Source organism: Stenella coeruleoalba, assembly GCF_951394435.1.
Source record: "Stenella coeruleoalba genome assembly, chromosome: 8".
NCBI lineage: Eukaryota > Metazoa > Chordata > Mammalia > Artiodactyla > Delphinidae > Stenella > Stenella coeruleoalba.
This window is the reverse complement of record NC_137154.1, coordinates 23,822,847-23,894,395: the sequence shown is the minus strand read 5'-3', so window position 1 is coordinate 23,894,395 and position 71,549 is coordinate 23,822,847. Positions and strand designations below refer to the sequence as shown.

The window sequence follows — 71,549 nt, the reverse complement described above, 5'->3', positions numbered from 1 at the left end:
CCTCCGCAGCCCTGGGTGATGGCAATGTCTCCATTTGCAGATAAGAACACGGGGACTCAGAGATGGTAGGTGACTGCCCAAGGACACACAGCTGTTAGAGAAGATCAGATTGGAGCCTCTGTGACACACAGCTGGATTGACCAACCTTCCTGGTTTAGCAGGAGCTTCCTGGACCATGGAGTTTCCTGGGAGGTGGGGCATTCAGTGCTAAAATCAGGAAAGTCTGGGATGCGTTAAGTCCTCTGCATGCCACCTCCCCGCCGAGGCTGGGCAGCGGGTTTGGAAAAAACCCGGGGTGAGAGAGAGGAGAAGAGGGGAATGCAGGGATAGAACAGTAGCAGCAGCTCCGCACTGTTTCTTTCTGGAAAGATGTCCAGAGCTTCTGCCACTTCTGCCACTGTTCTCAGGCTCCCTCCTCTTTCCTGCAGTCACTACAGAGCCTTGCACCAGGAGGTGCTCCGTATCTTCTGTGGGTTTGATTCCCATTGGGAATTAGAGTTGTCTGTGTCTGGAGGTGTCTCTCCCTGAGGCTGGAGGAGAGCGGTTGCAGGGGCGAGAGGAGCCACTGGGAACCATGCACGTGACCTCAGACTGCTGTCAGCTCTGCGCTAACTGCACCACCTCTGGAAAGATGCCAAACCAAGTGGTGTCTTCATTTCAACCATCTTGTATGCATCACACGCTCCAGGGACATTGGGAAGATCGAAGGAGACACACAGAGGAAACCGTTTCTAAAGCGCCACAGACACACAGGGTGTGTGGGTTATGCCGCTGCTTCTAGACACCTGAGCCCCAGCTCTGGGGTCTCACCAACTCAGTGCCCTGCAATTGAGAGAAGTCACGTCAGGCCTTTCCGGGGATGGGCAATGTAGACCCTGTCTGCCTAGGTTACCCAGGCTGGCTGGGGAAAAGCGGAACCCCAAGTGGTCCCCATGGCAGAATAGTAAATGTGCTGATGTCTCGCTCCTTTAGAATCTATGTTCCGTGATGGCAGGAATTTTTGTCTTTTGTTTTCCTCCAGTGGCTAAATCCCCATTGCCTGGCACAGTGCTTGGCCCATGGCAGAAGCTCCATAAACATTTGTTAAATGTCGACTATTGGTTCCAAGTACAAACAAACCATCTGGGGAGACTTAAATTCTAATGAAGCAATTGGAGAAGACTGAATGGAGAAAATGGGTTGGCTTCCACTGGGCAAAGGTGGGGAAGGGACGGTCCACTTGGTGGGATGGCAGGGAAGCAGGGAAGCAGAAGCCGTGTGGGCCCACAGTGTCTGGGATGTACCCCCAGGGACTTAGTACATAGGTGAAGACCAAGTGATGGGGACAGGTAACGCTGTGCCCTCAGGGAGTTGGGACTGCCTGTCTTTAAGGCATCACTTTCCACATTTCAATCACTCAAATGTTATTATCACTATTTTTGCTATGTCTTGTACCCATTTATATTATTTGCTTAACAATTTTCATTTTCACTTACACGGACTCTCTTTTACTTTACTAAGTTTGTTTTTACATCAAAAACATATAATTGTTAAAATGGAAATTATTTGTGCTTAAAAATCATCTTGCCTACCCTCTGAGGAGCACAGCTCCAGGGAATGGGGAAACTGGCAAAGGTTTTGGAATAAGAGAATGATCTAGCTGCTTTTTGAGAAGGCGGCAAACATGAAGAATGGGGGTGTGTGAATACAATTCTGGTGCAGTTGTGACCAGAATGGTAAGAAATATTACCAAGGTGAGTTTGGAGGGCATTTCACAGTTTCTCTAAGGGCTTCAGGATGAAACATGCAGGAACTGCTCTCTCTCCATCTGTTTCCTTCTTGGTCTCAGTTTACCCTCTTCCCCAGCAACTCTGCCCCACCATCTAGTGCTTGCTGCCAACAGCTCTGAGGAACGGAGAGGGGTTGCAGTTAGAGCAACGAGTGGTCCGCTGGGGGTCAGGATGTGGGCTGCGCGGTGACCCATGGTGGGTGTGGATGCCCAGCGATCATGTCCATGGTGGCATAGTGCTGTGTCTTCCTAGGCTCATCTTACCTGGTTGTTCAAAGAATGGCACCCCAGCCAAGGCTCAAGTTCACAGAGCATTGACCCATCACCTAACAAGCCTCTTTTTCCTAGCTGTGCATTCAGCGTCCAAGTTAAAGTGACCTGCCAAGCTGAAAAGAAAATGAATTAGCAAAACCCAGAAATCTGCCAAGGGTGTGCCCCCTCCACCATAACCACACACAATTGTGAGAGCTAAGGTTGGACTCCCTGAGGTTTTCTGCTCTAGTGGGTCTGGCAATTCCTGGAGAACCACAAACTGGTGAATTTGAGGATGGTAAACCTTGGGCAGACCTTGAAGTCTTTTGGCGCTGATGGAAAAAGTCCCTCAACGTCGGACTTTGGTGTTGATGGAGAACGTCCAAGGCAAGCTGACCGTGCCCTTCCCGCAGGCTCGCCTTGTCGGGTGCCTCTGCCCCTTGCCCTGCATTTCCCATTCTTTCCAGCAGCACAGAGCTCGAGGGCCTCCATGTTTTCCACTGTAAGGAGTGGGTAGACTGTGGCTGGTCCCTTTCACTTGGGGCTGTCCTCCCGAGATAAGTTTTCAGATGAACTGACTGTGCAGATTTTGGGTTCAGTTTACAGACTTCCTTATTTCAGTTTGACTGTGCACCCACCTACACAGTATCTTTTGGTTCTCAGAATTTCAGAGCTATTAACCTCCAACCTTAAATCAGGATTCTCATAAAACTTTCCTGGGGCACTTTCATAAGAGAAACCAGGTCTCAAAATAGGTATTTGGTACACTGTCCTTGTCCAGGAAGACAGATTGACTAATTCCAGACCCTGAACTCACATGTGGTTGCTAAGAATGGGGATGGGGGAGAGAAAGGGGAGAAAAATCATAGACACACCATGATACATGCGGGGAGATTTCATCTGGAGTTCCCCTAAATCAGGAATTATTCAGAAATAATTCCAAGGGCTTCTTTCTTGACATTCCACCAAAGTGCAGGTGCATACGTTTTGAATGGACTGAATGAATAGTTTATTTATGCAATGAATTTTTTTACATAGTTCCAATGGACGTGCTTGTCAACTCTCGGATATCATTTCCAGGTTTCTAGATGCATTCTTTCCAGAGGCATGAGCAGGTCCAGAATTCCTAATTTCTATCTGGAAGGCATTTAGGAGCAGAATCTGGTTGATTAGTATTTTACATTTTCTTGAGACACTCTCAATTGCTTATGAAGAGTGGGATTGGGAAACCGATGAGACCCTGCCCCCAACGAGTTTCAACTACTGCCCTCAACCTTCATATGTAATGCCTTTTTTTAAAAAAATTTTTTTAACATCTTTATTGGAGTATAATTGCTTTACAATGGTGTGTTAGTTTCTGCTTTACAACAAAATGAATCAGTTATATATATACATATGTTCCCATATCTCTTCCCTCTTGCGTCTCCCTCCCTCCCACACTCCCTATCCCACCCCTCTAGGTGGTCACAAAGCACTGAGCTGATCTCCCTGTGCTATGCGGCTGCTTCCCACTAGCTATCTGCCTTATGTTTGGTAGTGTATATATGTCCATGCCTCTCTCTCGCTTTGTCACAGCTTACCCTTCCCCCTCCCCATATCCTCAAGTCCATGCTCTAGTAGGTCTGTGTCTTTACTCCTGTCTTACCCCTAGGTTCTTCATGACCTTTTTTTCCCTTAAATTCCCACATGTAATGCCTTGATCGTCACTCCAGCTCTTCACTCTATTCTGCCATTTCTGGATCTAGATGCTATGGGGCTTAGCCTGCCGAGTGCTATTAGGCCTGGTGAGTGGCAGGGTGACCTTTGTGTCAAAAGAGACTCATGACTTCCCAGGCGAGACCAAGTCACAACACTTTCCAGTGGGTTTCCCCTCAATTCTTATTCTGAGCATTTGGCTTTTTACATGTTTGGTATTGAAGGGCAGGGGGTGAAGACTACCCTAGAAGGTCCAGACCTGCTTGCCTGTTTCATATTTTTTTCATTTCACCTTTACAATCTCACTCTTCCAAGAAACATCCACGTGTCCAATTGCCTTCCAGAACTGAGCTTGGTTTTCCCTGTCCCTATAAGATATTATAATCCAAATTTCAACACACTGTTAAGCTTCTCTTTTTAGAAGAGGGTTGTGGTTGAGGTCTTGTTTTGGAATGACACTGGCTGGGTCTGAGCTCCAGCAACTTGCTTTACTGTGTGGCCTTGGCCAAGTTACTTATCAGGCTTATGAGGCTCAGTTTCCTCATCTGCAAAGTAAGAAGAATAATAAGACCTTTCTCATCGAGTTTTGTGAGGATCAAATGAGGTGATGCAAGTTAAATTCTTAGTCTAGTGACTGGGATATTGTTACAAATGAATAAAAGTGAAGAGTCATTATTACGCTTCCATTTTCCTATAACTTGTCCAGCACCACCCTCTTCTCCTACTTTGTCCTTTGAAGCGTGGAGAATTAGTGCTCTGATCACCCATATGTAACTTCATGTGTTGCTAAGGGGATCACTTGAGATTCAAGCCCCATACTTAGAGAAGAGAGTCAGCATTTCCCTAGAGCCCATCAAAGGCCAGGCACTGAGGCTTTGTACATTTCTCATTTAAATCCTCAAACAGCTCACTCAGAGTGTTTATATCCCCAATAAACAGATGGGGAAACTGAGAGCTAAAGTGTTAGTAAATGTGACAAGATTGTCCTGGTCCGTCTGGCTCCAAAATCTCTGTCCTTTCCACAATAACAGTGGCTGCTGAGACAGCTGAGGGTTTTTTTTGAGGGTGAGGGAAGAAGTTCTTAGCACCCCTCATCTTGCAACACCACAGGTTCTCCCCGATAATTAGACATTTAGATTGTGATTGTACACATTTTCTACTTGGGTCTGAGAGTTTGCTGTCTCTCATGGTCCCTGGGTGAAAGAGACGAGGCACTGAGACTTTCACCCAAGATCAGTCCCATTAAAATATCCTCTTGGACAGTAGGAACCTAGGCTTCTGGTTTGTCATTGGTGGAATAATATGGGAGCCCACAAAATAAAGATGGATGGTGATGAATGCAAAATTGATTATTGTCTCTGCTGTCACCCACCTTCGGAGGTGCCAATTTGGCAGGTATAGGCAGGAGCCCCTGAGTTGTATTAAGCAATACAGTTGCTCCACTGGCTTAGAGCAAGGACGCAGGGGTCAGAGAAGGCTGAGTGCCTGTGGGGGAAGGGAAGGGCGACTGATCAGGGGACGCTGCAGATGCCTCACCTCCAATCCATCTGCAGAAGCATCTCTTTATTCTGTTTTATATTTGGGGGTTCCATGATAGTGGAAAAAGTTCTAACGCCAAAATAATACGTAAATACAACCCCTATAAGAAGCTCTTCCCCACACAAAAGAGAAGAAAATATAGGCTGCAAGAAGATGGTCCGGAAGTGGCCAGCTTTTGCCTCATCTTTCCCCCTGCTCTGAGATGGAGAAATAAACTTTCCTGAACACCCTGATGGAAATGCTGTCTAGGCTCTCAGAGCAGTTTGATTCAAGAAGCAAAGCGCTTACACCAACAGTGGAGTTGGCATTAAGTCAGGGCACTGTGTAAAGCTGTTTGTGAGGTGAGATAAGGCCAGAAAGAAAGTAATGAGATATAGGTGAAGCAGAAGGAACAGGTCAGGGGTGAGTTAAGTAAGTCAAGAATGGAGGTATCTTGAGAATAATTAAAACATGAAGGGGGAGTTCATAACATTTACTGTTGGTGCCTAGGTAAGATCGGTGGCGCAGCCAGGGGCCCGAGGGGTAGCTGTGTGTGTGCTCACGCAAGCGTGTATGCGATGGATCACTTTTTTCCAGAAATGGTGAGCCACCCTTTCCCACTCCAGCACCAAGGTTGTCCCCACTTCAGCAGGTGTGTGGTACGTGCCATGGGCAGAGAACATTCTCAGCGTGTAGGCACAGATGTGATGGCAAAAGACATGGTCAAAAGGTGCCTTGCATATCTGTTAGGACAGCTGTCAGACCTCCCAAATGGAGCTCAGGTGCTCCCTTCAGAGCCCAGGAAATTTCTCCTCAGAGGATTTGTAGACCCCTGGGAATCGAATCTAAGCCAAAATGTAAAGATTTTGGAAGCGTAGCTTTTAGAAGGGAGTAGGGTGTGAGGCAAGATGATATTCATTAATCGTGGTACCTTATTTGACTCTAGCCAAGGTAACTGATGCTAATGCTCTATGTCACTCCCCTCCCCCCACCAGAGTTTCTTGTTCCTGTTAGTTCTAGAGTAATATTCTTGTGTGTCTCCCACTAAATAGTTGTTACATTCTGCCCCGGAGGTAAGTCCATGTCATCAAGAGCGGATGATAGACAGAAACAGATATAAACACACTCTTGCTTTCAAAAATAAATATAGGGCCTCTAGTTAAAAGGTGCTGTGTAGAGTAAGCCAGCATCCTCTTTTTGCAAAGCAAGCGCACCACTCTCCTTAACCTTGTAACCACAGCCTGTGTTGGTATTAAGACTCGACCCCTTAGGGCTTGATACTTGGCTCAGAGAGATTCTTTGTCTTGTCTTTGATCTAGGAATGTGGATCTCCTAGCAGACAATTCAACTGAACTCAGGGTCCCCAGGCCACTGCCCACACCTTGGCCTGGTTTGCTCTGCCCCCTTTCCTCTGTGTGAACCAGCAACGCAGCTTGACTCAAAGCCTCTGTGTCTTTGCACAGGTCTGAGACAGTGATAGGGCCTTGAAATCAGGAAAGTTTCTAGGCAGAGTAACTGGGTTTGCAGAGTTGGTTCCATTTATCTCAGTATTATCTTAATCTTGACCTGAGGGCAAGCTGCTTTGCCTCTCTTAAGTCCTCCCATCCTTAAAACCCAGGCAGTCAGCTTTGTCTCATCACTCTGTTGCTTCCCTTTGTCTTTATCAGTCTACAGGAGATCCTCGGAGCACAGAACAAACAGAATCTAAGACGGGGCTGCAGCTCTGACATGATAACGAGACTCTTGCCTGATTCCTCCTTGAGAAAGTTATGACTTTCAAGAAACTAACAATGTGTTTATATAAAGGCTCTGGTGTGTTTGATGGTTTTGTGGTTATACTTTTAAACTTATCCATGAGAGACATGCTTGATATATTTGAGGCTCTTGCAGTTGAAGGCTTCAGCATCAAATCCAACTTTTAGCATTTTCAGTTATAAATCAGGACTTCCATCCATTCCATCATGTATCTATCTATCTATCTATCCATCAATCTAATTTGATGTAAGTGCTGTCTCTTTTACCATAGAGTAAAAGACCTCATACTTTGAAGGAATTTCTCTATGGATGTGAAATCCATCGATCCATCTATCTGTCTGTCTATCTAACCATCCATCTATCTAATTTGATGTAAGTGCTGTCTTGTTGAAGTTAATTATACGGTAAGAGACCTCATACTCTGAAGAAATTTCTCTATGGGTGTAACATGCCTAAACATCTAGCCTTTTTTTTTTTTTTTTTTGGATGGGGGAGGAAGATGTTTTTGTTTTTGTTTTTCTTCTGGGAGGTTCAACTAAGTCCCAAGTAGGAAAAATAACCAATACTTGATAAGAACCCACTAAGGACTAGACACATTAGTAGGTACTTTGTGTATATACATAAAGACTCCACAACTAAAGTGGCTTGTGAGTATGAGGTGACGTCTTTTCATCCTCTTTCACCACTACCATCCTTAAAAGACTCTTCTCAGGAGTGCCTTAATGGAGCAGTCCTCTGATGGAAAATGGGCAGGGTAAGAGTGGATGAAGAAATAGACGTGTAACTGAACCTCTTCACCTAGAAATGAAAAAGCCTGCAATCAAAGGTGGTTGGGACCGAACTGGAGAGTCACAGCACTTTTGGAGTTGCTTTTGAGGTTTACCACCTCTTGACCACACACCCCCTACCTCCCACCTACCCCGATGCTGTCTCAGGTTTTTTGTTTGTTTTTTTAAAAAATATTTATTTATTTATTTATTTGGCTGTACCAGGTCTTAGTTGCAGGATCTATGTTGCGGCATGCAGGAATCTTTTAGTTGTGGCACGTGGGGTCTTCGTGTGTTATGCAGGGTCTTTGGTGGTGGCATGCGGACTCTTAGCTGCGGCATGCATGTGGGATCTAGTTCCCTGACCAGGGATCGAACCCAGGTCCCCTGCATTGGGAGCCTGGAGTCTTAACTGCTGAACCACAAGGGAAGTCCCTGTTTCAGGTTAATCTCAGGCAAAATTGTAAAGAAGGCCAAGTTTGCTTCCTGGAGTTACACTGGCACTCAAAACACCTGGACGCCCCTCCCCCCAACACACACACACACACACACACACACACACACACACACACACACACAGACGCCCGCATAAACACACAGACTCCTGTGCGTGCGCACACACCCCCTGCAGTGGGTGGGGTTGGTAGTTCAGGTGGCTCCTGATTCATCTTTTAAGCAAAACATCACCAGTCTGTTCCCTCAGGGCCCTGCTCTCAGATCTGGAACTCATAGACTAATTGGGGCTAATGTGATAATGGGCAATAATGACATTTACTGTATTTATCGGACATTTGCATTTTAACAAGGCCTTTGAAGATAGGGAATGGTGGGAATGTTTAGTGAAGGCCAAGGAGGTAGAGGGGCTTTTTAGAGCCTCCCTAAATTGCACTCCCCAAACCTTCAAAACCTTCAAGACCTGCCTGAGTTCCAAGACCCTCCCAAACCCACCCCTGCCCTCCCACCGAGTCTTTTACACTTTCCCAAACCTCAGCAAACATGGTGGGTGCCCACACTAGGAAAACCAGCAAGAAAGGAGGGCTACCGTCCACTCACCACTCCACCTTAATAGGATAACTGCTTACTTTTTGCTCTATTCAGTTGTTGCCCATATATAGACTTTCCTTTTTTACACAAGGAACTTCTTGGTTTTGATCACAAAATCTTTGTCTCTGCCAAAACTCAAATTCCCTTTCCCCTCCCACAGAGGGGAGGCCTGGTGAGTTAAAGAAATCTGCCTAGACACTTAGCTCATGCCAGGCCAGAGTCCAAGGAGATCCAAGAGGGAAAGTTCATGGTTAGGGGAGGGTATTTTTCCTTGCCAGGGGCCGACACTCATCTGTATTGGTGGAAGGGCATTTGTGACCCAGTGAAGCAGGCCCTTGGCCCAGGGGGATGGGGATAGCATGGGCATTTGAATCCGTGGATCCTGCCCCAGATTCCATCTTATTCTTGCCCAAAGTGTGTTGTTGTATTTCCAGTTACAGCATCCTGGTCTTTCCCCCTCTAGCACCTGTAGGGAGGGTCGATATATAGTAAAATAGACCATGGAAGTGTCAAGAGGAAGTAAAGAATCTGGATAATCCACTAACCAGATAGTCAGCCCTCAAGCTGTTGAGAGCTGAATCGTCTACCTGAACAACTCAGGGTAGACTCTCCCTTCCAGGACCCTCCCTTCAAATTTTCCAAAGCTCTTACCTGGGGCCAGGGGAGATAGGCTTTTCAAAGTCCACTGAAATTGCCAAGGGTCACTGTCAAGGAGTAAATCATGGTGCTTGGAGATAGAACCTATGTTCCCGCTACCGGGCCAGAAGTCCCTTAAGAACCTGGTACCTGTGTGGCCAGGGCAAAGATCTTGATGTCAAAGCAGAGTGGACTGAATACAAATTAGTACATGAGACAGAGGTTTAAGAGCGCCCCCGAATCCCCTGTACCATCATCTTCTCCAGATTTGAGCTGCTGCTCACTTTACTCTCACATTCTCCATTCCTGCTGGTATCTTTGGGGAGCAAGCCTGGTGCTTTTCACCTGAAACAGCCTCTAAGTTAGAAAGAACAGTCACCACCAAATCAATTCCTCATCCATTAACAGGTTGTCTCTGTTCTCGAGACACAGGCATAACCTGGTTAGACCTGTTTTGTTTGAACACTAACGTGTGAGTTGGCCAAATGCAAATGAGCAAATGTTTGTAATCCTTTATTTTATTTTTTTAAAGGGCCCAGCAGCCAATCAGAAGAGGGGGAAGTGACTTAGGGAATTCCCGGTTGGTGGCTTATTGCTTAACATCCTACAAAATGATTTAAAATTATTGTCATGTGCATTGATCTTCACTCTGATGAGAGCTCAGACGTGATAACACTCCTGGTTCCCTGTAGGAGCTGGCGTGAGGGCTGCTTGCTACCTTCCCTCCATCCCCTACAGCTATTGGATTTCCCACCCAGAATCTTTAGGTAAATGAGGTAAGTCCTTACTTTTAAACCTTCTTTTGAATCTGGAATTCAAACACCTGAGTGAAAAGAGAAACCTGCCTTGAATCAGACAGGTGAAAATAAACCAGACTCCCGGAGGCAGCTGGCAGGAAGCGAAGCTCACCTCAGCTGTGCTTTCCTCACTGGGTTGTCTTAGGATATTATTTTGGAGGGCAGCAGGGTGACTTTGGCTGTTATCTGTGAACTCCCTGCATGGAGTCTGGTCTTTGATCACTGTGAATTTAAAAGCCGCCTGGTTTCCCTCTCTTTCTGTGACAAAGCCATTTCCCTGGATTGAATTCTGAAATTCTGAAAGCTGGGGATAGGTTCTTCTCCGTGAAGAACTGGTTGGCTGAATAGCTACTGGGGCTCAGGGCACATGTTCTCACTTTCTAGAGATGTCTTCTCTTGGTAGTTTTTCTGACTCATTACATTAGTTGTAGAGAAAGGCAGATTATCTTCAGTATATTCTGGTGTTTGAAAATGGCTGGAAACAGGCAAGGGTGTGTGTATGCACCCACATTGGAAAAAATGGTCAGGCAGCCCAGGTAGGGAAGGGTATTGGGGAGAGCTGCACATCTCTGTCCAGAAAACAAAAAAACAAAAACAACTTTGGCAAAGAGTTTTGTCATTTCACGTGGGGACAAACTAACCCTTTGTTTGTTCCATGATGGGATACTATGACCAGACAGCCAGATGTGAGTCAGCAGCCCCAAATGCCCTCTAAGACAGGGGTTCTTTTGATTTTGTTTGGACACGATGGAGAAGAACTGGCCTACGTGTGGATAGAACTGGAAACAGTGGGGAGTTAATCTTCTTGCTGGTAAATGACAACGCCGAGTCAGGAAATTGACATTCTCAGCATCCGTCTTTGCCAAGATTTAGGATACTCCTAGGATTGTGGGTGCATGTGTCTTGTTATGATGAAGCATAAGCTTCTGTGAGTCTAAGTTCACAGGTGTCTTGCTGGTTATCTGCACTGACCTTAGTAACAGGCATAAAGTGAGTGAGTGTTTGGACTTGAGAACTTTTCAGTGGAAGGTCTAATTCAGGAGTTGGTTCTATAGGCATGGCTGCGAGGATATGTTTAGATAGAGCCTTTCACTGCACAAAAGCAGAGTTGGGGATCAAGAGTGGCCATGCGCTAATTCCACTGAGGTCAAGGGAAGAGTTGATTTCCAACAGGAGAGATGAAGTTGTGTTATTGGGTAGAACTTCAGGCGTAAGAGATGCTACCAGGAAAGGCTGTTAAGAGATTTTAAGAATGACTTTATGGAGCTCTATAACAGTGAATAATCTTTCATTCTTAAAAAGGAAAAGAATGACTTTAATAGCTGCATTGGGAGTTGGCAGAAGCCTGCATTTATCCTCTTTTTGAGACCTAGAATTCTGAGACTATGAAATAACTCATCAATTCCATCGTATAATCTGAAGTCGGGTAGGATCACATTATTCCCACACCATCACTCATGGCTTATATGGATAGACTTTAAAAAACAGTGGGAACATGGAATGAGGGTCATTTGGAAGTGTGTGATCACACTTGAAAAAATAATAAATATAATGGAGATAATCCTCCATGTTTCCAAACCATTTTACAGAGGCATTTTATTTATTTACTTATTTATTTATTTTGCGGTACGCGGGCCTCTCACTGTTGTGGCCCCTCCCGTTGCGGAGCACAGCCTCCGGAGGCGCAGGCGCAGCGGCCATGGCTCACGGGCCCAGCCGCTCCGCGGCATGTGGGGTCTTCCTGGACCGGGGCATGAACCCATGTGTCCTAGCATCGGCAGGGGGACTCTCAACCACTGCGCCACCAGGGAAGCCCCAGAGGCATTGCAGAAGAAAGTAACTTTGAGGGAACAACCGTGCTGTAAGTTCTCTTGTGTTACTGTTCAAGATGGCGGCGTTAGTCGAGACCTTTTTAGGGTGGTTGTGGGTAGGGTGATGCCTTTGATCCAGGCCTCACATGTATGAAAGATCTCAAATTCAATTATATTTGTTCTTTTGTGTTAAAAAGCATCTATTTGTTAAATTCAAACAACCCCCTTTTGATTTTTTTCCCCATTTTTTAAACATACTGTGAGCTCCCCCAAATGGAAATGCCTTGGGCCTCTCTGGACCTCTGAGAAGCCCTACATTCACACTCATGATTCCACCGTTATGCTCCCATTAATTTACCAACTTTATGCAGATCTTCTTTCATTACCTTTTTGACAACTTCAAAGGCTGAGACAAAACGGAAAGTGAGAGGTTAAAATATTTACTCAACTGCACTCAGTTAGCTAATTGGAAACTGGAAGGAGCTCATGTCAGGTCCTAGGCCGGAAAGTGAGTGCTTTGGGTCAAAGTTCATTTCCAGGAAGTAGAATTTAGCTTTCTGGAATCTTGTAACGTTTTACTTTTCCTCATCCCCACCTATACCTCCACCTCCAAATTAGAGTTAGCACTGGGCTGTGTGCTTTGCTTTCTGAAAACTCAGTGTAGGAACCCTGTTTAATGTTAAAGCATCAAGCCCAGCCGTAGAGGTTTATACAAATCGTTAAAGAGTGATTCAGTCTTTCCCCCCTTTCCTCCAGTTGGAGTCCTCCTTAAGTCCTTTTGAACAGGTGGGATTTTCAAAGACCTCTGGGAGATGGGGTAGGGTGGATACCAAGAACGCCGTGGTAGAAATTGCTAACACACTTGAGAAGCAACGCCACGGTTTTAAGGAATCAAATATAAAGTCGGAAGCTGATTTTCGGTGATACCTTTTTCTGCCGTTTCAGCCTAGTTCTCTCGTTAGGGTCCCTCTCTGGTAGAATTTAAGTGACAATCATTTCTGTTGTGGGAGGGGCCAGTCGGGAGGATTGGGCTCCATGTAGCCTTGGTGTTTGAGACCACGCTTCTAATCCTGGCTTTGTTACTGGGTAACTGACCCTGCGGGGCTGTCAGCCTGGGTGAGCCACACCGGCTCTGTCTGAGCTGGGGGTTGTCACCTGAAGACAGAGGCAGGGAGGCAGCCGTATGGTGCTGGAGTTCTCTTAAATCTATTGCTGAATAACTGAAGAGACAGGGAAGATAATAAACTTTAGTTAATATTTTCTTATCTAATTTTTCATAATAGGATTTTAAATCATCGGATTCGTTTTGAGGAGCGGCAATTGTGCTCCTATTAGACATATGTGACTATTACGTTTATTTAAATCGGACAGGGTTTTAAAGCCCAGACTATTAAGTTGTGCAGGAAACAAAGAGTGCAGTGGGGGAGGACGGCTTCCCACAGCAGCTAATGTTAGGATGGGACATATGTTCAAGCTGAGTGGTTTTGATGTCGGGAAGCTGAGATGTGCTGGAGTAGAAATTTCCATGGATCCCTCAGAGTTATTTGATAAAAAACTTATTGGGCTTCAGAGGGGGAAAAAAAAGATATTTCTTTAAGAATCTTCCTTGAAGAATTCCAGACTCACGTTTTTGAGTGATTGGAGCATGGTGTGGGCAAGGCAGGGTGCAGGACAGTCAGGCGACTGGCAGTCAGGAGACCTGGTTTTGTAGTCCCAGCAAAGCTGTGCTCCCAGAGCAGTACACTCCACCTCTCTGGGCTTTTGTTTCCTCATTTGGACAAAGGAGTTTGAACCCGATCATCCGTAAGGTCCACTTCGGCCCTCGGAATCTGATGACCCAGGGAAACTAGCTATGCCTAGAGGTCGGCAGGTTTAGCTCGAGTCTGTGAAAGCTGAGAATGGGGTGGGAATGCCTTCCTAAGGATGAGACAGGAAAGAAGACCAGTAGGAGCCCTTAAGTGGCTTCCTTGGGGTCTTCAGAATTTTGGCCAAGGGATGTACCTGGTGGAGGTACTAAAGACTAGATACCTTTACTAGGGGTGCTTGAGCTGTTCCCATGACAACATCCCATCTTTATCAATTGCCTCATTTATCTGAAGTTGGTGCCAGTGTAGAAGTGGATGCAGCTGACTGCTTTGTGACCCCCGGGAGCCACTGGTGTCCACGGGTAGGCACTCTAATGCTGTCTTCTGTAAAACACGAAAGCAGCCGGCTGAAAAGTGAATGCTCAGGACCCCGTGGAGGCTGCTCAGTTCATCTGACTGTCCATGAATTATTGGGTAGATTGGATGGACATGGACTCACTTCTCCGAGAGGAAGACCCGGGGGGTCATCAGAAGGGGAACGTGGCTGGCCAAGCCACTGGGCAGCCCACCTGGAGAGCCTGGTCTTCCCAGAGGCCCTTGGCGCGAATCTGGAGCAACCAAAGCTTGCAATAGGGTCGAGCGGGATGGCCCATTTAAAGAGGCTACCAGGGTTTTAATTGGCCTTGTTTTAAAAGAGATACCTTGTAAAATACTTCTTTGAAAATGGATTCCACTAGCACCTAAGCACACTCTGTCTTCGGTTTGTTTTATGGGGCTGAGCCCCTTGTTCTGGTTCATTGGATTCACATTTTCTCTTCTCTTCCAATCTTCCCCCACACCCCGGCCCTTAGAGCCTCCTTCCTGTCCTTTCTCAGGAGCATCTTCATTGTTATTAAGGGTATCTGCCTATTTATTTAAAATGTGGCCAGCAGAGGTGCATTCCAAACCTGCTTTCTGATGGAAACCAAGCCCCAAATCAAAAGGAGCCAAAATGCTTCCTATAATATTTTGATTATTGGACTATTAGACCACCTCTTGAACCCCACTATTAAAGTAACTATTTTTACTTTCGTAGGACCTTCTCTAGATGTACAATTTCTTTGATGTGGTTGTAATTGTGTTGAATTCAAAATTTCCTATTCTGTCACATCCCCCTCACTCTATATTATAGACACCACATAAACAATCTTGGGGGCTAAATCTTTATGGGTCCAATTGTGGATCTGAGAAATTTTAGTCTGCCTGCCAGCCCTTTCTTTGCCTGATGCAGACTTCTTCCAAAAGTCAATATATTGAGTCTTTTTTGGAATATGAAGAAGGTCTTCTACTTTTGTGTATGACAGTGGAGCTTGGAGCATATGACTGTCTCATAGAGATTTTTTGGGGGGGAGTCCCTCTTGGGAACCTTTAAAAAATTCCCTCAGTAGGGCTAATGATATATCCTATTGGATGAAGTAAGTGGGGTCTGAAAGGTGAAGATTATTTCAGCCTTGTCTCCAGGGTGACTACTGATAAGATGTTTTCTTTGCAACAGACTTTAGTTTATTATTTTTTAAAATAAATTTATTTATTTTATTTATTTATTTTTGGCTGTGTTGGGTCTTCATTGCTGCATGCGGGCTTTCTCTAGTTGCGGCAAGAAACTAGAGAAAGCCCTAGTTTCTCTTTGTTGCAGTGCATGGGCTTCTCATGGCGGTGGCTTCTCTCGTTGTGGAGCATGGACTGTGGGCGCACTGGCTTCAGTAGTTGTGGCACATGCGCTCAGTAGTTGTGGAGCATGAGCTCTAGAGCACAGGCTCAGTAGTTGTGGCACACGGGCTCAGTAGTTGTGGTGCATGGGCTTAGTTGCTCCGCGGCATGTGGGATCTCCCCGGACCAGGGATCGAACCCGTGTCCCCTTCATTGGCAGGTGGATTCTCAACCACTGCACCACCAGGGAAGCCCCTGCAAAGAACTTTAGATTTGGCCCAAATTCAGCCTCTGTCTCAATTACGTCCACTGAGAAAAACAGAGAGCACCTAACTTACCTTTCACTTGTCTTAACTCCATTGGCCAGAGGCTGTGGACTGAGGAGCGTTGGTGAAGAGTAGACTTTGGCTGCTTATGTATCTGAAGGAGCAGGGGGCTATGAGTTTTTGTTGCCTGGAAGCAGCTGGAATGTGGTACAAAGAACATGGAGGTTAGAGTCAGGATACCTGGGTTCACCTTCGACTCTGCCACTGAGTAGCTGAGTGACTTTGGGTGAATTTTGTAAGCTCAAGAATATATATTCCTCATCTGGAAAATAGGGTTAATAATATCTGCACAGGCTGTTGTAAGGATTAAATTAGACAAAGATTCTGAAAGCACCTGGACAAATGCTTGTGAGGAAACAATTAGTAATTTGTGGAACGGAATTGGAGGGTCAGTGCTCAACATGGGTGTTTTCAGTGAGGCGCTATTGAGTAGGAGTGGCTGATAATAATTCTGGAATTTTGTTTTTCAAAGTGATCGATGTTGGTTCTGCACTGTGACCTTGGGAAAGAACTGCAATGGGGTTTTCAGTGGGGAAGGTGGGCAGCAGGGAGATGGGATGAGCCATGTGAAGCCGAGAACTCCAAATGGAGCCTTGGGTTGAACTGGCTGCAAACCACCACCCATGGCAGTTCCAAGGAAGACCTGGAGTAGGTACATAGCACGTTTTTATCCCGTCTTGATGCCTGGCATGTAGGGGCCTCCAGGAGAAACTGATCTCCCTCCCAGCAGTTCACATGGTTAACCGCAACTTTATATATGTTGCTCAACCCTTAAATTCTTTTTTTTTTTTTTTTTTTTTGCGGTACGCGGGCCTCTCACTGCTGTGGCCTCTCCTGTTGCGGAGCACAGGCTCTGGACGCGCAGGCTCAGCGGCCATGGCTCACAGGCCCAGCCGCTCTGCGGCATGTGGGATCTTCCCAGACCGGGGCACGAAGCCGTGTCCCCTGCATCAGCAGGCAGACTCTCAACCACTGTGCCACAAGGGAAGCCCATCCTTAAATTCTTGAGTGCCTCCAGATACCTACTGGCCACTGCAGCTAAGGCATTACTTACTCTGGGTATTCTAGAGGCTTTAAAAAAATTCCTGGGCTTCCCTGGTGGCGCAGTGGTTGAGAGTCCGCCTGCCGATGTAGGGGACACAGGTTCGTGCCCTGGTCCGGGAAGATCCCACATGCCGCGGAGCGGCTGGGCCCGTGAGCCATGGCCGCTGAGCCTGCACGTCCGAAACCTGTGCTCCGCAATGGGAGAGGCCACAACAGTGGGAGGCCCGCGTACCGAAAAAAAAAAAAAAAAAATTCCTACTTATTTGCCAAGGCACTATAGGGTCTGCCTCCTGTAAATTGTTCAGCTGAGGCTTCTGGCCATGTGGAAGTGGTCTCAAGAGGCTATTTGAATTGAACAAGCAGTCCTTGCTGTAAACCGGCAAGGGTTCCTAACCTGGGATCCAAAGATGTCTTAGTGTCCATGGGGAGAAGTCAGAGGGTTTGTGAACTTGGATGTGGGAAAAAAATTACATGTTTATTTTCAGTAATCTAACTAAAATTCAACATTCAGTGTGAATTCAATCCAATTTCAATATGAATGTAAGCAAAACTCCCCAGTAGCAATAGCTGTAACTGATTGGCACCAAGAGAACTTGCAGATACTTTCATATCATGTTATACTCGTTACAGACGTCTCAAAATATCACTATTATCACTTCTTTGATATTACAGAAGTTATTGGACCTGCACTAGATATTCTTGGTTAATGTACTAATACAGAAGCCCATATGTTATTATGATATCACACATTTATTTTTAAAGTATTTTGATAATTGTATTTCAAGATAAACTTCCTTTCTAACCTTATTATTTTACTTTGTCATTTTAAAAGCATTTTTTTGAGAAGGGGTCTATAAGCCTCAGCAGACTGCGTAAAATGGGTCCACGGTATAAAGAGAAGGCTAAGAATGCCTAATTTATAGCACTCTCTCGCACAGAGCTAATGAAATGACTTCTGAACAGCAGTAGCTAATAGATGGTCTCTATCGAAATGGGCTGTATTTTCTTCCCACCCATCATTCTTGCCTATGGGTAGCTTTGGAGCTGTCGAGGGACCTTGGCATAATGAAAATAATAATAATAACAACAACAATAATAATACTAGCTAACATTTGTTGAGTGCCTGCTGTAAGCCAGGTGCTGTTACAGACATGTTCAATGTCGTATTTCATTTAATTCTCCTAACTACTTTAGGAGCTTTAGACAGAAAAGCTTTAGACAGCAAAGACTCCCCCTGCCTTCCATGATGATAGAGCAAGGGTTCAGGTGAAGGCAAAAGTTGGGACTGACCCCGGGGACAGGGCCGGTGTCAGTGGGATAGAGCAAATGCAGTCACACAGGGTCCAACACTTAGGAAGCACCTGTGCTTAGTTTAATGCTCTGTTGTGGCTGTCTTGAAATTCTTAATACATTTGGAACAAGGGGTTCCAAATTTTCCCTTGCACCAAGCCCTGCAAATTATGTAGCTGGGCCTCCCTCTGGATGTGATGAAATTATTCAAACTTGTGACAGCTCCTGATGCTGGGAAGCCAGCAAGCCGGGAAGTTGCTGGGAGAGGCCCTACTCATTCTCATCGTGATCATCTAGCTGACCTTGGGTGTTTTGAGTTGGGTCATTTTGTTTGAGTGTCAAAGGTGTCCACTGAAGCAATGGGAGGGATGAATAATTGGCTGGAAGGGATTGGATTCCTTAGAAAACATTTCTGATAGGCAGTTGCTTGCCTTGTTGAGGAGTATTTTCATTTGTTATTTTCCAGAGGGCTTAATCCACAGGCCAGTGAGATAGGAGACGCGGAGCAAAGTGTGTTTTGGAAGGAAAAATGAGACTTGGGTTGCTGAGAGTCTATTGTTCTTGTAGGATGGCACTAAAAAGGAACACGGCTTTCTTGTCTATTGTCATTTAATGACTGCCTGTATGAAGAGAAAACCCTACTTCTTCTAAAGAGGAGATCCTCGAATTCGTGAGAAAATTCAGATATTATTTGTTTCTTAAGTTGCAAAGATGATACTGGAACGAGTCTAATGAAGTTCTGTCTGTGTTTTATGGCTACGTTTTTACAAACTGCTGCAGGGTCATGCGCCTGTTGGAGGATGGGGTGGACTTCCCTAGAGTTCTTCTCTGAGTGATGGAATGCAGGCTCTCAGAGTGACACATTCACAGTCCTCCCCTTGTGGGTGTGACGTCCACAACACAGCAGGTCTGATATCAGGGCCTCTGAGTGACAGCTCAGTCATCAGATGCTTTTCCAAAGGACGCATAAATTTCCCTTAATTTTTCAACAGTTTGTTTCCTTGTTATTATTATTGCTCTTTTATCATGGCTAATAAGTCTGAGGTGGCTTCAAGCAGCCAAGCCCAACTCCTGAGTCAGTCTGGGCCTTTCAACAGGAAGCCGGGCTGAAGTTTTGACAAATGGATTTGCGTGGTGGTGAACTGGTGCTTCTGTAGCATCCACACTGATGGACACTGAGAGAACTTTCATATTAGGGCACAAGGATGCTTAGTATGCCTCTTGTTCACATTTAGGGAAAAAATTAAAGGATTTGTACTTAAAGGATCTCAACTTCAAAAATAAAAGTAAGCGATCCTACAGAGACATCTTCCTCGTCTTTGGAAATACAAGGATCCATTTTCAAAGCTACAAGAGTTGTACTGCACTTTCCTGCCACACTCCAATACATTTATTATAATATATCCAGTCCATTTACTAGCTCTGTGTCTTCGGGTAAGTTGCCTAACTTCTCTGTGCCTCCTTACCTGTAAAGTGGGGCTAATATTAGTACCAACATTTGAGGCTATTGCAAGGATCGAGTGAGAAAGTTCCTGTAAAGCCTAGCTCAATTCCTGGCACATCGTTAACACTCAATAAATATAAACTATCATCCTCGTCATAATTTTGTCTGTTGTTTTGCAATTATTCAGTCTGTGAGATTCTAAATTGGTGGCTGTTGATCTTTCCTTGGCTGGGTCATCTTAGTCTTTCTCTGGGAAGACACTTGAATCTCAACATGGTCAAATCCATTGTCCCAGTCCATCCCAACCCCTGCCTGGCTGCGGTTCCCACCTCTCACCTCCCTCCACCCTTCCCGCATTCTTGCGTCCTTGGTCTTATTTATTTTTCAGTCAACTGAGGGTGTTGTTAAATCTTTTATTTTTCTGGCTGCCCAGTTTGGTTCCAAGGCGCTCCACTCCCTGCCCTGCTCATGACAAGAATGCTTGGGAATGCTCAGCCAGGCATATCCCTCTTCTGTCGGAACACCTTGTTCGTAACGCTCCTCAAGAAGCGGCGTTTCCGAGGCCTTCCCCCACTGCTGTGACTCCCCCATTAAGCCAGTAGTCTGGTGATAATGAAGGCCCAACAGCCGAGAGAAAGCTGAGGGGAAGCGGTCATCTCGGGGAACAGTGAGCCTGGCCCACGTCCTAGGCTTTCTGCTCAAGGCTTAAAAAGAGATATTATGAGGCTGCTTCTGCCACTGTGCGTTAAAGGGTGGGTGATGATGCCGCCGCTTAATTAGTATTGTCATGATCTCCATCTGAGTGATTTGTTTAGCTCTTTGTGGCCCTTTTTGGCTTGAGCTCCTCATGGGATATTGACAAACTGTTGAGAAATGAGAGCACGACGATGCTTGAATTAATGCAGGCATCACACTGTGAACATCTTAGGTCCTTTCCACTGGGGACGTGACACATCAAGTCGCTTGGCGGGACGTGAGCGAGTCCATACATCTTGCCTTGGAGGTAGGTATGGCTAACCTCCCTTCCCCACTGGGAAAGCTATGGTCCAGGGACCTGGAGTTTTCGAACTTTGCTTGCTGCCCAGGGCTGGATGAAGAAGTCTTTGGGAGAAGCAGGCTGAGTCTCTGCTTGGGGAGGTACCCATAGGCCACACCTACTACTTGAACCATATTGACTTTCAGAAGTCAACCATTTGGAAGAGTGTGGTGTGGGTTTTGATCATACCCCAGCAGCCCCTTCTCCGCCCTTGTTAATCTGACTCCGGATCTTAACCTGGGCTGGCTGGAGGCTGGCCATGGCATTCTGCAGATCTTGGACACCCCTCAGCGCCCTCACAGAGCCAGCCGATGGAAAAGTACAGTGTCTTCTGGCTCCTTGGCCCTGCCAGCTCTGGCTGGCCTCTTCGATACCACCTTTTCTTCTGAGGGAGTGGGAGGGTAGCATCCAAAGTGAAAGCGTAGGTTTTTCTTTGATTTTTATAGGAAAAACAAATTGGCATGAACGCTCTGTCAAACCAGCTCAGGCTGTTTGGGCAGATGCCTTTCTTTGCTTTTTTCTGTTTATTTTCCAACAAATCAATGCTTAACTGCGTTGTTATTGGAGCAGAGCAACAGGTGCAAAAAAATAACTCTGCTGCCAACTCAAATGCAAAGGTAGGGCTCATACCCTCTGGGAGGTATTCAGAAGATAACAGAAGCCCCTGCCAGCAACGGAATGAACAGCTCTGTTTACGGTGGGTTTTATGTTAACCTGCCCCCAACCCTCCGACACATAAACACGCCATTGTCTCGGGGAGAGACATTCAGCTGTCCAGACAACCAACCGCTTTATTCTGCCCTGAGTGGAGATTGGTTTTGGCTGAAGCTGCTTCGTGTGAAACTCATGGCTGCCAACGCCAGGTCTTGGTGAGGGTTTCCTGTGAAGGTGAGGGCTTGGGGTTGTTGGAGAGAGGAGAATCAGTCCTGTTTTTATTTTTTAGTATTTATTTATTTATTTATTTATTTTTGCTGTACGCGGGCTTCTCACTGTTGTGGCCTCTCCCGTTGCGGAGCACAGGCTCCGGACGCGCAGGCTCAGTGGCCATGGCTCACGGGCCCAGCCGCTCTGCGGTATGTGGGATCTTCCCGGACCGGGGCACGAACCCGCGTCCCCTGCATCAGCAGGCGGACTCCCAACCACTGCGCCACCAGGGAAGCCCATCAGTCCTGTTTTTAAATGGAGTTGAAGTTCTTTCCAAGCTTGGTGATTTCCAAATGCCAGAGCAGCTTGCCAGGCTCTGTCTCCTCTGGTTCCATGGTAACCCCAGCAGGAGATGGCGAATGAGGTCAGACGATTTTGGAAAGAGCTACTGTGGTTTTCAGAAGTGGTGTCCTCTCTGGATAGTCCAATTGAGCAGGGCAGCTTCTGTGTTTTGTTCACTGTTGTGCCCCCAGCTCCCAGCACGGTGCCTAGCATCTAGTAGACAGTCAAGAAATATATATTAATTGGAGGGGATAAATATTTATACCTGTGGGACAAACATTCCTTGATTGTTTCTCTCTGCCGAAGGCTAAGATACTAATTTTCTTCGGTATGAGGTCTGAAATCCAAAGTGGTTAAGTAAACTTTGGAAGAGCTGAGGTGGGGTGGGGGTGGGGGTTGGGATAAGGGGTGACTCAGCCAGCCATGAGATTCCCTTGATGGAAATTATCATTACAAAAATCCTCTGCAAATGCTGGCTTTGTTTGTTTGGCCTTCAGAGACTCATACGTGTAAGTTCGTTGAGCACTGTTGCATTGAACCATTTGGTGGTACTGGACATTAGGGACAGCTTTATTTCAAGTTTGCAAATAACACAGTGATAGAATCTCCGCAGATGAACTGGAGCTTGAGTTCTTCGGATTGAATGTGTTGTCTCTGACTTTACAAAGCTTTCCTGGTGTTTATGGATGTTTCTTTTAGGGCTGATATCTGCTGGAGTTTATCATCTTGTTGTGGGAAATCGAGAGAAGGCAAGTAGATGAATCTTTGGCCAGAAGCTCTCAGCTGTGAGAGCGCTTAAGGATTCGTGAAGGGAGGGTCTCAAAAATGTAGATTCCTCAGGAAACTTCAAATTTAACTTCTCCTCAGGTGATGATGATACAGGTGGCCTATAGACCAACCTTTGAGAAACACATGTGCAGCCTCATCAGCCAAGTAGGAGAATAAGGAACATAAGTGTAATCCTCTAGTCCCCATACCTGTACCTTTCCAAAGACCTACGGAGACCTAGGGTTGTAAAAGTAGGCCTGGTTTTTTGTTTGTTTGTTTTTGGATGTTTTTGTTTTTTCTATATGATCTTTACTTTGTGATTATTTGGTTTTAGAATAGAGATCGAGGATTAGTGGGGAGAGAGATCCTGAGGTTCAGGGTGGTGGGGAGGATGGTGAATTCTTCACTGCATTGCCAAACAGAGGTCCTTAATGACCCTCCTGGATGCAGCACGATCCCTACTTTAGGTGCCGACGGAGAGGGACAGTGGGGCCCCTCCTGGTGTCACCATAGGAAAACTAGGCAACACCCATGTCAAGTAAGAACAAGAATAGAATCTCTCAGGCCTTCTCTCAGAAGTCGGAGTAGACTTGTCTCCCATCCCTAACTCCACTGCAAAGTTTTCTTTACATTTCAATCCAACATGAGAGCAAGAGAGTTTTTTTTTTTTTTTTTTTAAAGATCCACGGTGTCCATAGATCTGCCGGGGTCAGTGGACGGTCTCTAGAGGGCCTGGGGCCCACGAAATACGTGCAAAACCTGGTGTGCGTTTTGAAGAGGAGAAAACCCTAGTTTCCCTTGAGGTCTCAAAAGACTGTGACCTTTTATGCTTCAAAGCTTGCCCTATTTTTCTTAGTTTGTCATATCTGAACGAGATGGATAAAGGCTCCTGGGGTCATGAAAGGTAATCTTGTTTTTTGATCAACTCTGGTGCCTGTCCACTGTCAGTATCTGCATCTTGTCTGCATCGGGCACCGAGACTGATAAAGATCTGCCTCGTGCGTATATTTCCAAATGGTTCACAGTCGGTAAAGTGTATCTATAATGGATCAGCTCTTGGCCTCCCAATAGGGCATCATTGCTCATGAAAACGCTTGAAAGCCCAGGAATAATGCTTCTGATGTTGCCCCTGGGAACATGAAATGTCTGCTTCAAAACACATTATGAGGGTATGAAATTACCTGTGATGTAATCCCGAGAGGATCAAATACATTCCCCAAGCTTGATTCACATTTTAATTCATTTGGAAAACACAAATTATTGTCTGTATTACATTCAGTTAAATTTCACATATACTTGAATTTTCTTTTCTCCTCGTTGGGAGTAGTTCTCTTGAAATGATAGTCATATTGAAACAGGAAGTCGGTAATCTGTTGCAACATCCTTCAGGCAAATGCTGTGAATTCACCTGCGGGTAACTTTGATTAAGGACCGAGAATGGTTTAGATATTACTGTCATTGCAAAAGTAATTATGTACAATGTCTAATTGCTCCTCGGGCCTGAGGAGTAAAAATACCCACACAAGGCAGCCAGGTCTGAGGCCATTTGGGGATGTTGTGGTTGAAGGTATCAAGGAGCTGGGAAGAAGGCAGACCATGGCTTTGACTCTCAGTCCCCTGGGGCTGGGAACAGGGAATACAGGCAAAGCCCTGCTTGTGGTCTGCTCTGTGGTCCTGGTGGCTCCCAGTGTATCTTTACCCTCCCAGAAAGAGCAAACCCTACTTTCTGGACTGAGAGCTAATTCAGATGAAGCACAAAGAATTATGGACCAGTTTATTTCCAAAATATAAAATAAAAATAACATTATTGAGTCATAAAAGGAGAGTTTATATTATATATGTGTGCAAATATACTCATGTATATATATGCATGTAAATGTGTATGTATATAAATATATAGGGCTGTAAATCTGTAATTAATGGCTAAAAGAGTAAAATTGGCCCAGCTTTCATACCCTAAATATTCCTACCTGAGTATATGGTAGGTATGACAGAATGAAGACAGATTTCTACCCTTTCATTCTAAAAAGAACTCTTGAATATATTGAGAAGAGTGATGGCTTCGGGTTGCTCTGGCAAAAAGGAAAAGGGTTTCAATCCGGGACACTGCATGATTGAATGAACCAGAGAATTTTGTAATCTTGGAGAAACCTGGTAAAGGTGTGAGGCCCCAGATGAAAGTCCCCAGGGTTTGTTGCTAGACCCTTGGAGTTTGAATTCTCGTCTAGCTTCAATTCTTTCAAAACTGTGTGAGCTTGAACAAGTTATCCAACCTCTCTGAGCCTCGGATAAACCATCTGTTAAATGACATAATGCCTTACAGAGTAATTGTGAATATTGACTGAGACAATGTATTTAAAACTATTAACACAGAGCCAGCACATTTTAAATGTTCAATAAACCCTAGCTACTATAGTATAGTTACTATTATTATTACTATTATTTTTTTCTTTTCCATTTTTACAGCATTTTGTCCTTGGTCTCAGTTACCTCACCACAGAGCAAAAGACACACCTTGCTCCAGATAAGCGAGCCCAAGCTGGGCTGCGTTTGTCTCTGCTGGCAGGTTCTCTCTGTGTGTTTAAGAAGAGAGACCAGTGGAGCAGTTCTTGGCCTTGGTAGGAGTCCCGAGACTGGGCAGAGGCTCCTGGGTTCTGGAGTGCATGACTCTGGTCCCTTGTCAAAGTCCCAGAGGTGCCTCCTTCCCCTCATTTTTCTGTTCCCATGAGCTCAAATCCCAGACCCCCTTCTTCCAGTAAATGAGGAGTTCATGTGCTAAGGGACCCTGTAGGATAGAGAGATCCTCTGGCCGTTCTCTGCCAGGAGATCCCACTTTGGATGTGCTGCTCTCCTGTGCACCTGGCAACCAACCATGGTGTGTGAGAGCACAATGCCGGGTGGTAACCCAAGGCCTGCAGAGGGGTGCCCTTCCACCGTTCCTGGCAGCCTCAGGCAGCGTGTGCCTGGTGGGACGAAGGGGAGAAGGCAGGATGCATGCCCAGAGCAGGGGAGCACGGCTTCTGTGAGCAGGGGCTGAGAGATGCCACTCACAGCTCAGCCTAATGGTGCGTCTGCCCAGCAGCCCAGGATGGGGAGTGGGGAGGCACGAGTCCAGCCCTAGGCTAGATTGTGCCAGCCAGCTGGGGTTGCTGAATATTACCTAGATGGTGGAAGTTAGAAGCCTTGCTTGAAGTGAGTTAAACCCTCAATTTCCTCCTTGGAGACTCAACAAAATAATAGCCACAGCACAATAAAGAAATGATAATAATGATTATAAAGACCAGCTTAAATTTACCAAGTACTTAATATGTGTCAAGCGCTTTTCCAAGCACTCTACAGGTATCATCTCATTTTGTCTTTCAACAACCCTTTTCATATCATCTATCAACACTTTTCATACCATTCTATCAATGAGGAAAATGAGACCTTCAAGAGAAGCTGAATCACTTGTCCAAGCTTGCCCCATTAGTAAACTGGCAAAGCCAGGGATTGAACCATGGCCATCTGACTCCAGAGCCTGGGGCTCCCCACCATTACACCATCCTGCCCCTGAAGGGTCTAACCCGACCCCAAGAATGTCGCCCAAACCAACCAGCACAGTTTAGAGAGAGATCCCTGGGCAGACCCCATGATAACTGCTAACATTTCCTGGGTACTTGCCACGTATGAGATAATGTGTGAGAACTTTACATTCTCACACATTAAACATTCTCATTTAATCCGCACATCAACTCCATTTCCCCCACTTTCTGTCACAGTGGGAAATTGAGACTTTAGAGAAGATGGTACTTCCCCAAGGTCAACACAGGCTGCCAAGGGGCAGAATCAGGACTTCAAGCCTCACCATCTGAGTCCCTGTAAGAGCTGCCCTCCAGAAATGCAGCAACATCGGGCTGGATTTGAAGGTCCTCACACCTTGAGTACGCCCTTTCAACCCAGATGCTAGTGGGACTTTTTCTCACGCATTCCCGTCTGTGCCACCGAGCAGCAGCTAAAATGTGAGACTCTTAAACTTCAGGGTCAGGCCAAGTGCTCTGATGGCCTCCACCCCGATCCATGGGTCCCCCCTGTGCGTGGTGGTCAAGCTGCTGCTCGAAGGGAGTTTAGCCTTTGATGAAGGTCTGGCAGGGAGGGCACAGAGGTGGTAGATCGCCTTTATGCGTGGGTGGCCCAGCAGTGGTCTGAGACCCTAGCATCTTAGGGCTCTGTGGGAATTTGTGTTTAACTCTGAACTGCCGCTTAACAAAGTAGGCGAGTAAAGAGTGTCTGTGGCCGCCCCAGCACGGCACGGTGCCGTCTCTCTGCCAAAATGGGTTCGGACTGGTCAAACCTTAGTAGCTCATTGTTTGCCAGGGAATTGCTGCCTAAGGTGGAATGGGTCCTGGCTGGAAGGCTGGCATGAGATGCCGTCTGCTGTAGTCGCCTGGGTCCCACGCGTGGCTCCGGACTTCTGTCGCCCAAAGCGTCAGTTCTAGAACTGCTGTGCAAAGGGTGCTGTCTGGGGCGAATGTGGAAGTCAGGACAATCCCAGGGGTCAACAAGTTCCCTCCGATTGTTTGTATACACGGAGGGGGGATAAGAGAATGCAGATGGAAAAACGCCGCACCACCCACATTGCATTTCACTCTTTCGGTTTCAGTTAAGATTTACCTTTTTTCTGGTGTGCGGTTTTTAATAGCCCAAGTAGTAATTTATGCTGTGTTCCCAGAATACATACCATGCGGGAATAGACAAAGGTGGGCCTGATACCCAGTGCATTTTCTTAAATTTCTACCTAGGAGGCAGTTACCCGGCGTGACCAGGCGCTGTGCTGGGGACCTCGCAGTCCCTTATCTCAGTCAGTCCTCCAGCAAGCCTACGTGGGGATACTAATGCCGTGGCTGTTTCCTGGGAGAGGCTGTAGCAGCTCAGAAAGGATAGAAAACAGTGCAAGGCCACCACACAGCGAGGTCAAAGCCTGAGCTGTCACCTCCACAGGCTCTCATTTGACTGGTGTTCACACATGGGGGTGATTTGGCTCCGGGGACATTTTTCAGGCGGGTGGTGGGTGAGTGCTGCTAGAATCTAGTGGCCAGTGACGCAGCTAAGCATACTGCAATGCACACGTCGTCTCCGCAACAAAGAACCGTCCTGGACCAAGATGCCAGTCGTGCTGAGGTTGAGAAACTGCTTTTCACCCCTAGAATTCTCCCTCGAGCTGGAGATGAGGCCAAATAGATCCTTTTCCCAGCTTGCTTTTGGCTCGAAGGGTGGAACCTTCTTACTTAGGCTCTGAATTTACTTCTTCCAATCTTGGAAGAAGTAAAATGTGTTAGAGCGACACCCTGAGAACTGATGTTTAAAGAAAGGAAAAGAAACTGATTTTAAATGAGGGCATGTGTTCTGGCATCGGACTAGGGACCTTTAAATCCATGATATTATTTATCCTTCCAAACAGCCCTTAGGCTTGGAGGACATCCACTTTCCCCGACTTCCCCTTTGAAATCATTGAAGACATTGAGCTGGGAAAGGGTAACATACTCAAGGTCACGTTGCTGAAAAATGGGGAGCCTGGATCCCAACCCAGGCCTCAGAGATTCCAAAGTCTCTACCTCCCACACTTGATATATTTTTCTTTTGAAAGAAACTAATAAAAGCTATGCTGAAGGTAAAGTAGAAAGCTTAAAGAGCAGCATTCAATAATTCCCTTACTTTTTAATGAAAAGGGTTGCTTTTTATACCCCATAAAGTAATCACCATGTACCATAGAAAGTTTATATTCATATATGGGAGTGTGGGTGAGTTGATTATAATAATGCCTTTTTTTTTTTTTTTTTTTTTTGCGGTAGGCGGGCCTCTCACTGTTGTGGCCTCTCCCGCTGCGGAGCACAGGCTCCGGACGCGCAGGCTCAGCGGCCATGGCTCACGGGCCCAGCCTGTCCGCCGCATGTGGGATCTTCCCGGACCGGGGCACGAACCCGTGTCCCCTGCATCGGCAGGCGGACTCTCAGCCACTGCGCCACCAGGGAAGCCCATAATGCTTTTTTTTTAAAACAATTCGCAAGGCACATTTATTATCCATTATCTCATTTGATCTTTTCAACAGTCCTGTAAGGCTGCTGGGGGGCAAATGTCCTCATTTTACACCTGAAGAGCTGGGCCTCCGAGGGGGTAGGACTTGGTGAAAGGCCTTCCGCCATGCTGGCCCCGAGGTGGGGGGCCTTCGGTGCCCACGCTAAGGGCGCTGTCCCTGCAGCCCCAAGCTGGGTTGAAAATACTGATCTTTCCTCACAAGCCCGGGTGACCTCGGTGAACTCTGACTCACTAAGGAATAAGCGACATAAACTCTTTTATGGGCAGTAACCATTTCCTGTGCCCTGTAAAAAGGGGCCCCTCACCCTGCCAGCTGCTTTCCCTTGGAAAGGGGGTACCGGCAGGGAGCGCGCGCAGCCTCCTGGGGGGCGAGGTGGCGACCGGGCAGCTGTGACCTTGTAGTCCTCAGGGCTTCTCTGTGGGTTGAGAGTTCTGAGTGCCTTGTGCTGAGAAATGATGTCTGCCTGGAGGAAAGGGGCTGGTGGGCATTCAGTCCTAAGAGGAAAACTGGCCCACATGGTCATGCGACATTTATTGAATTGTTCCTTAGTACCCACTCGGCTCTCTGCATGCACAAGCTCATTTGATGCCCACAGCCCTCTGCGTCTGGGTTTTTCCCATTTTACAGGGCGGGAAAGTGAGGATCAGAAAGATGTAGGCTAGACAGACTTGAACTTGCTCAAGGTCACCCACAGTGAGCAGGGGAACTAGGTTCTGAGCCCACCTCTCCCTGACTTCAAAGCCAGGCGTTCAGTCCTCACACCACCCTGCCTTCTAGTTTTTTGGGAAGTGGTGAGCAGAAGGTCTGGGCCAGCCGGCTGAGGAGGTGGGTCCTAGTTGGCCCCGGCAGGTCTGGCTTCCACTGAAACGGCCACTTTGAAACAGCCCTGCGGGCAAACCCTTGTGAAAGAATTTCAGGGAAGCCTCCGCGGCTGCCCACCCCACCCTTACCCACAGCCTGGAGGGCAGATGGGCTGGGCTCTGAGCTGCAGCCCCTTCAGGGTTAAACAGTAACCTGTCTACTGCTTGTAGTTGAGCAAATGCTGGCAAGGAACAAGCCCAGCCTTGAGCAAACAGGAGCCGTTGCCATGCCTCCTCCCTCCCCCAGCCACCCTTCTAGGGACCTGGAAGTTTTCTTGTACCTTGGAGTCCCCCATTTGGTTTCTTCACTTAGGGCAATTGCTATAGAAAGCTCGATGGGAAAAGGTGCAGTTCCTGTGAAGGAGGAGAGGGCTCGACTTGGGTTGGTTTTCTCTGAGAGTGAGAATCAAAGAGATTTCTGGAAACGAACTTCAGAAGCAATTTACCTTCTTTAAATTTTTGCGTGGGGAAACTGAGGCCCAAGGTTGCTTCTGGTTTGGGTTATCCAGAGATGTAGTAGCCCTCCTCCTCATAACACCTACCATGCGGTCATGTCCGACTTTGTGCCCAGCGCTCGAGGTATAGAAACTCGTTTAAGCTCTAACCAATACACATGGTGCGTATGACGACCTGTATTTTGCATAAGAGGAAACTGGGGTTCAGAGAGGTTAGTGACTTTTGTTCGACTTAGTACCAACTTTAGCAGGTAAGTGTGAGAGCGTGGGATAAACCCCCGCTCTTTCTGACTTGAAAACTCATCTCTATGGTACCACCACGTAGAATCCGGCGTTGCCATCTCTGCACCCTGTGGTCTGTTACAGTGTTCACTATTCCCACCCCATCTTTCCTTCCCCTGCCTTCTACTTAGGCCTAATTATTTGCCAAACAACCAGGATGATGATGTTAATAATCATGATAAATGTTCTGTTTAGCCTAGTTCAACTCTTAATCACTGCTCTATCCCTGGTCCCTAAAACTGTGCCCAGCCCATTGCAAGGCTGATAAATATCTGTTGAATAAATGAATACATGAATCAATTTTTATGCCTTTTCCAGACCCCTCTTCTCCCCTCTCAAGCCCTACATAGAACCAGAGGAGCACCAGCTAAATTAGAGAAAAGGGTTTTGAGGGACGGAACCACTCTGGCTGGGCGGTTTGGGGGAGGTTGGTGACTCGTGAAGATGCAAGATTTCCCCCATACAGGCAGAAACATTTCCATGATCTGCTCCTCTAAAGCTAGACTCTTCTCCCTACCCGAACATTTAGAAAGAGCAGGTTACCCTTAGAGGCCCTGGGTAATGCTCAGTCATCCTCTGGAAACAGGCTGTTCATCCTTTGGATGACTGAACACACTTCTGGGGCTTTCAGTCTGAAAGGTGGAGGGCGCCTGCCTGGAGGGTAGGAAGACTGTAGATGCTGGACGACTGAGGTGAATATTTCTAAAGTGTAAAATTTTTACATGGTTTAAAAAACCCAAACAGGCTCATGGAAGAAAGCCTCTTCTCCTGGGTCCTTTACTGAGAAAATGAGCCCTCAGACTGAGAAAGTCAGCTTCAGGTCAGCTTCGAAGCCTGCGGTATTCTCCAGGTCTCTAAAAGGAGAGGGAACGTGGGGCTGAATTTTTACCAGGAAGGAAGGGAAGGGGCAGTGTCTTGTCCCCAAAACCAACTGATTTCTAGTATTATCACGGAGCCAAATACTTGAAAAACTCTAGGTCAAATATGGCCGAGGTCCTCCAGGACGAGCCTAGCCCGTGGCAGACGTTTGTGCTGAGGAAAGTTACTGGCTGCCCAGGTGTAGGCTGCTCAGATGTGTCGGGACTTGTGAATGTCTGATTTCAGGTCAGAGTTCCTGCACAGGTGCCGGGTCTGTTCTGCTACCCGTTTGGGTTTTCATTGATTGAAATTTTACTTTAAATAAAAACCTCTTTGGTATTTTCACTTTTGTCAAAAAAAAAAAAAAAAAAATTGGCTGCTGGCCAGACTCGCCCAGTGAGCAAGTATTCCATTTTCCTCCCGTTTCATTCCGATCAGAGATTATTCATTTGTGAATGGGTGGCTATAAAATCTTGCCTCATGCATATGAAAATCGAACCTGGACATTGTTAATTGCCAGTGAGTTTTGCTTTTACTGAAAGGGCTGTGGCAACATGCTTCGCAGGCGATGGATGGGAAGGACCAAATTATTTCTTCCTTCCTACATTCACTCTATGATCTATACTCTCAAATGACGTTTGTCCGAGAGGCGCTGGCTGAACGGCCTGTTTGATCCCCTTACAGATCATGATTCTGGAAGGAAGTGGTGTGATGAATCTCACTCCCAGCAGCAATCTTCTCCACCAGCAGCCGGCCTGGACAGACACCTACCCCACGTGCAATGGTAAGGGGCCGCGCGGGGCCAGTGTCACTCCCCGTGGGGGTTCTTCCTCGGCTTTAATTAGGCTTCGCTTCCCAACTTCATGAAAAATACAGGTTTTATTCAGCCGGGGGGTGTGGGGACCAGGGAGACTGGAGAAAACTCTTCTTCATGCTGGAGGTCCTCACAGGCCCCCCAGGGCCCCAGCCAGAAGCCCATTTGAGATATTCCGTGGTTTTCTCCCAATATTCAAAGGTCCAGGTTGGTAGCCTGGCAGAGAGGGTGATAGAAGAGGCACCCCAAAGGAAGGCCAACTTTAATAGTGTTGGCTGGGATATCAAGATAGGATAGGATGGAAAACTGTGTGTGTGTGTGTGTGTGTGTGTGTGTGTGTGTGTGTGTGTGTGTCGCATGGAAGCGTGGAAGTTAAGGAGAAGAGACGTGTAGCAGCTTAATCTTTCTATTTCATTTTCCGGTGACCTCCCTTTGTAAAGGGAGGGGAGAGTTGTTAGGAGACCGTGTGCCTGCCTTTGGTGCTTTAATCTAGAACCGATTGATTAGAAGAAGGAGGGCCTGGTGGCGGGGCTTATAGAGGGTTTGGTGATCAAGCCCATGGCTTACTGTAGAAGCCGGACTGAATAAAGTTGCTGCTGAATCAGGGCACCGCACCCCATTGTGAAGGTGTTCAGTTTGCGTAGACTGCAGTGGGTGTAGGGAGCTCTGGACCTTCTCCCACCCCATACCTACGGCTAATCTCCTCCCCAGAGACTCTGCTGCACTTGCTTCCCTTGAGAAAATGGAGATGGGCCATCGGTGAGCAGAGTCTGGGAAGCAGCAGTGGGAGGCTGATGGAAGGGGTGCATTCTTCAAGAAGTGGCCGATCTGTGGGCAGCTCCACCTTCCAGTTTGGAAGCCCAGCCACATGTGGTCGAAAGCGGGGATGGGTGACCTTCTCTTATTGATCACCTGTGCTTCTGAACTCCTGCCTTTTCTGGGCATGACCTTCCCTGTGGCAGGACTCAGATTCCTTGTGGGGACCTTGAAGGCTGATTCCAAACAGGGAAACACACAATCCTTTGGATGCCAGGCCCTAGGACCCTCGATTAGGGCAGCATCCCTCTGGTTTGCTCTGGAGTGTAGTCAGCAGGGAGTGGAATTTAAACATCACTTTTTTACTCTCTAACTCCCAGAGGCCCCAGAGAAGGCCCAGCTCCTGGTCATGACTGATGGGGGAGGCCAGTTGAATGCCAGAGAGGAGCTGAACTCATAGGATTTTCAGTGCTTTTCCCAAAGCTTCAGGAATCTGATGAGTCGCCTGGCTGATGGGGAGTCTCCCCTGGTCAATTTTAGACAAAAGTCTCGGGTTCTGCCAAGTTCTAACAGGCTGCGTGTCAGGAGCCATCCTCTCATCTGGGTCATGTGACATCGAGAGAAGAAAGTCCCGCAGGCCTGGTGTGGGGTTATCGAGAGTTGTTGTCTCTTGTTTACAAACCCGGAGCTGCACGTTCATAGCAACACAATTAATTAAAAAATAAAAGAACAAAGACTTGGGGAGCTGCAAAAAATGTAGGCCACCCTTAAACAGCTGTATTGGTGGGACACCAAAAAGTCGGGAGGAAATAGAGACATCCGGTCTAGGCTCTGAGTGTTGGTGTAGTAGGGAATATTTCTATGTAATTGAATTTTGGGACTAGATTCGTCCAGTCCCTGCCCCTTCCCGCTCCACTGCTGGCTTCTCCTTTAGGGCCCAAGCTGAGGGTTTAGGCCTGCTTTTGTGTGGCCATGAGGAAGGAGGAGTAAGGCACATTATATGAGTGGCAGGTGGGACCGGCTTGGAAACATTCCCCCTTCAGCCTTTCCTCCTGAGGTGTTGAGGGCTAGGCCGTAGGCGTTGTGGAGATCAAACCTTTTGGAGCTCTGGAGCTCCTTGCCATTCAAACTGTATCCACTGACCAGCATCATAATCATCCTGGAGAAGCTTGTTAGGAATGCAGAAACTCAGGCCTCACCCCAGGTCTATGGAATCAGAATCTGCATTTGAACCACATTCCCTGGTGATTCATAATCACATTAGAGTTTGAGAAGTACTGATCTAGCATGACCTTGAAGAAAAAGTTAGGGAGCATTTTCTTTTGCTACGTTTTCCTCTATTGGTCTATCCTTGAGTTTGTGGGAATATCTGTGTGTCATGCTCAGCTGGACTTCCCCTCCTTCAGCTTGGTGGGCTATAATAGGGTTTTCCCCTTGTCCTTGCCCCTCACCTTGCCCACTAGAGAGCTCCTTCCCTTGGCCCATGCTTTCAAGGGGATCATAAGGTCTCTCAGTCTGGTTACATGCCGCCAGAGGCTGGTTCTCTCTTCTCCATCCCTCCAGGATTTTGGGCGGATTTCGTCATGTTCTCTTAAGTGAGTATGAGAGTCACATACATAGATGGTTAGTCCATAGTGAGCTCAGTAATAGTTATTGGCTTGAATGAATTCCTCTTCTTCACCGGTACTTGAATTAACCATCTTGTGAATGCACCTCTCAACTCTTCCAGGTTCCGACGTTATTTCTTCTTCAGCCCCAAATTTACTAAAGAAAGAGAGAGACAGTACCTATGATGGCAAAGTCTCTGAGGTAGTTTTTATGGGAGATACAAGGATGGGTAAGATAGAGTCCATGACCTTGAGCGTACAATTTACAAAGGAGAACAGGACTGTAGTTAGAGACCCACCAAGAGAGGCAGAACATGACAAACGTCATTAGGAGAAATGTAAAGTGCATCTCCTGGAGTTTCAGAGGACAGCAGCCCTCAGCAGTCAGTCTGCGATGGCTTTATAGGGTGGTCAGGGTCAGCAAGCTGGGTAGAAATTCAACAGGGAGTGATAGGTAGAATACAAACCGGGCTGAAAGAACAACATAGAAAAAAGGCAAAAGGTCACTTGAGGAATAGTTAGTGAAGAGCCTTAATGCCTGGCTTGGCAGTTTGGGGCCTAATTTCAGTGGATAAAGGGAAATTGCTGAAGGTAGCTGAGTAGGGAAGTGACATCCTAGTGGCTGTAATAACCAGTATGGGGTGGGAGGATGTCAGCACCGTGAGCAGATGAATCATCTGGACCATTTTGGGGAGCAGCAAAGGCATCACAGAGAAAAGAACCTGAGTCTCAAGCTTCAGTTTTGGTTGAAAATGGTCTGAGTTTTGGGTTTGTATGTGTATATATGCGTGTGTAAGAGAGAGAAATAAATGGGAGAGAGAGAGGGAGAAGGAGACAACTATGTGGGTGTGGACAAGAAGCTAATACTCTGTTGAAACTGTAGCAATGCTTTAGCTTTCATGGTAGTTTGTGGGAGGTGGGGAAAGAGCTCATGATCTCAGAGCATTTCAAGTGTTGTGTCCTCATCCAGAGCTCAGGGGTAAGTATATGGAGAACAAAATGAAGATATACGGAGGCTGAATGATTGGCTCCCACCACAACTGGGGAAAGAATTGCGTTTCCTAGAGCCTCCTCTCCAGAGCCCATCTCAAGCTCCAATCCCCACTGATGCACGCAGAGGGTGGTTGTGATCCCTGTGACGTCTGGCAGCCAGAGGGGCATCCCCACGTCTGGGATCATGCTCGGAAACAAACACAGGTCACTCACAGGGCCGCCTCCTGTTTTGCAGTTTCCAGCGGGTTTTTTGGAGGCCAGTGGCATGAAATCCATCCTCAGTACTGGACCAAGTACCAGGTGTGGGAATGGCTCCAGCACCTCCTGGACACCAACCAGCTGGATGCCAGCTGCATCCCTTTCCAGGAGTTTGACATCAACGGCGAGCATCTCTGCAGCATGAGTCTGCAGGAGTTCACTCGGGCGGCAGGGACAGCGGGACAGCTCCTCTACAGCAACTTGCAGCATCTCAAGTGGAATGGTAACTCTTTCTCTGTCTCTGTCTCTGTCTCTCTGCCCTGCTAGGAGCCATCTGGGAAGAGCAGAGACTCCACAGCTGGCAGGGCTCCTGTTTAGGGGCATCCAAGGATGGTCTCACCTCCAAATTACTGTCTCCTGAGACAGAGAAGTAGAAGGGAGGTGAGAGGACAGGCTTGAAGCCTAGGGCACAAGATGTGTCTAATCCCATACAAATCCAGCATAACGTAATTCTCTCTTTACATGGTTAATTTCCAAGGAGACAAAGGTTAGCTGGGTATTCACAGGATACTTGGTACTCTCAGAAAAACCACTTCTTTCTCTTGCAAATGGGGTTCATTGTTTCATTCCCAATCCCTTGCTTGTTAAGATCATCATGGCTATTTTTTTAAAAAACTTTCTACACCTAGGTTCTTAAGATGGGACGTAAGTGTGGTATGAAAATAGGCAAAATTAGATCTAGTTTGTTTTTTGGGAGGGGAGAAAGCTTACGATACTACAACAGATTTTTAAAAGGTCCTGAATCGAAAAAAGGCTTAAAACGAATGGTCTGGACACATCTGGGATGTTTCTGCAGTGATTTCTGGGATTGGTGCTGCCCTAGAGCCCCAGGTGTCTTTCCTGAGGCCTCACCTAGCACATGGACAGGCACCGTTTAAAGGCTGTCCATTGGTGCTAGTTTATTCACACATGCACGCGTGCTACACGGGCTTGCAAGAGCTGGTAGGGTAGACATCTGTCTTGCAGAATGTCCTTGACACGGGCCTAAGGTTCTTCTGATAGTGGTTATAAAAACTAGCTCCTCTGAGAACTATTTTGGAAAGCAGTGATATGTACGAATAGTGAGCTGTCCTGTCCACATCGGAATGGGCATGCTGTCTAAGCAGAATCTGTGTTTGGGCATGTAGCTGGAGCTTTGGGAAGCATGAGCTCCAGGGCTGTGAACCAGATTCAGATCCAGAGAGCTGCCATCAACACTGAAGAGAACCCAGCGTCTGGCTGCGGAGCGGGCAGAAGTGGTGGTCCTTTGAGATGACCTCATTCAGCTCCTGGGCACTCCCTACTTCCCATCCACCTCACAGAGGTGGTTGCTCCTTTTTCTTTTACTAGAACCAAACCAAACAAAGCTCTAAAAATAACCCCCAGGCATCTTCAGAAAGAGCAGACTTACACTTGAAGAATTAAAAATATTTACCTCCCCACCTCCAATTAAATCCAGCGGGACAGCTCCTCTACAGCAACTTGCAGCATCTCAAGTGGAATGGTAACTCTTTCTCTGTCTCTGTCTCTTTAAAGCTTTGCCCTGATTGAAGCTCAAGGCAGGGAAGCGTGGGAGGTGATGTGGCCGTCCTTGACCTTCCACCTTTGACCTTCCATCTTTGGCCTTCCATGACTTGCATGCTGCTGGTGCCTCTGAATGCCTAATGTCCAGATTTCTCACCTTTGTTTCGTTGTTTGCCTTTTTGTAGACATTCCTCTAACTTCCATTTATTGAGTATTTACTTATACAAGGACTCTAAGTGAATTGATTCGTTTGGTGACCTTATGAGAAAATAAATATTGCACCCATTTGACAGGGGCAGTTTTCATCTGGGAAAACTGAAGGTCAGAGACATTAAAGCATGACCTCTGCTCCTGAGATATTTATAATCTGGATGGGCAGGAAAAACATATGAAACGAACTCACATGTATATATGTGCTTTTATATATGATACATCTGGAGAAAAGTTGCCAGGCATAAATAAGGGAAGAATCACTGCACTTATCCAGACATAGCTCATAGATTAGATCTAATCAAAAGGGGTTTGATTAAATTTAAGATCAAAGAAGAATTAAGGTGATTTTCCTTGTGTTTCCTTTGCATTTTGTATCAAATCTTAGTATGCGAAAGCACCTTAGAGGAAATCTAATGACTTTAGCTAGTTTAATCTCCGAAATATACAGTTGAGGAAACCAAGATGAAGAAAGGTGAAGTACCTTGCAGCTATTAGTGGAAAAACTGGTCTTTCAACTTCTAAAGTTTTATTTCCTCCATACTGGATGCCTTCTCTATGCAAGGCCAAATAATTCCATCTGATGTTGGTGCCCTAGCTACTGATTTTCTGGGCCAAGGGCCCCAGGCTTGAGATTATAGATCCAGAGAGGGAAGCCCCCTCCCAGAAGCAAAGAAGGGTGACCGTGCTGTGGGACTGGCAGAAACTCTTTCACGAAGCCAGCTTCGTCCTTGGTCAAGCAACACATTTTGGCTACATGTGGGCCTGCTCTGAGTTTCCCAATCTGTCCTTCACAGGCCAGTGCAGCAGTGACCTGTTCCAGTCCACACACAATGTCATCGTCAAGACCGAACAAGCTGGTGAGTCGTGGCAGATGAGCCAACTTGGTAGGCAAAGGCCTGCGGAGGACAACTGAGAGGGAGTGTGAGGGAGAGTGTGAGAGCGGGACGGAGCCAGTACTTTGGCAGGAAACCCAGGGATGTCTCTTCCCTGGCTGTCTCCAATGGGCCCGGCAGCCATGAGCCTCATCCCTCGTCCTTGGGACCAGTGACTGCCGACTATTTCTGATTTCTAAGATAGATGGTGAGCCTAATTCTGCCCACACTTCTCTGCTTCCCATGGTTGGTCAAGGGAACATCCAGGCTCTGATCCAGGAGCCCAGAAAATGCAGAGTCTAAGTGGGCTTTCTTGTCACCACAAAGAGTCAGGGGATCGGACTTGGCCAAGTTAGGAGAAGCCAGGGGAGAGAAGAGGAAGGGTCAGTGTCTCCTCTCCCTCTCCTCCCTTGGAGGGAGTGTGTTTCTCAAGGAGGAGGAAGGTTTGGACTTGGTGTTGTAGTTACTATAGTTTCTGGGGACCTTGGAGTTTCTGTAGGGATGTCCAAAGGCAGCTGTGGAACTGACTCCTGCCTTAAGTATGCTTTTAGACAAAAGCCACTATTCTGAGCTCTGAGTAGGGTCTGCAGGCCCAGAGTAGCTACATTCATTTTTGTTCTCCTTCATCTGCCTAATCATCCCTCCTTCCTCTGCCCCAAAATCTCTCTCCTGGGGACTTTCTGTCTCCCCTGGGAACTTGCAGGGGGCAGTAACTGCCTCGAGAAGTTGTGCCCTAGAGCCTTGTACCAATCAGAGGTCTTTGTATAGTGACCTTTGGCCTATGACCTCTTAGTCTAGGGAGAGCTCTGCAAGTCCCCCCAGGTCCATAGGAGCTGCCACTGCTCCAAGGTCACTCCCCATGTCCACATCAGTGAGAATGTGGGCCACATGGACCAACCACGGAGTTTGCCTCAGGCCTCCCTGCAGGTTGCGTGCCAGTCCCCAAGGACTATATTAGACCTGGGGTGATTTGTGAGTCACTAGGGGCAGAAATTGGCCCCACGCAGTTATTTACTCTTTTATAAGGGGGCTGGTCTACCATTATTAAAGAAAAAACAGTAGCTGCTAAACATGTGAATTAGGTATTCCTAGCCCTGCCCTTCCCCCCAGAGACCAGTGCTGAGTTACCCAGATGGTCTGTGCTTTATGGACGTGACTGCCCTAGAGGCAGCCACAGGACTTGACCTAGAGGATGGTGCCCCCTGACCCGAATCCCCACTGTTGACTGGACAGATAGCCCCAGCGGAGGAGCCAGGCTGGTACTGGAGAGGTCCCAAGTGCTTGACAATTCCTCCTTGACCATCCAGATCTTCTCATGTTGCCAGTTCAGAAAAGCTGAGCCGAAGGGTGGGGAGGAAGCTCCACCCTGGGAGGAGGGGAAAGGAGACTCATACAGGGGCCAACACCCCCAAACCTTTTTGGTTCAGTTTGTTTTCAGAGACAACAACAGGTACACAAGGTGACCCAACGAGGACAGAGGGTGTAACCCCTAAGTGATCAGGCTTGGGGTGCCCAAACACGTAGCTATTAGTTCAAATACCAGCTAAATCCCTATGTCGTAAACAGGAGGACTTAGCCAGTGAGTCAGGTTTTTATACCATTTATGCTACAAAAACAAAATGAAACTCGGCCAGTGGCTTACCACCCCGGCCCTGAAATTCAGATGCTGGGCAGGAGGGAGCCGAGGGCAGCCTCTGTCTGTGACGAGGGGAGAGCAGGAAGCTCCTGGTGGGGATGAGGTGACAGCTCCTGCCAGATCTCACAGCTCTTGGCCAGCCAGGAAAGAAGAAGCTTCTGTTGGAGATCAGCCCAGAGGTGAGGGGTGTGTAGGAGTTGGGCTTCGTTTAGGGTAGGTGGAGGGGAGTTTCCTTGGAGTCTGAAATCTGAAGAGTCAGGAGACGTGCTTACCCAGCACACTGAAGAGAGAGAGAGAGAGAGAACTTTTCCTAGATGAAGCAATGAGGCCCTACTCTTAAAACCTGTTTATCTGATTTGGTAACACTCTCATCTCCTTCTCCTTAGTTCTGTTTTGAAAATTTTATGTCACCCCTTAAGCATATTGGAGAAATCTTGGAGGGAGGGGGCTGTCACCCAACTCGAGGAGAGTTTCTCTCTGGATTTTAGCAATAAAGACTCTGTGATAAGACTGAGCAGACTTTTTCTTAAAGAAACATCATTAATTCTCCCACGAAGACGTTACTAGGAAAAGATGCTCATTAATCATGAAATTATTTTGTCCCTACCATTTTTTTTACTAGTCTAAAAATATTCTGGTGACAATATAGTAGAATGTAAGACAATGCCAGGCTCCTGGACCACCCCCCACCAACCAAGTGCAGACTGGGAATATCCTCAGGAAAGCATTGGTCTAGGACAGGATCCCACTGTTGCAACTTCTCTCACTTCCCTCAAAATGCAACAGGTGTAGAACACCTGGATGGGGCCGTAACAAAGTCCACCTCCCCTAGGGCCCTGGAAGAAAACTGGGGTAACATTATGATAAGGTAACATGTGGCTGAAGCAGAATCTTATCTCTTCTCTCTGAGAACCAGCCCCTTGTCCCACACCTCTTTGATGAACAGTGAGTAAGAAAAGGCAAACTCCTCACCTGGGGAAGGTGATTGCTGACATTCCCATTTTCTGTCCTTTGTAGACCCTTCCATCATGAACACCTGGAAAGAAGAAAACTATTTATATGACACCAACTATGGTAGCACAGTAGGTAACTAACTCCCCAACGCTTAAGACCCTTTTACATTCTTATTCTGGTTTTCTAACAGCCCAAAATTTATGTTGTAAGGAGGGGACTCTTAATGTCCTTTATGTTTTCATTGCCACAGAGTTGTTGGACAGCAAAACTTTCTGCCGGGCCCAGATCTCCATGACAACCAGCGGTCACCTTCCCATTGGTAAGTTGTCCTGACATCCGAGGCTGAGTGTACCTCCTGCAAGTGCTTACTGTGAATTAATGAGAATTACCAATGCCCTACATTTCCAACTTTGCTGGAGTCTTTCCCATTAAAAGGCTAGGAAAAATTTATAGAGAATCTGCTTTCGGGCCCATATTTGTACATTGAAAATGACCAGCAAGGATGCCTCTAGGAAATGTGTTTTGCTCCTGTGAAACCAAGTCACTCTCTGTGACAACAGAAACTCTCTCTTCAGTAAAAACTTGCTTTTGTGAAATTATCCAATAAAATTATTCATATGTGGGTATCCTTATGGGGGAGAAGGCTCTATTTAATTTTCAACAAGCTGTCTTTGGCTTTAGAGACTGAATGTCTAACAGTGGAATTCAGAGGTCAGTGAACCTGGGATGATGGTCTCTGGGTGGAAGGGCAGTAGCTGAAAACTTCTGGAACCCTGGGAATCACAGGTCAGTTTTAAAGTCTGACCTTGTCGGCTCATCAGGACTCTCTAATTAGTCAGACCACCTGCACATTATGAATTATGTTCATATGAGTTGTGTTTGGTTAGGACTGGATGCATCTGGGGTCTACCCATGACTCTCAATCAAGGTTACACTGAGCGGGAGGGTTGGTCTGTTGAGAGTCTGGGAGAGGAGCTTTCAGATTGTATTTCAGATTATTTCTCCTTGTCCACTTACAAATAGGTCCACTGGTAGGAATGAGTGCATGGGGGAGGTGAAGAGAGGGTTTCGTGTTGTCCCTTGATCTCGGTGTGAATTTGTGAATCTGTTTGGCTCTGTGAAATGGAGCTTAGACCCGTCACAAGTGAATCTGTCTTTTCCTGGAATTGAATTTGGGGCAGCTTCAGAACTGGGATTTAAAAGAGTGTCTGTGAAAGGAAGAATCAAACAACAACCCTTCCTTTTTTTTTTTTTTTTTTTTTCATTTTGTTGAGTGTGCTTTTGAGAACTGAAAAAATGCAAGCTTTTGGTTTGAGGTTTTGTTCGGGTCAAGCCCTTTGAATGAGACAGGGCTGGCAGCCAGGGTAAATGCTTCTGGAATTGAGGTTAAGAATGGAGGCCAATTCATTTCTCGACCTCCCCCTCCACACAGAGGCCCATCGCCTTATGTGTCACTCTAAGTATTTGCTGAAATTAGGGAACTAGATCAAACACTGGAAAGGTTCTGCAGTGGATTTGCCATGCTGGGGGAACTGAGCCAGTCAGGGTAAAATTTCTGTGGCAATCGTTGCCACCCAGTCAAGACCAAGGTTTTCAGAGCTGAAGAAACCACCACGGTCGCCCTCTGACTTCCTGACACACCTCCTGAGGTGTCACCTCCCACGTCCTGGGTCTTTGGCTTAGGGCAGAAGATTCCAAGGAAGAATAAAGTTGAACCAACCACTTCCTGAGCCTCAGGGATGGTTAGGTCTCTAGGCACCTGGGAGAGGAAAAGCCGTAAAAGGAAAAGCAACTCTGCTGCCCTCCCAGCCAGGCCACACTGCTCTCTCCTGCATCCTGACTTAACCTGCTGGAATCTCCCAATCAACAGGGACCAATGTCGGCTTTCATATTTGTAGTAACAGGGAACTAACTCACTGTCTCCTGAGTTCAACTATTCTCCTTTTGAATAGTCCTTCTTCAAATGGGCTTTACAGATCTGCTCTCCTGCACCTCCCTTGATTCTTGATCACCTTACTCCACATTCCTATCCCGAAATGGTAACACAGGCTGGAAAATGAGATGAGCCCTCCAGGACCCCGATCTGAATGATCACTTAAAGAATCATTTCAGTGTCTGGGTTGCTGAATTCTTTGGGGTAACAGCCTTCCAGGTAGGGTAGTTAATTACAGCCTTGTAAGGATCAGTTCCTTTCAGAATAGTTTAGTCTCTACTGGACGGGACCAGAACCGCCCCCCCCCCCCCCCCCCCCCCCGCCAAAGACCCTTGTCATTTGTCTGAGTCTTTGGATTTCCAGCTCCCATGAGTGCAGTTAAGTATCTTTATGTGTTTTAGTGCAAGTCACAAGCCGCGCCGAGGCGAGGCCACATGTCAACTGACGCCCTCGCTGATAAACACAGGTGGGGAAGCGGGCTCTGTTTTGATGTCTCTGTCATCTGCTCATTTCATAAAATGGCCGCCGCCAGTGTTCCGGATCTGCCCGATAGTCCTCGAGCCAATGACGCTAATTCGGGATTGATGTGTTTATTTACCGACTCGCTGAGCCTAGAGCGAGGGTGGCATGGTCTATTATAACGCTGAAATTTGTATATCCCGTAAAGAAATGGCTCACAGCTGAATAATATGCAAATGCTTCTAATCTTTGCTTCTTGTGAAGCAGCTTAGATGAAGTCATGCTCTGGAACTCATCATAAACTCGTGCCTTGGTGCTGCCCGGTCTGGACTGGACCTTGGCCTGAGGTGCCTGGGAGTGGAGCAGGAGAAGGCCAATCTGGACAGTTTCCCCAGAGCAAGCCATTATTTTATAAGGATGAATCACTTAACCACGCGGCTAACTTCAAAGGTTTTGACTTTTATTTGGGGGCCGGGGGGAAGATACAGGGGGCAAGGCCATCATATTAAGGTGAGGTTTCAGATCAAAGGATTTTAGTGCTGAGGCAGGTGGGTGATTCCACAGCTTGTCGCGCATGCCCTGGGGACTGGAAGAAGAGGCTGGAAGAAATTCAAGTTTCTTTTGCCCTTGGCTGCATATTCTTGCCTACGATGATGCACACATTTTTATTGGGGGGATGTTTTTCGCGGGAGGTCTTTCTTAAGCTGGATGGAAATCTAGCTTGGGCAAATGGCTGACATCTCAAAGAGAACATGTCCTCGTGGTGTAGCTGGTCTGGGGGTTCTTAATCTGGAGTCCATGGACTCCTAAGTGACCCACACACTCCTGAAATTGTTGCAGAATTTCACGAGTGTACACATATGTGCCTTTTTCTGGGGAGAGGGGCCAAGGTTTCCATTTTATTCATAAAGGTACCTTAACTCCCCAAAGTAACTGATTCTTGCATTACATGAGTTTGCAACCCGTAAACAATGATTGAGGCCAAGCTGAGAGACACCTACACTTGGGTTTTTCTGAGTTCAATGCTGGCTCTGAAATAATGGCCCTGCATCCCTCCTGGATGCCATTTGAAAATGAGCTTTGCTTGTGGCCTGCTGGGTAAATGCCACTCTTTGTCTGCAGAACAACGTGGCCCTGTCAGAATGATGTATCACTTGGAAACCGCTGTGGGTGCCAACCTGTCGCAATATTGTCACATCCTGATGGGATGTCGCAACCTCACCCTGAAACCTACAGGGAGGGAGAGTGGAGTCTCCTTGCATTTCCTGCGAATTTGTTCTTTCAGGTTTCAGAGAAATCCAAGTCGGGTGCGAACCCTCCTGCTGACAGTGTTGAGGGGGAGGGGCGGCGGGGTGGGGGAGGATGGTGGCACATTTAACCAGAAAAAGAGGTTTCTCTTGTAACCAGATCTTATTAAAACTCTCTCATCTATCCCACCACGACTTTCAAACTGCTGGGAGCTCTGAGTTGTGACAATCTGGGGGATCAGATAGGTGAATGCACCCGTGCATGCGGGGAAATAGAGAATCATCAAATTGGAATGACTTTTCCCCACTAACTAGTGGGTTGCAGAACTGAACCTGATTCTTGGCAGGGAAGACATTTATGAAATCTCTTATGTGGCACCCTCTTTGGAAATGGCATAGAATAGTGGTTATGAGTGAAACCTCTGGATCCTGCTATCGCCTTCTTCATAGGGCGATTGTGTGAATCAAAACAGGTGATTCATGGAAAGTGCTGACCACAGTGCCTGGTACATAGTAAGTGGTCAAGAAACAGGAGCTAGTCTTCTTAACCATTTTCCTTAGGAGGTAATGGTATTCAAACTTTATTGAATAATGGATCACTACTGACAATCTTGAAAGCTGTGGACCCTCTTCCTTTGCCTGCGGTTTCAGTCAGTCTGGAATGCCCTTGAAGTCCACACATGGGTCAGCAAACCTTAAGTTAGGGAGCCCTGATGTAATGTACACAGAAGGGATGCGATATACTGGTCCAATTTCTTATCAGGATTGGCTACCATTTAGGGGCTGCCCTGGATTCAAGTTGGCAGATTTTTGATTGTGGGAGTTTTTTTTGGTAAGATCTGCGTTAGTTGTCCTGACATTTGAAGTGCCCACTGACACACCCACACACCCACACACCCACACACACCCCCACACACACACACTGCTAGATCATTTAGTTTTCTCTTTAACAAGTTTTATTTCACAGATTTGCCTCTGTCAACTCCTCTTTGTTGATAATCTCAAGGGTTACCATAATGAGTCATTTGTTAAACTAATCTGTGTTTCCATAGTCCACTGTGGCCCTCTGTACTGAGCTCAGGCCAGTCAATGGCCCCTTTGTCAGGCTGATTAAAAGGTAACTTTGCATGCCAAAAAAGGCACTCCTCTGGCTTATAAATCATCTTTCTTTGTTATAAATGTTTACATTTTTGTTTTATATATATATATAAAAGCCTAAAACTTTTCAATGACCTAAATCCTTCAGTGGGGACTTCCCTGGTGGTGCAGTGGTTAAGAATCCACCTGCCAATGCAGGGGACACGGGTTCGATCCCTGGTCCGGGAAGATCCCACGTGCCGTGGAGCAACTAAGCCCGGCACCACAACTACTGAGCCTGCGCTCTAGAGGCCGTGAGCCACAGCTACTAAGCCCGCGTGCCACAGCTGCTGAAGCCCACACATCTGGAGTCCGTGCTCTGCAACAAGAAGCCACTGTAATGAGAAGCCCATGCACCGCAACGAAGAGTAGCCCCCGCTCGCCTCAACTAGAAAAAGCCTGCGGGCAGCAAAGAAGACCAGTGCAGCCAAAAATAAATAAATAAAAAATAAATCCTTCAATGGTTTCCCACCTCTCACAGAATAAGAGCTAAAATCCTCAAAAAGTCCTACAAGGCCTTAGTGATCTGAACCTCACCTGCTCCCCTCTGCCCCTTGTTCACAGCCACACTGACTTCCTTCTATTCTATGCACACTGACCTCAGGGCCTTTGCTATTCTCAGGCGTGGAAAGCTCTTCCACAACCTCTCTGTATGACTGTCCCCTCACACCTTTCTGGTCCCCTTATCAGAGACGTCTTCTGTGACCACCTTATATTTAATGGCAAAATTATTCCTATCTCCACACTTCTACCCCTATTTCTTACCCTGAAATTTTTTCTCCAGAGCACTTATCACCTCTGTTTTGTTTTGGACACGACCACCTACCTGAACAGTGCTAGGCATGTAGTAGGTGCTCAATAAATACTGGTGAAATGAGTGGATGAATGAATGAAGATGATAATTGTAGGAAATAGGGAAATGAAGCAGTTCTCATTTTTCTCTTTAGCAGAGTCGCCTGATATGAAAAAGCAGCAAGACCAACCAACAAAGTCCCACACCAAAAAGCACAGTAAGTTGGCTGGCTTTCAGATGCCTCCTGGCCCTTCCCCTTGAGTGGAGAATAACTGGACGCCACCAGTGTTTAGACAAATATTGCCTCTGCCTTCTACCTGCATTTCTTCACCTCAGACTGGGTAGGGTGTGAAAAGAGAGGCATCACTTGCTGTCTAAGTAACCCCCTCTGCAGTTGTTTCTCAAAGTGGAGGCCCAGTGGTTATTGACTCCTCATTCTGTTCTCTTTGTGCTAAAACTGAGACATCAGTGAACAAGAACTTCTTGCAGGCACGGGGTGAGCAATTTCCCTTTCTCCAGAAAAAAGGGTGGGAAAAGGAGAGAGATGGGAAGAAACAGCTGAGGGTGTATTCTTTTTTTCTTTTGCTGAATGTTGGCTTCTTACTTTTGTGGAGTTATTGTTCCAAGAAATACTGTTTATTCTTAAGATTCAACAGTGCTTTTGGGGAGTTGTATTTCCCCCGATAATAAAACCTTATGAAAGTGTATGAAATATCAGAGACGTGGAGGTGGTGGGGGGGAGGACACGGAAAGAAATCAAGGTGGTGTAATCTGGAAATTGTAAGGAGTTGGACTGCCATCTGCTATCTGCTACTCCAGGTCATCCCACAGAACTGAATGAACACAGCCCTTCAAATTGGGTGTGGGAGGGAGTTGTGTGTCACAAATCCAGTGAGGGTAGAATTGAATTTGGTTGCTAATTTCATTGCAGTTGCTGTTTCATTTTCAAATTGGCCCCCTCCACCCCCGTGAGACCCCGCACCAATATACTCTAGGAGTTAGAATTCTAAGACCCTGCCGATGCGCATTTGGCTGACACACAGTTGCTGGGTGGCAGCCGTCTAATTGACTGAGGTTCTAAACAAAAGAGGTTCTGAATAAAAGTGGTTGAGCGTTGCTCTCCTGGGAAGTAACAAGTTGAAATGAATGCCCAGCAATCTGTTAACCGTATTTAGAAGATACACCGCCTAGCCTAGGAGATCCAAAACCTATTTTTTAAACTTATTTCTTTTTATTGAAGTACAGTTGATTTACAATGTTGTGTTCATTTCTGCTGTACAGCAAAGTGATTCAGTTATACATATATATACGTCCTTTTTAAAAAATATTTTTTATTATTGTTTATCACAGGATATTGTATATAGTTCCCTGTGCTAGACAGTAGAACCTTGTTGTTTATCCATTCCATATAATAGCTTACATCTGCTAACCCCGACCTCCCACTCCGCCCCCTCTCCCAACCCGTGCCCCCTTGGCAAACACAAATCTGTTCTCTGTGTAAGACCTATTCTTTTGTCTTGGCTTTGCCACTCGTTAGCTGTGTGACCTTGGTCAAGTCAGTTGAATTCTCCATGCTTCAGCTTTCTGATTTGTAAAATTAAAAACCTGTGCTAGTTCATTCTTAAATACCCAGCGGGGAGTCTGTGACTTGGCGTCACAGGTGGGTAGCATGGAATCGAGTATCTCTGACTTGTTGTGAGATATTTCAACTCTAGGCTTCCTCTAGCCCTTCTTTGCAGTGACTTCAGCCATGAATAAACTCCTTTTTCTCCTTCACCTCAGATCCGCGAGGGACTCACTTATGGGAATTCATCCGCGACATCCTCCTGAACCCAGACAAGAATCCAGGGTTAATCAAGTGGGAAGACCGGTCTGAGGGCATCTTCAGGTTCTTGAAATCAGAGGCTGTGGCCCAGCTATGGGGGAAAAAGAAAAACAACAGCAGCATGACCTACGAAAAACTCAGCCGAGCCATGAGGTGAGGGGTTTCACGTCTCCAAACGTGATAAGGCCGTGTGACCAGTCATTCCCCCGGCTGTCTTAATCAGACCAGCCACCTTATGCAATGCCTTTTGTTACAGATATTACTACAAAAGAGAAATTCTGGAACGTGTGGATGGACGAAGACTGGTATATAAATTTGGGAAGAATGCACGCGGATGGAGGGAAAATGAAAACTGAAGCTGCTGAAACATTGAACACAAACCTAAACACATCCCACATGATAACCAACCAAGAAGTCCCTGGACATAAATATTTCAAAGACTACTTTTCTCTGATATTTATGTACCATGACGGGGAAAAAAATACATCTACTTCTAACAGGAAGAAGGAACATGACAGTTGATAGAATTATTTTGTTACTTTGAAGTATGTCCTATATGGGGAACAAACGTACACAGTTTTCTGTGAAATATGACACTGTATGTGGCTGTGATTTGTTTTTGCCTCTATTGTGAAGTTCTTCTCCACTGCAAGAACAGAGTCTGTAGCCATGTGCTTCTTGCTAAGGAGAAAGAAAAAAAAAATCAGATGGCATTAAAAGTTTTTATGTGCAAAATGATTTAGGAAAAGATGAGGTGTCCTCCGCGCATAGCATCCTCATGGCCTCTTCAGGAGAGGTGGGCGTGGCCTCTAGGATGAACTCCAGGGTCTCCGATTGGTGGGATGAACCAGAAGGATGCTGAGAAGTCTACCCTGACCTTCGGGAGTCAGTGAGTGGAGAATGAGGACTTCCACAATCCAGAGTGGACTGTAATCATTGCATAATCATATGCCTTTTATGCTTAAATCAGAAAAGAATAATGGTGGAGGGGGCTTTATACTCATTCAGGAATGATTTACCCGGTGCCAAGTCTATCTTCCCTCCTCCCCCTTGGATGATTGGTGAAAAACTTCAATTGCCACCTCTGCTCACTTTTAGTTACTTAAAGAGAAGGTCCGGCTTTGGTTATTTTTATCCCAGTTGCTTAAAAATAAGTGGGAAAAGGGAGGTAGTTATGAGTTTGCTCTTGTACTCCCATTGTCCTGTGGTTTCCCAATTGGCACAATTGATATTTTTGTCTGAATTATTCTTTGTTGTGTATTATTTGGCTGTCCTGTGTGTTTTGGGATGTTTAGCAGTATCTATGATCTGTACCCACTAGGTGCCAATAGCACTCTGGTCCTCGAAGTTATGACAAACCAAAATGTCTCTAGACATTACCAAGTGTCCCCGGGGCCCGGGGGGAGGGAGAACCACTGATTTAGCTAGTCAAGATGAAGATGGTGGTTTATTCTCAGAACAATAACAACAAAAAATCCCTAGAGTGAAGCAAAAGCAAGACTTTAAAGTCAACCTATTTTTCATTTTTAAAATGTTTGGACAATGGGTTGAAAGAGCTAGAGCGATTTCTTTTCAGAACCTGAGATGAGAGCTAGACTCAGATAAATTAAACAAGGGCTAACAATAGAACACACTGCACTAGAATTACAAAACAGAGTAAATATTATATTACAGAAGGAAACACTGAGAGGAGAGAAAAAGAGTGTGTGTGTGAGAGAGAGGAAGTTAGTTCCAGGGGAGAATCTTTGCAGATGTTAGTTCTTATAATCTTTCCTCTTTTGGATAATCTCTTTCCTGTCTCATCTTAACTCATTCCAAAGTGAATGATGTCTTGCCTAGATTTGCATCTAAAAGAATGTTAAAAAAAAAAAAGACAAAGAAAAGAAAGGAAAGATGGAAGAGAAAAACAGAAAACTCTGTTCAGGATCTATGGTCAGGAAGGAGTTAGAGACTTCTCCAATGACGACATTGTTCTGGGTCCCTGCAGACTTATCGCCAGACCCTGAAATCTGGGAGGAACGTGAGCCTGTAGACACTTTGAAAATGAGTTTGAACATCCAGATCCCTTTTGCAACTTTTCTTTTCTGCTCCCCATGTCCTTGGCTTTCTCCTCCCTCCTGCCTCTCTGTCTTGAGCATAATATGGGAATGAAGACATGTACCAATAAGAGGGGGCTCGTCTCATCCACTGATGGAACACCTCCTGCAGTGCCTTCCTCAACTCAGGCAAGCGAGTCATAGTCAAAGGTTGCAGAGTGTCTGTAATGGATTCAGAATGTTGGAAGTATGAAGAATTTGTCCTAATTATAATGAGAGCCATTATGGCCAGTGACCTTGGAGCACAGCTTAGTGAGATGAATGACCTTCTGAAGGTACAACCGAGTTGTTTTTCTCTCTGCCTGACTTGGTGCTACTCAGTGTTGTCAAGTCACAGTTACTGAGGGAACTGAGAGAAATGAAGATGAGCAGCACAGATCTGAGACATTCCTGCATGAAAGACACACCTGCTCTCCAAGGAAGGCTAAAGAGCTATGAGGCTTTCCCAGCAGTTGACTATACTTCCCACAGAATGAATTAAACCTCCAGATATTTGAATTAGTGTAAACACATGAATGTTTGTGTGACTGTGTGTGCCTGAATTGTGTGAAGTTATTAGGGGTGTCTGCTAATTTGCTCTCTGCTGTTTCTTCTCTGGCTTGGCCTGTTCATCATCTAGGCAGCCTGGATCCTTCTCCGACCTTGCTCTTCCACAAACCTGTAAGTTTCTCACATTCCTCCAAATTGGTCTTGCTCTTTCCTCACCCTCTCCATTGAAGAGCAGTCCCTGCTAGGTATTGAGTCTGGGGTGTACTGACTGGAACACTGTGCAGATAATTAGCAGATTGTGTTATTTGTTGAAAGTGACGGTTTCTTGGCATCCGGTTCCTGCATAAATAGGTGGGCGTATTAAGTTCTCAGCATATCTCTCTATTGTCTTGGCTTGAGTTTGATGCATTTTCTGTGTGCTGTTTCATGACTTGGAGAACTCGAGGTAATCGAGCCATGCCAATTTGGGGTGTGAATAGAATCCTTCCCCCCGGTGTTGCAAGGGAAAGCAAAATCCCAGAGACAAGCCAGCACCTGGTGAAGCCCACTTCTTTTGGCAACTCACAGCTTCTCACTTGAGAAGCTCGTCTGAGCTGATGCTCCTATGGTCACTGCGCACAGTCTCCTTAAACTCTCCTTAAACTAAAGGCTCGGGTCCTTATTTGTTTTTTTCCTGGGAACCTGAGGCAGGAAAGGTATTGCTAAGACTTTACCAGACTCAGATCATCTGAGGCTTCTAGATATTTGACTTGATGAAACGAGCAAAGCCCTGACTCCCAGGGACATACTTACAGCTTCTTGAACTTGCTTTCTGAGCAGGGCAGACCCGGGCAATGAGTTTTCCTTTGAGTGTGCTTGTCCTTCTTCAAACTCTTACCTTGCTAGACTGTAAGCTCTTTGAGGGCAGGGATGATATCTTAGCAATATTGTTTTCCCAGTATCTAACATGAGACAGGTCCTCAATAACCATATGTTGAGTGAATGAATGAATGTCTTCTGGAAGACTCCTCGGATTGGGAAGCTATGTCCATAATCGTGATGTAAATTGTTTTCTTCACTGGATGAAGAGCACAACGGCCAAAACTTCAAGGACATATTATCTATCAGGTGAACATTTTACTGTGAGACTCTTTACTTTGCCTTCCTACCTGTGCTGAAATAAAATCAAAACAGGTTATTTGGTTCTGCAAGTCAATGTATGTTGTGTGAGAATTCTGTCACCTTATTAGGAACTGTGAGACTTATCTGGTGTAAGACGCCAGTCATGAACCTTGAACCTGTTTAAACCAATGAAGATTATGAATGTGTTTATATGATGTAAATTGCTACTATTTAAGTGTAAAGCAGTTCTAAGTTTTAGTATTTTGGGGTTGGTTTGTATTTTTTTTTGTTGCTTTGAAAAATATTGAGGGATCTTTTGATAAGGTTAGTCATGCATGTTAGATTTTAGTTTTACAAGTGTGTTGTTTTTCAAATGTATAAAGTGTAGGAAAAGTTAAAATAGTAAGAGGGAAAGGCAATTATATTATTCTTCTATAGTTAAAAAAAGTTTATCGAGTGCCCACTGTGTGCACAGCGTGGAACCATATTTGTGAGGAGCTTATCTAACTATGTGGGGTGTAATAGGTTCTCCATAGGAGCCCACTGGATGGATACCTCCTGTGTGAAAGAAAGAACACAGCAATCACAATTATCAGAGCTGAATTAACCTCAGCATTGCTTCTCAGTATTCCAATTCTGGAATAAGAGATACAGAGAACATTTAATAAAAACGTGTTGAGACTGGGCCTCACGAACCACTAAAATGTATAAGCCTTCACAAGTTTAGCTTAATTGGGATTAATCTTTCTGTAACTATATGCCTAATTCTTGCTTTTCTTCCCATCTGTCTTCTGGGTTGACAATTTGTGGGAAGCAACCCTACTGCTGCTATTTTTTAAAAAATCAGAAATCTTGCCCTTGAAACTGTGTTAAATTCAAACTGAATATTTCTGTTTTATGAAAGAATTATATTTTTCAAAATATGTTTTTTTTGGTTTGATGGGTCCCAGAAAACACTAATAAAAACCACAGAAACCAACCTGTAATGTGTGCTTCATGCTTCAACAAGTCATTCAAAACCAGGCTTAGAGGGAATGCACTTAGCAACACACTTAGCAACACAACATATGCAGTTTCTGCATATGGTTACTCAATATGCATTTACTGAGCATCTACTACTATGTGTCAGGCACTGTCCTAGGCACTGAGTTATGGCAGAGAATGAAAGAGACAAAAAAAAATTCTGCTCTTTTGAAGTTTATGTTCTATTGGATGGAAACAGACAAGAAACAAAATATTAAGAAACAAGCATAGCATATCAGATGTGTAGTCAAGAAATGTAGAGCAAGGAAGAGGAGTAAAGTGTGCTGGAGTTTGTAGGGTTGATTGCAAGTTTAGACAGGGTTAAGAAGGGTGGAAGGAAAGGAGCCATGCAGATGGCTGGGGGAATGGTACCCTACTGGAGGGACCAGCAGGTACAAAGTTCCTGAGGTTCCTGACGCGTGTTCCTGACATGTCCAAGGAACAGCAGGGCAGTCTGTTTGCCAGAGTAGACTCAGCAGTAGTAGGAAATAATGTTAGAGAGGCCCTGGCAGGCCAGATCACACAGAACTTGGAGGTCAATTTGGAGGCTCTGGTTTTTCTTTTGAGTGAGATGGAGAGCATCTGATGCTGAGTGTACATTCTTAGTGAAGGATGAACAAAGAAAGGCAGAAAAGATCACTCTTACATCCAGGTTTCCAGTACAATAGGTAAAAAGATTTCCAGGCAAGAAATGAGCTCTACCAGTTCATAACGTATTTCTCCTGGGGCCCAGAAAGTCTCAGTCCTTCAGTCACTTAAGAAGTCATAATGAGGGACTTCCCTGGTAGCGCAGTGGTTAAGAATTCCCCTGCCAGTGCAGGGGACACGGGTTCGAGCCCTGGTCCGGGAAGATCCCACATGTCACGGAGCAACCAAGCCCGTGAGCCACAACTACTGAACCTGCACTCTAGAGCCTGCGAGCCACAACTACTGAGACCACGTGCCACAACTACTGAAGCCTGCATGCTAGAGACTGTGCTCCAGAACAAGAGAAGTCACTACAATGAGAAGCCCGCGCACTGCAACGAAGAGTAGCCCCCACTCGCCGCAACTAGAGAAAGCCCGCGAGCAGCAACAAAGACCCAATACAGTCAATAAATAAATAAATAAATAAATAAATAGAAGTCATAATGAAAATAATAATAGCTAACCATTTGGGGAAGATCCACTTGATCCCAGGAGCTGTGATATGTTCTTTGCATACACTATTACATTTAATCCTCATGCAAGCCTGCTATCTATAGCTATTATCTCCAATTTTCAAATGAAGGAAATGAAGGTCAGAAAGATTAAATGACTTTCTCAAGGTCACACAGCTAGTAGTAAGTGGTAGAACTGGCATTGCTCACCCAGCTCTCTTTTTCCCAAAGTCCATACTTGTATTTTTTTGGCCTCACCACGCAGCTTGCGGGATCTTAGTTCCCTGACCAGGGATTGAACCAGGGCCACGGCCCTGCAGTGAAAGCACTGAGTCCTTACCGCTGGTCCTCCAGGGATTTCCCCCAAAGTCCATACTCTTAACCCTAATATTTCTCTAGTGTGTCAAAACACTAATGTTTTACGCACACGCACAAACACACACACACAGAGTTTCATGGTTAAATACATTGGAGAAAGTGAGTCAAACAATGTATCACAGAATTATTTACTGTAGGATTTCCCAGAGCCTTTATGCTATGATGTGTATTGTGAATCTATAAGAGAGGGAAAAAAGTGCTCCCAATTTTCCAAGCCTATTTGACAATGCACGTTTTTCATCAAAGAAGACTTCATGAAATCAGCACCCTTTAGAACACACTCAGGGAAATGATGATCTTTAGAGATTACCTCTCTGATTTATAAGAAGCAGTATTTTCATGTTTGGGCTAAATTAGTATGCTGATAATTTTCAAGCACATCAAACTTGGCCTACTTTGTATATATTCCTGTTTTTTTTAATTGAGAAGAAATTTCCTCATTGCCCTGGGAATTATTTATTTGCATTGATGCATTTCTCAGTAATCACAAAGAACTTGCAGAGTGTCTTCTCTTTGGGAACTATGAACTCTCCTGAATTTTAACTTTAGAACTATCTGTCCAAAAATATGGGTGCTAGCCACAGGTGGCTATTTAAGTTAGTGAAAATTATGTAAATGAAATTGTTTTAAAAAATTAAAAAAACTTTTTTAAAACTCTATTCTATTTTAATGTAAAGCATCATAAGTCAATAACATTATGAATTATATTCATATACCTACAGAATAGGGGGATTTGTCAAATCTGCTCTTTAATATCTAAATAATAGCTTAAATTAGCTCTCTGATGAAAATAAAATGAGTCACATATGTAATTTGAAATTTTCCAATTTTCCCTTTAACCAGTAAAAAGAAACAGGTGAAATTACTTATAATAATATGTTTTAAAATCTAATATATAAAAATATTGTCATTTTAAAATTAGTTAATATATTAATAATGAGATATTTTATGAAATATGAAAAGTTTCATATTAAGTTTGTAAAATCTGGTGTGCATTTTACACTTACTGAACACATGTTAAATATTGATTGGAAAGACTTGATCTGTATTTAGATTTCATAAATTTGATAATCAAATTATTTGACTCATATACCTGATGTTTTCCAAACATACTTATTTTCCAAACATTTAAATGTGTCCTATTTTTAAATTAATGTTTAAATAAAATTAAAATATAAATTCTTCTGTTGTCCTAGCCGAAATTGTGACTTCCTCATGGCACTACCCAGCTTCCAAGTGCTGCATAGCCACATATGACTCATGGTTCCTGTATTGGACATGCAGATATAGAACATTTCCATAATCAAAGAAAGTTCTATTGGACAGCCTTTCTCTAGAATTTGACCTGGGAGGATGGGGTAAGCGTGAAAAGATAGTGAGCAAAACTAACCAACAGTTAAATAAGATACAGTAAAGCCTTAGAAACCAGAGATGACCCTGAATTCTAGAGAACAAAAAAAAATAAAGATCCAAAGCAAATATCTCTGTGTTTGCTGAAATGGTGACAGTATCTACAAGTGCAAACAAGTTCCATGCTGTCAGCGAAGACTTGGAGTGGGAGGATTTGAGTATTCTTATCTCCAAACCCCACAAATACCTCATAGTCATTAATGTGAATGTTCCAAGGATGTGGCTTTCCGCTTGAGAATATTGGTATTGAGGGGAAATCACTGAAATGGGAAGGGAAATGAAAGGTACCCAAATAGAAATGGCTGGCACTGCCCACTGTCGACCATAAATGCCACCAATACCGTTCTCTTCCTTCTTTTCAAGACCAGCTCTTTGAGTGAGTAGTTTACCCATAGACTCTCTATTTCCTTATACTTCAATTCTCTTCTGTTAACTGTCATGATCTGGCCTCTGTTCATATCAAGTCACTGAAAATGCCCCGTTGAAAGTCATAGTCAAACTCATCCCTACCTCGGGAACTTTGCTTCAGCTGTTCCCTTTGCCTAAAGTACACTTTTATTATTTTTTAACATCTTTATTGGAGTATAATTGCTTTACAATGGTTTGTTAGTTTCTGCTTTATAAAAAAGTGAATCGGCTATATATATACATATATCCCCACATCTCCTCCCTCTTGCGTCTCCCTCTCACCTTCCCTATCCCACCCCTCTAGGTGGTCGCAAAGCACCGAGCTGATCTCCCTGTGCTATGCGGCTGCTTCCCACTAGCTATCTATTTTACGTTTGGTAGTGTATATATGTCCATGCCACTCTCTCACTTCGCCCCTGCTTACCCTTCTCCCTCCCCATGTCTTCAAGTCCATTCTCTACGTCTGTCTTTATTCCTGTCCTGCCCCTGTGTTCTTCAGAAACATTTCATTTTTTTTTTGATTCCATATATATGCATTGGCATACAGTATTTGTTTTTCTCTTTCTGACTTACTTCTCTCTGTATGAAAGACTCTAGGTCCATCCACCTCACTGCAAATAACTCAATTTTGCTTCTTTTCATGGCTGAGCAACATTCCATTGTATATATGTGCCACATCTTCTTTATCCATTCATCTGTCAATGGACACTTAGGTTGCTTCCATGTCCTGGCTACTGTAAATAAAGCTGCAATGAATATTGTGGTACATGACACTTGTTGAATTATGGTTTTCTCAGGGTATATGCCTAGTAGTGGGATTGCTGGGTCGTATGGTAGTTCTATTTTTAGTTTTTTAAGGAACCTCCATACTGTTCTCCATAGTGGCTGTATCAATTTACATTCCCACCAACAGTGCAAGAAGGTTCCCTTTTCTCCACACCCTATGCAGCATTCACTGCTTGTAGATTTTTTGATGATGGCCATTCTGAACAGTGTGAGGTGATACCTCATTGTGGTTTTGACTTGCAATTCTCTAATGATTAATGATGTTGAGCATCCTTTCATGTGTTTGTTGGCAATCTGTATATCTTCTTGGGAGAAATGTCTATATAGATCTTCTGCCCACTTTTGGATTGGGTTGTTTGCTTTTTTGATATTGAGCTGCATGAGCTGCTTGTAAATTTTGGAGATTAATCCTTTGTCAGTTGCTTCATTTGCAAACATTTTCTCCCATTCTGACGGTTATCTTTTCATCTTGTTTATGGTTTCCTTTGCTGTGCAAAAGCTTCATTAGGTCCCATTTGTTTATTTTGTTTTTATTTCCATTTCTCTAGGAGGGGGGCCAAAAAGGATCTTGCTGTGATTTATGTCATAGAGTGTTCTGCCTATGTTTTCCTCTAAGAGTTTTATAATGTCTGGCCTTACATTTGGTCTTTAACCATTTTGAGTTTATTTTTGTGTATGGTGTTAGGGAGTGTTCTAATTTCATTCTTTTACATGGAGCTGTCTGGTTTTCCCAGCACCATTATTGAAGAGACCATCTTTTCTCCATTGTATATTTTTGTGTCCTTTATCAAAAGTAAGGTGACCATATGTGCATGGGTTTATCTCTGGGCATTTTATCCTGTTCCATTGATCTCTATTTCTGTTTTTGTGCCAGTACCATACTGTGTTGATTTCTGTAGCTTTGTAGTATAGTCTGAAGTCTGGGAGCCTGATTCCTCCAGCTCCATTTTTCTTTTTCAAGATTGCTTTGGCTATTTGGGGTCTTTTGTGTTTCCATACATATTGTGAAATTTTTTGTTCTAGCTCTGTGAAAATGCCATTGGTAATTTGATAGGGATTGCATTGAATCTGTAGATTACTTTGGGTAGTGTAGTCATTTCACAATGTTGATTCTTCCAATCCAAGAACATGGTATATCTCTCCATCTGTTTATATCATCTTTAATTTCTTTCATCAGTGACTTATAGTTTTCTGCATACAGGTCTTTTGTCTCCTTAGGTAAGTTTATTCCTAGGTATTTTATTCTTTATGTTGCAATGGTAAATGGGAGTGTTTCCTTAATTTCTCTTTCAGACTTTTCATCATTAGTGTATAGGAATGCAAGAGATTTCTGTGCATTTATTTTGTATCCTGCTACTTTAGCAGATTCATTGATTAGCTCTAGTAGTTTTCTGATAGCATCTTTAGGATTCTCTGTGTATAGTATCATGTCATCTGCAAACAGTGACAACTTTACTTCTTCTTTTCTGACTTAGATTCCTTTTATCATATGGTTTTTCTCCTTCAATTTGTTAGTATAGTTTATCACATTGATTGATTTGCATATATTGAAGAATCCTTGCATTGATGGGATAAACCACACTTTATCATGGTGTTTGAACCTTCTAATGTGCTGTTGGATTCTGTTTGCTAGTATTTTGTTGAGGATTTTTGCATCTATGTTCATTAGTTATATTGGCCTGAAGTCTTCTTTCTTTGTGACATCTTTGGTTTTGGTATCAGAGTGATGGTGGCCTCGTAGAATGAGTTTGGGAGTGTTCCTCCCTCTGCTATATTTTGGAAGAGTTTGACAAGGATAGGTGTTAGCTCTTCTCTAAATGTTTGATAGAATTCGCCTGTGAAGCCATCTGGTCCTGGGCTTCTGTTTGTTGGAAGATTTTTAATCACACTCTCAATTTCAGTGCTTGTGATTGGTCTGTTTATATTTTCTGTTTCTTCCTGGTTCAGTCTCAGAAGATTGTGCTTTTCTAAGACTTTGTTCATTTCTTCTAGATTGTCCAATTTATTGGCATATAGTTGCTTGCAGTACTCTCTCATGATCTTTTGTATTTCTGCAGTGTCAGTTGTTACTTCTCCTTTTTCATTTCTAATTCTGTTGATTTGAGTCTTCTCCCTTTTTTTTCTTGATGAGTCTGGCTAATGGTTTATCAATTTTGTTTATCTTCTCAAACAACCAACTTTTACTTCTAGTGATCTTTGCTATTGTTTCCTTCTTTCTTTTTCATTTATTTCTGATCTGATCTTTATGATTCCTTTCCTTCTGCTAACTTTGGGGTTTTTTTGTTTTTCTTTCTCTAATTGCTTTAGGTGTAAGGTTAGGTTGTTTATTTGAGATTTTTTCTTGTTTCTTGAGATAGGATTGTATTGCTATAAACTTCCCGCTTGGAACTGCTTTTGCTGCCCTCCATAGGTTTGGGGTCATTGTGTTTTCACTGTCATTTGTTTCTAGGTATTTTTTTAATTTCCTCTTTGATTGCTTCAGCAATCTCTTGGTTATTTAGTAGTGTATTGTTTAGCCTCCCTGTGTTTGTATTTTTTACAGATTTTTTCCTGTAATTGATATCTAGTCTCATAGCGTTGTGGTCAGAAAAGATACTTGATATGATTTCAATTTTCTTAAATTTACCAAGGCTTGATTTGTGACCCAAGATATGATCTATCCTGGAGAATGTTCTATGAGCAGTTGAGAAGAAAGTGTATTCTGTTGATTTTGGATGGAATGTCCTATAAATATCAATTAAGTCCATCGTGTTTAATGTATCATTCAAAGCTTGTGTTTCCTTATTTATTTTCATTTTGGATGATTTGTCCATTGGTGAAAGTGGGGTATTAAAGTTCCCTACTATGATTTTGTTACTGTCTATTTCCCCTTTTATGGCTGTTAGCACTTGCCTTATGTATTAAGGTGCTCCTATGTTGGGTGCATAAATATTTACTATTGTTATATCTTCTTCTTGAATTGATGCCTTGATCATTATGTAGTGTCCCTCTTTGTCTCTTGTAACAGTCTTTATTTTAAAGTCTATTTTGTCTGATATGAGAATTGCTACTCCAGCTTTCTTTTGATTTCCATTTGCATGGAATATTTTTTCCATCCCCTCACTTTCAGTCTGTATGTGTCCCTAGGGGTGAAGTGGGTCTCTTGTAGACAGCATATATACAGGTCTTCTTTTGTATCCACTCAACCAGTCTATGTCTTTTGGTTGGAGCCTTTAATCCATTTACATTTAAGGTAGTTATTGATATGTATGTTCCTATTACCATTTTCTTAATTGTTTTGGGTTTGCTATTGTAGGTCTTTTCCTTCTCTTGTGTTTGTTGCCTAGAGAGTTCCTTTAGCATTTGTTGTGAAGCTGATTTTGTGGTGCTGAATTCTCTTAGCTTTTGCTTGTTTGTAAAGGTTTTAATTTCTCCATCAAATCTGAATGAGATCCCTGCTGGGTAGAGTAATCTTGGTTGTAGGTTTTTCCCTTTCATCACTTAAAATATGTCTTGCCACTCCCTTCTGGCCTGCAGAGTTTCTACTGAAAGATCAGCTGTTAAACTTATGGGGATTCCCTTGTATGTTATTTGTTGTTTTTCCCTTGCTGCTTTTAATATTTTTTCTTTGTATTTAATGTTTGATAGTTCAATTAATATGTGTCTTGGCATGTTTCTCCTTAGGTTTATCCTGTATGGGACTCTCTGACCTTCCTGGACTTGACTCTTTCCTTTCCCATATTAGGGAAGTTTTCAAGTATAATCTCTTCAAATATTTTCTCAGTCCCTTTCTTTTTCTCTTCTTCTTCTGGGACCCCTATTGTTCGAATGTTGGTGTGTTTAATGTTGTCCCAGTGGTCTCTGAGACTGTCCTCAATTCTTTTCATTCTTTTTTCTTTATTTTACTCTGTGGTAGTTATTTCCACTATTTTATCTTCCAGGTCACTTATCCATTCTTCTGCCTCAGTTATTCTGCTACTGACTCCTTCTAGAAAATTTTTAATTTCATTTATTGTGTTTTTCATCGTTGTTTGTTTGCTCTTTAGTTCTTCTAAGTCCTTGTTAAATGTTTCTTGTATTTTCTCCATTTTATTGCCAAGATTTTGGATCATCTTTACTATCATTACTCTGAATTATTTTTCAGGTATACTGCCTATTTCCTCTTTATTTGTTAGGTCTGGTGGGTTTTTACCTTGCTCCTTCATCTGCTGTGTGTTTCTCTGTCTTCTCATTTTGCTTAACTTACTGTGCTTGGGGTCTCCTTTTCACAGGCTGCAGGTTTGTAGTTCTTGCTGTTTTTGGTGTCTGCCCCCAGTGGCTAAGTTGTTTCAGTGGGTTGTGTAGGCTTCCTGGTGGAGGGGACTGGTGCTTGCGTTCTGGTGGATGAGGCTGGATCTTGTCTTTCTGGTGGGCAGGACCAGGTTCAGTGGTGTGTTTTGGGGTGTCTGTGAACTTATTATGAGTTTAAGCAGTCTCTCTGCTAATGGGTGGGGTTGTGTTCCTGTCTTGCTAGTTGTTTGGCATAGGATGTCAGCACTGTAACTTGCTGGTCGTTGAGTGGAGCTGGGTCTCAGTGTTGAGATGGAGACATCTGAGAGAGCTTTCACCATTTGATATTACATGGAACCGGGAGGTCTCTGGTGGACCAATGTCCTGAACTCGGCTCTCCCATCTCAGAGGTACAGGTCTGACACCCGGCCGGAGCACCAAGACCCTGTCAGCACATGGTTCAGCAGAAAAGGGAGAAAAAAATGCAATAAATAAAATAAAATAAAATAATTAAATAAAACAATTATTAAAAATAAAAAAATTTAAGTAATAAAAGAAAAAAAAGAAAGAAAGAAAGAAAAGAAGAGAGCCACCAAACCAAAAAACAAATCCACCAATGATAAGAAGTGCAAAAACTTTACTAAAAGAAATAAATAAACAGACAGACAGAACCCTAGGACAAATGGTGAAAGCAAAGCTATACAGACAAAATCCCACTAAGAAGCATACACATACACACTCACAAAAAGAGAAAAAGGAAAAAATATATATACATATATTTAAAAAAAAAAAGAAGAGAGAAGTCAAATCAATAAACAAATCGACCTATGATAACAAACTCTATATGCTAAACCAAGATAAATATAAAACCAGAAAGCAGTCAATCACATACAGCAAACACCAAGTCTACAGTTGCTCTCAGAGTCCACCACCTCAATTTTGGGATGATTTGTTGTCTATTCAGGTGTTCCACAGATACAGGGTACATCAAGTTGATTGTGGGGATTTAATCCGCTGGCTCCTGAGGGTGCTGGGAGAAATTTCCCTTTCTCTTCTTTGCTTGACAGCTCCTGGGGTTCAGCTTTGGATTTGGCCCCGCCTCTGCATGTACGTTGCCTTAGAGCGTCTGTTCTTCGCTCAGACAGGACGGGGTTAAAGGAGCCGCTGATTCGGGGTCTCTAGCTCACTCAGGTCGGGGGCAGGGAGGGGTACGGATGCAGGGCGAGCCTGCGGCGGCAGAGGCCGGTGTGACATTGCACCAGCCTGAAGCGCGCCGTGCGTTCTCCCTGGGAAGTTGTCCCTGGATCACAGGACCCTGGCAGTGGCGGGCTGCACAGGCTCCCCGAAAGGGGTGTGTGGATAGTGACCTGTGCTTGCACACAGGCTTCTTGGTGGCGACAGCAACAGCGTTAGCGTCTCATGCCCGTCTCTGGGGTCCACGCTGATAGTCGTGGCTTGCGCCCGTCTCTGGAGCTCGTTTAGGCAGTGTTCTGAATCCCCTCTCCTCGTGCACCCCAAAACAATGGTCTCTTGCCTCTTCAGCAGCTCCAGACTTTTCCCCAGACTCCCCACAGGCTAGCCGTGGCGCACTAGCCCCCTTCAGGCTGTGTTCACGCCGCCAACCCCAGTCCTCTCCCTACGATCCGACCTCCGACGCCCGAGCCTCAGCTCCCAGCCCCGCCCACCCCGGCGGGTGAGCAGACAAGCCTCTCGGGCTGGTGAGTGCTGGTCGGCACCAATCCCCTGTGCCGGAATCTCTCCACTTTGCCCTCTGCGCCCCTGTTGCTGCACTCTCCTCCGTTGCTCCGAAGCTTTCCCCGTCCGCCGCCCGCGGTCTCTGCCCGCGAAGGGGCTTCCTAGTGTGTGGAAACCTTTCCTCCTTCATGGCTCCCTCCCACTGGTGCAGGTCCCGTCCCCATCCTTTTGTCTCTGTTTATTCTTTTTTCTTTTGCCCTACCCAGGTACGTGGGGAGTTTCTTGCCTTTTGGGAAGTCTGAGGTCTTCTGCCAGCTTTCAGTAGGTGTTCTGTAGGAGTTGTTCCACACGTAGATGTATTTCTGATGTATTTGTGGGGAGCAAGGTGATCTCCACATCTTACTCCTCTGCCATCTTGAAGGTCTCTCCATTTCCTTGTTTTCTGCAACAGTTTTCTTCACCTGCTTTCCTGAGTACTCATTCTTCCGTTCTTACTCTTCCCATCCTTCTAACAACATGTATTCCCCAAGATTAAAGCCTTAGCCTTTACTCTTCTCCCTTTTCATTCTCACCCTCAAAGCTTAGCCTCTTGAAAGCATAGTTCAGAGACTTCGTGATGATATGGGGGATGGACAGTCTATTTTCCTTCTGGTCCTGGCTTCAACTTCAACTGGTTGGAGACCATAGTCATGTCACTTAAGTTCTCCATTTCTTCCTCTCCTAAATGGAAATACATATCTATTTCCCATTGGTGGTGTGGGAATGGAGTGGACAAATTCTAATATTTATGGAGGGTTTATACATGTAGGCACTGTGCTAAAAACAATATTTATTTAAGTCCTTGCCCCTGAGATAGGTTCTACTATTATTTCCATCTTGCAGATGAGGAAACTGAGGCTCATAGAGGTAAAGAATCCTATCTGACTTCACCCTGCTGGTATGAGGCAGAGCTGAGGTTTGAGCCTGTGTCTGGCTGAGTCCAGAGTTGGGATATTTTTTTTGTGTGTATGGTACGTGGGCCTCTCACTGTCGTGGCCTCTCCCATTGCGGAGCACAGGCTCCAGACGCGCAGGCTCAGCGGCCATGGCTCACGGGCCCAGCTGCTCCGTGGCATGTGGGATCCTCCCGGACCGGGGCACATACCTGCGTCCCCTGCATTGGCAGGCGGACTCTCAACCACTGCACCACCGGGGAAGCCCCAGAGTTGGGATCTTAATCATGATGCTCTATAGTCTCTCTTGGAGAGTGCTATGAAAAGAATTAAGTACTAAGCAAAGTAAAGGAATTATCACTAAATTTGTGAGAACTCCAAGAGAGGTATTTAAGGTGTCTAGTCTGGGAGCACAATGATATCTAACCAACATGGATGTCTTCAAGCCATTTTGCCTTGCATTAAAGTCATACTTGATCAGCCCTAGCCAGGGACGAAAATTCAAAGAGGATTTGGTGTCTGATCCACCTTAAAATCTCAGCCCCAGAGATGCTTAGAGCTGGAAGATCATCTGATGCAAACTGCCATCATAAAAGTGTAGAGAGCTTAATGAGCGGCCCCAAGGTCACCCAGGCTCTTAACTAAGAGGAGAAGCTGGTTTTCCAGTTTTCCTCTTCATGAATCCTTTCACCCAAGTGTGACCTTTCCTGACGGTTGGTTCCTCCATCCTCAACATGGAGATATCCTTTAGAAAGTTCCTTTTTCTCCTGGCCTCCATGGTGATGCCATGTAACCTTCTTATGCTGATTCTTCAAATCCAGCCAACATCATCTCCGCTCTGGGTCCCAGCCCGGTCTGGTAGGAAAAAACTGCACATCCTAGAAGTTAGTAGAAGAGCAGATGTGGAATCAGGGAGACTAAGTCAGAGCTGCTAAGATATGATGAATGCAGAGGTCTCTAGCACTGCTAAGGAAGGAGCACAAGAGAATACAAAATCTGATAAAAGATCCCATCAATCGTCAGCTCTCTGACTCTCTCCGCGGCTTCATTGTATATGTGTATGTGTGTGTGTGTGTGTGTGTGTGTGTGTGTGTGTGCTCGCGTGCATATGTGTGTATGTACGTGAACCTACCCTCCTCTCTCTTACTCGCTGTACCTCTTTGAGTCCCTGTTTCTTTCCCATACCTTTCCTCCCTCTTGCTTACCAGTCCCTTTCAGACTTCTTGCCTCTCCAAACCTGTCTGTCCAGGTTGCTGAAAGACAGAGAGCTGACAAGAGGACAGTCCAGGGCCAGGAATGGTGCCATGTCTCTGAAAGCCTCAGTGGTGACAGTAACAAATGGTATTTACCTAAGGGTTATTAACACATCAACTGTTCTCCCCTTGACTATTTAGTCATGACATTCAGCACTAATGGACTTTTCCAACAACACATGGAAGGAGAAGAAGGAAAACAAACAGTGTATTCACACTCGGTGATAGAGTCAGTGATCCCTGCTGAAGCTGTGCAAACAGAGGCGATCTCTTCAGCTCGACCGGAGGATGCCTCACCTGTATGGGGAGACACAGGATTCTGGGCCCATGATGGACTCCGCTGAGGTGCCCTGTGAGAGGGAAAACAAGAAGTAGAGAACGTGGCTATGTGGTACTGGGGGAAAAAAGCTTCACACATTCAACAATTTTCAACTACATATGGCCAAGGTGTCATGCACTGCACCAGGGGCTGCCACAGTCTTACTGCACAGGACAGACTAAAAGGCAAGGTCAAATGACTGGTCCAAGTTCACACAGCAGTGTAGTATATGAGCCCACTTGACTTCCTGTTCTACTCCACCATCCTGCGTCCACCGTTGATGTCCATTCTTTCTTTAGGAAGAGATATCTTTAAGTCACTGGGACTGGAAAACAGGCTAGCAGCATAAAAAACACAGGCTTTTTGAGTGGAAGCAATCTAAGTTCCAAATCTCATACCTTCACTTACAAGCTGAGTGACCTTGGGCAAGTGACTTAACCTCTTTAAACCTCAGCTTGCTCATGAACAAGCAGGCATTCTAAGTTGGAGATCATACTTTCTGGGGGAGACGGCCAATTAACCAACATATTACATGGCAATATGATCAATAATAGGGAAATGCAGGAAGATGGGACCTGGGTTCCAGTCATGGCTCCGTTACTAACTAGCCATGGGCCCTTAGGCAAGTTTCTTAAACTCTTTGGCTTTGGTTTCTTCATTTGTAAATCAACAGGTTGGACTAGATCATCTCTGAGGTTGTTCCAAATAGAAAATTCCAGGAATTTATGAAAGTAAGTTTGAATGGAGTCCAAAATTTATTTAAGTGTTTATGATTCTGCCCTGGGAAGGGCTGGTGAACTGAGGTGAACGTGGAGTTGTCTCTGGTGGTTTTGTAGGACTGGGAGGTGGGAAAGGGGTGGAGACAAAAGCAGCAGAGCCTGGATCCTTGGACATATGTGGTCAGTTCCAGGGTAAGCTGCCCTTCAGGATCTAAACAGTGTATCTCCACCTGGTAATGCTGCCCCCCGGGGATATGGCGCATAGGTAAGAGTGATGGCTGATACTTATATAGTGCTTACTTTGTCAGGCAGAGTACCATGCACTTTACTTATATGATCTCACTTAATTCTATGAGATAGGTAAATATCATCGTTACCACCTCTCCCTTGGGATGAGGGAATGATGAAACAATTTGCCCAGGTGGCAGAATTGGGACTTGAACCCAGCCCCCAAGCAATGACCTTTCTATCGCATGAACTCCTAAGCTGCTAAAGGAGGTACCACCTGAGGTTTGAACAGCTGAGTGAAGTCCCTTCTTTCTTTGAGTAGGGTTTCTTAGAAACAGGAAGTTGAATTTTGCCAAAAATGCAAAAATAAACAGGTTCCTGGGACACTGAGTGTAATTTGAAATTCAAAACTCATGTTAGCTATCACTTTTTCTTGAGGCTGACTGGTCTGTGTAACGCTAACAGTGGAACCCCAGATTGGACTTCCAGGGAACTCCCGCCGCAGGAATGCATTACACGTCCACAAATAGCATTGGTCTCAGAGAGTATGTATGTGGTGTGTGAGGGCTGCAGAGTAAGGGATATGGATGATGGAGAAGAGGGAGAGAGGTAATTCCTGCTCCTGAAAACCAGCAAAGTCTTCACAAAAGAGTGGGATTTAATTGGCCATTGAAGGAGAGGAATTATTTTCATTTTTAATATAATAACTTAAAAATTATATCTGATTACTATTTGAAAAAAAAGAAGTATAGATAAACAGTAAGAAAGTTAAAAAGTATCTCAAATCCCACCACTCCAAATAACCATGTACACTTTTGATGGATGTAATTCCAGGCTTCTGGACTAATAAAAAATAGATGAATTGAGGGCTGGGACTTGCGAGGATGGAGGATATGGGTGAAAGCATGACTTTTCACTGTAAAACTTTATATAGGAACCATATTAATGGATTAGCTCTTCAATAAAATGAATAGATAGGTATAGAATAGATAGAATAGATAGGTATAGGTATAGAATAGATAGATAGATAGAAGTAATAGATAGGTATAGAATAGATAGAATAGATAGAAGTAATTTTAGAGAAATGTGATCTTATGCACAATTCACAAAGTAAAAACTACTCAATTTGACTTCGACTCAACTTGAAGAAAAAGAAATGGAGGGAATCTCTGAATTCAAATAAATGTTTCTTTAATACAAGGTATATTAGTTCAAAAAAGGTACCTTTAAGTTCATGAAAATGAAGCATGAAAATTTTGACATTGGAGCAATTATGCTTTCTAAAAGTACATGTTTCAATTTTAGACAGGATTGATTGACTCCTTGTTCTGAAATATGATAAAATTAACATGTGTGGTTCCTCATATTTCCCTTCCTCCATTTCCTGATTTGGGTTAGTATATTTTAATTGCTGAGGGTTAAAATTTTTAGTCTTTCTTGACAAATTCAAAACGCAATTCTAAAGTTGTTTAGTCAGATCTAAATTTAAGTGTGTCAAATGTTTGCCACCAGATCTTTTACCTTGGTTATCCATTTTGTATTTCTTTATTTTGATTCACCTCTTGGATGTCAGGACTTCATAATGTAATAAATTTCTGTTGGTTTCTCCCAAGTGCACATTCTTCTCTTATCTCTTTCTAGTAGTTCTCAGTTTGCATTGGGGATCCATGTAGTTCTGAGGAAAGTAGCTCTTCCTTCAACTCCAGGTATGGAGCACATAACTCAGGCAGAGCAAATCAGGGTAGTCTATACCTCTTCTGAGGGTTATCACTATAACCTAAACTAGTACAATCAGAGTGAGTCTCAGGACTTTTTGCTGGGGATGTTGGGACATAAAAGTCTCTTCCTCAAGGCTGTGTGATATGAAGACGTGAATCACAAAACTACTGTAACATTTTTTTCTTCTATAAGGGAAGTTAACCTGAGGATAAAGTCAATACACTGAGGGGGGCAGAACAAACCAAATTTCAGAGAACTGGTACTAGATCCCTCATGAATCATGGACCCCTGGATCAGGATGTACTTGAAGCCTTCCTCACTACTAGACTTTTCATTTACAGGAGCTGATAAATCTTTGTTTTAGACTTCTGAGTTTTCTGTCGATTGCAAAACGAAGAGCACTAGTCAATTCAATTGTGAAGGTAGCTGGTGACAGTATTGGAAAGAGTATTTTTGTAGAGGAAATGGCATGAACAAAGCTTCAGAGGCCAGCAAACAAAGAGCATATGGTCTAGTCTTTGGGAGTTTAGAGTTTTCTCAGGTTACAAAGGACCTTATTCTTATTAAAGAGGAGTAGAATTGTAGTGACAGCTTGCCTATCATATAAGTTATTTCTGTACAGAAAGATTTTACCTGGGGCTGGGAAAATGCAAGGAAGCCAAGAAGAACCCAGTGAGAGAGTTGGAAGATGGGGAAAAGGACTTGTCCTGACAGATAGATGGAGCCCATTTCATTCCTTTGTGTGGTGTTTTAAGGCATTAGGTACAGGTTAGTCTTGGGACAAGTAGAGACAGAATCCTGAGTAAGAGAAACCTTAACCCATACTAATGAATGTGACCACTTTCTATCAGAAATCTTGATTGTCTGTCTACAGGGCAAAGTCCTTTCCTGGAATCTCCTGAAAGAGTCTAGATTTGGAGTCGCCAATTTCTCATCTGATTGAAACTATGAGCCAGGACCACTGCAGGACTTGGGTGACCTTGAAGAGAACCTATTGTCTTCAAACTAATCTGCACAATGGAAAATATTGTCTTTTGGAAATATCTGACTTGGGGAATTTCAACAACAATCTCTGATTCTCATAGACGCAGTATATTGTAGTACTTGAACACTTGACTCCAAGGCCAGATTGCTTGGATTTGAATCCTGGCTCAACCACGATACTAAAATCACGTTTAATTTGTGAAATAACTCTATGGGGCATTATATTCCCATTTTACAGACAAGAAAAATGAGTTTTAGAAAGTTTGTGATTTTACCAGATTCATAGTTAGCTAGTGGCAGAGACAGGATTTAAAACAAGGTCTATCTGGCTTCAAAGTCCTTATTTTTATCCTGAAACCACCTTTTATCACTTCTGTTAGACGTTGCTCATAAGCTCCCTGTTGTAGGGAGAACACCTTTTTCTGATTTTTCTAGAGCAAGGAGCAGGAGTCTCAAAGGTTGGGTCATTTCTCAAGCAGGGACAAGAAGTAGGGAAACAATTACCAGCTCTCTTTTTCTGCTTTTTCCACCCCCATTCCTTTCCACATGCTTCTGCCAAGAAACTCACTTAGTATACAGCCCGAGTTATGCCGTCTCTGTGTTTTAAAATCTTCAAAATCTTCTCATTATCTACAGATCTTTGCTGCATTTCCCATTCTCACCCTTTAAAAAATAAAATAAAATTACGGTCCAATGAAACAAAAACACTCCTCAAATTTCAAATCACACTATAGACTTCTACTTCCAAATATAATACAGTAGCCCCCAGCAAAATGACTAGAAAGGTTTGAGGGCATTGACAGCTGGTAAAGGCAATGAAGACTTGAGGGAACAAAATTCCAAGGAAGAGGGAATCATGCAAGGTGAGCTGACATTTAAAGTGACTTTCAAATCTCAGGACATTTTTCAACTTGGGGTTTGAAACTAAGGGTCCAGGTAGGAGACAGCTACTAAGACGCAGAGAAACCATAGAGATTCTGATAGTCTTACGGGGCTGGAAAGACAAAAAGAAGATATGTGAAGATAGAATAACAATGAAAAGAGAAGGCTAGAGACCTGATCCCAACACTCCATCAGATTCACCATCTCTCAATATTTGCCAAATTCTGAATTTGCCTATAAAGGAGATTAACAGAGGTAGGCTCTAAAAAGCAGAATGAAATTTTGTTAGTGTTATAATGCCAAAGATAAAAGGATTAGAATTCAGGACCAAGCAGGTAGCAAAATCTTCAAGAAACACCTCAGTAATGAGTACTTTTTGGTAATTCCAGAAAGGAAAGATATAAACCAGAAGTGATAGATCTTTGCCATAACCACAGATCTACTTCAAACCAGCTTAGTACTTGACTGGTTAAAGTTGATAACCCCTAATCTGTCTACTCAGCAAAGGAAAGGGCAAACGTTTTCATGAGGAAAATAACATTATTCAAAATCTTGACGATTTTTTATATGCAATTCAATAAAATATTACTAGAACTAAATGACCAAAGCCTAGAGAAAAACTAGACAAAAGGGAAGACATACGGAGGCAGTAAATAGGTCAAAAACCATATAACTAGGGTCCTAGAATGAGAGGAGGAAAAATGAACTGAAGCAACATTGAAGAGATAACAAGCAAGAATTTTCCAAAATGGATGAAACCCCTAGGTTCAGACTCCAAGAAGAAAGAATCAGAAGAAAACCACATCTAGGCTTTCATTGCTAACCTCTGAAAAACAAAGACAAGAGGCAAAGAGAAAACCTTAGAAGTAAGCAGAGAAAAAATAGATGAACAACATTACTTTTCTTAAGAAATAGTGAAAGCCAGAAACAATGGAATTACTTCGTTAAAGTTCCAGAAGAACATTTCCAAGTTAAAATTCAATGCACAGCAAAAATATTCTTCAAATGTTAAGGCCAAATAAAGACTTTTCAGACAGGAAAAAAAAAAAAGATTTAGTCACCAGCAGACCTACAGTAAAATAAATACTTAAAGGAGTTCTTCTGGAAAAAGAAAAATTATTCTAGTCTGGAAAGAACCTGAAAAGTCCAGTCCTTTTGCTCTGTCTCTGGGAACACAAAACTCCCTGCTCTCAAGTAACTTGGAGCCCAGAGAGAGTCTAGGTAAAGTCTGCACATTGTTCGGCACACAGTGAGCACTCAATACATGAAAGGGATAATTGCATGGCCACTATACTTCATCTAAAATCGCTACCTTTCTGGTCTCACCGGATGAAGGATAATAGAAAAATTTCTTTGTTCCAATACATAAAGTCTTAGAATTCTACAGTGTCTAAGTTGGGAAGGTAATGGTCTTGTTTACTGCTTTGGTGTTTTTCTTGCTGTGACAGGAACCAGAGCAGGGATTCCTAGGGTTCAGGACTCTAAGCTGCTACATTGTCACAATTTGCCACACTGGGAAGAGTTTGGATATTTTTCCTGCATGTGCGCGTGTGTGTGGTTGT

At 44.6% G+C, this 71,549-nt stretch overlaps 1 protein-coding gene across 2 annotated transcripts; it reads left to right on the top strand.

Moving 5' to 3' along the window:
* Positions 1-11,919: 11,919 nt before the first annotated feature.
* EHF (ETS homologous factor) lies at positions 11,920-52,831 on the top strand. 2 transcript variants are annotated; one of them, XM_079929257.1, is made up of 9 exons: positions 11,920-12,093; positions 31,864-31,963; positions 35,585-35,830; positions 38,118-38,180; positions 40,849-40,917; positions 41,036-41,104; positions 46,512-46,571; positions 48,137-48,332; positions 48,436-52,831. In XM_079929257.1, exons 2-9 carry the CDS (start codon positions 31,867-31,869, stop codon positions 48,533-48,535), a joined length of 900 nt encoding a protein of 299 aa, XP_079785383.1. In that variant the 5' UTR covers positions 11,920-12,093; positions 31,864-31,866; the 3' UTR covers positions 48,536-52,831. The 2 variants fall into 2 exon arrangements, with proteins under 2 accessions (XP_079785383.1, XP_079785382.1); XM_079929256.1 differs by having other exon boundaries at positions 46,509-46,571.
* The last annotated feature ends 18,718 nt before the right edge of the window (positions 52,832-71,549 follow it).

Excerpts from the sequence above, each read along its gene's own strand:
- EHF (XM_079929256.1), top strand. The coding sequence starts at position 31,867 with ATGATTCTGGAAGGAAGTGGTGTGATGAATCTCACTCCCAGCAGCAAT. Across the intron at positions 38,181-40,848 it reads CGTCAAGACCGAACAAGCTG|ACCCTTCCATCATGAACACC; the intron begins GTGAGTCGTGGC and ends TGTCCTTTGTAG. Across the intron at positions 48,333-48,435 it reads AAACTCAGCCGAGCCATGAG|ATATTACTACAAAAGAGAAA; the intron begins GTGAGGGGTTTC and ends CTTTTGTTACAG.